Raw genomic sequence first — 72,089 nt, forward strand, 5'->3', positions numbered from 1 at the left:
ACACAGATGTTGGAAATGGTTTATGAGAATGAAGAAAAATATACAAACAAAATGGAGGTTATGAAATATGAAAAGAGATTAGATCCGTTTTCCTACTCCTCGTAGTCGCTTTAGATAATCCTTAAATTTAAGATCATATTAATCCAATCATAATAAATGACTGTCATAATAAATAAGATCTTAATGTGAAGGAAATACACTTCCCTCCTGTCATTTTGAAGTACCATTTTTAACAAATAAAACCAATAGAACTACCAAATAGAAGTAAAGATTTGCTTTGCAATTTATAATATTAATTAAATACTGACTTAACAAAGAATTGCTCCTATATACATCAAAATATAAATTAAAAAACTTCAATGTCGAACATAAATTAATAAACTGATTTAAAAAAATGTTGGGATCCATAACAAGCTCGGTGAATCATTATTAAAGATGTCAAGATCTAAAATATAATAGTAAATTCAATGAATAAAATTTTCATAAATTGTATAAATGAATACATCTAAATATAAGGATATTAAAATCAATAAAAAGAGGTTCACTTTAATTCAAATCCTTGTAAATCAAAAACATATCTAAACCTACAATTGTAACCAAGTCAAAACTATCCTTCAAATACGTTATGCAGCTTCAAAACTTCTTGCTTCTCTTCAGGAGTGTAGTCATTTTGTACGCCATATTTCTGACGAATCTCTTCTTGGTCCCCAACAATTTGATATGATATATCAAGAAGACTCTGAATGTGAAGGTAATTAGCCGCCTACACAAAACAATCATTCAATCAACAAATCATGTAAGTTCAAAAAGAGGCAGCGAAAAATAAGAATGCTATTTGTTTTGCATAAGAACTATAAAAAAGTTTAACAAAACATACTATCATCAACTGGAAGAGAGTGTATATTGTCTACCAACTCTAACGAATTTCTTCAAATCCATAGCTGGTTTGCTCGCATCGGTCATTTGGGCATTGGACGTTTGTGGATCGGCGATTTGTATATCGGTCCTTTGGGATTCAACGTCATAGTATTTCCCGTATTGGACAATGAGTTCATAAATTTTACCGAAAATGTTTTCCAATAGTATGGGCTTCTCCTTACTGCTTTTACCCCCTGTAGCCTCTATCATCTTCGTTAGGGCTTGCGATTGCATGATCACGTCCATTTCTACTTCGAACAAATCACCGTCTGAACTACTCAAGATTACCTTGTCTTCCATTGACGCTGGAATAAGGAAATTAGGATAGAAATTTCAGAACATGTAACATAAAACAGATATGATTTGAATACTGTGAGATTATCAGTTTTAGAGGATCCGTATTTAAACTACTTCGTGCAACTGTTTGAAACAGATCAATGGTTGCTTCGGTTGGCAAATCTAGAAATTATGTTTTGTTACAGATTTTTAATTTATTATCTTTTTAATTCCACATTTGGTTTTACGGCAGTTCTAAAACAAAATGCTATGTCGTACTGGTAATACTATTGCATTCATGCTTTTTTGGGAGAATAGGAAATGCTCTCTTTTTGTTAATATTTCATCTTTTCAATGATTTCGTTTATACCAAGAAAATATTTATATATAGATATAAACTTGTTAATTTTAACTTAAAAATTATTTCTAACCAACTAAATTTTAATTGAGTACTTAAAGTTTTCAAATTTTGAATAATAAATTATAAATCATTTACTTATTATCTTTAATTTCTATTAAAATTATTTAAAACATTATATATATATATATATATACACACACAGAATAAAGTATAACAATGTCAAGTTGTGGCATATATTTATTGTTATAATTAATTTATCAATATTCATCTTATTGAATATAAATAAATACAAATTGTATTGGCTTACTAAATAAATATGTTTCTTAAAATATACTATTATTCATAAATTAATGTAAAAAAAATATTGTGGAAAGTGCAGCACAAATTTATAATTAATAAACTATCAAGTTTTATAATAAGTATATAAATAAAAAAGTTTTAAAAAAATCAATAAGAATGCACAATATAGTTAGATGTTGTGTAAAAATTATAATGTCTAATTTTCAATTGCATCGATCATAAAAAGATTTAGGAAATTTAAGTTGTGTAAAAAAAAAAAAATTTATTAATTGTTTAATTCATAGTGAAACATATATGTTACAAAAACATATTATAATTTATTAAGTCATACAACTTTGATAATTTTTGTTACCATAATATTTATTTTTCAACTATTCATATAATTTTCCTACAATAGTAAAATAATTTGGCTAGTCATGTAATTTGTATAGTCTATAAAATTAATAAAACAATATTTGAGTTACTCAAAAATAATTGTTTCTATTTCATTAAAATTAATTGAACTTTTGAAAAGTGAATACAAGAGTATATTGATAAGTGTGTATTGTATGAATACATTTAGTTAAATATTCAACTACATATATACTATATTTAATATAACATTATATTGACAAGTGCGTGCTATTGTATGACACTTGTTTTATAAATTTAATGAATCCATTCATCATGTTTTCTTTATTTGACCTTTTCCTAAAAATATATGGGATCTTTTTAAATTCACCTTCTCCTAAAAAAACATGGGGTCCTTTTGGACTATATTTTAGATAGAAACATCAATATTATAAAAAATCTCTAGATTCTAAATGGAGCCCAATTTTTTGTTTTTTCTAAAAGTTTCAAAATGATTTTATTATTTTTATGATAAATCTAAGTATTCAAGAGATTCATTTTTTGTAACATTATTGTGTGGATTATAATGATCCTGAAGATGGATGAACAATGAAGAACTGTAAGGACATTTCCTTGTCACAGAATATATTCCATAAAGTGCCAAAACATCCAATTAAAAGTACATAATTTCAACCTACACATCAAAAAGTACTACATAACTTATGCAAAATACAAAGGACACTGACCTACTAGTTGAACTTATTACAACAAGAAGTTACATAATGTATATAAATTAAGTTCTTCATGTATCAAGAATTGCCATAGAAGAATGTCATCCAATTCTATCCATGTCCATTTTCTATCTCAAGAGAGGAGTGTAAAGAGTTGTTAGCTCTCTTAAAGTTCCACCCAACACAAAGAACTCCCCAACCCTACCTAGAAACATCAAACTATGATGAGTGGGATAGATATGGCGCAACCATGTAACATAAGTACACACATATATATCTATATGTAAAACTAAACATGAATGTGATAGGTGATGGATCAATATAATCACACATAAAAATATATGCAACAACTTAATTTTAGCTATAACTATTTATACTAGATTTATACTCAGAAAAAAAAAATACAAGGAAATAATTTTTGTACCTGTACTAAATCTCCACATTCAATACCTTCCAAATAAAATCTATCTCACAAGAAAGAATTAAAATATAATAAATCATGCTTTTCTATTCAATTTAATAAAAATCATTGGAAAGGACATCCCTCAAGTGCATATGATCGGTAATTCACAAGAGAATCTCCAATCATAGAATGTACATTAGTCATATGGCAATCAAACTTTTGGAAAAAGAGGGGTAAAAATTTATAAAGACAAAAAGGATTACAACAAGGAGCTCTATCTTGAGAAAAAAGTACATCAAATTCTTACACCATCTCAAAGGGAAGTTGCCCCTATCCATAAATTCCAACCTAGAGCATGACCAGAAGCCCATTTGGCCAAACAATTAGCAACTATGTTCCATTCATGAGGAATGTAAGTAAACCTAATGAACTCAAGAGAGGTAAAAAAGAGAAGAATCTAATCAAGAACAATGGCTAGCTACCAACTAATATACTCAAGCTCCTGCAAGGAAAGCATGTTCACCACCACTTCGGAGTCAAACTTGTAGATAATCTTATGCCATTCCCACAAACAACACTATTTCACAACATATAAAATGGCCTGAGCCTCCATGAGATTGTTAGTGTACTCACCCTTATGCACTGAGAAAAAGAATTTAGCATCACTAGAACTACAACGAGCCACTCCCCCAATACCAACATGGCTTGGATTCCCTTGGGAAGAACCATCAATGTTAATTTTTAGAACTCCATGGGAGGAGTCCAAAGCCCATCCCAATTCACCTGACCTTTCCTCTATTGTTGAGGCTGCTTGGACACTCTTTGATACCTTTAAGCTACAACCCCATCTTGAAGATGAAAATTGAGGTTATTCTATATAGCAAGATCAATTGGATCCATACCCCCATCTAGCACAAACTTCAATTGAATAGTTTCCTAAAGAGAATGTGAGATCTTCCACCAAAGATGCATAACATCAATCCTCTTCATAGAGTGAAGGTTCCTAAAACATTGTTTATTCCATATCCTGAGCTTCCTTTTAACATATTGAAGCCTTTAAGAAAATAAAAAAATAGTAGTACCATATGTAGGAGTGCCATTTCTCCACCAACATAAAACAAAATCACAAAGAGAGGAGTCACGAAGCCACATCAACTAGAACTTAAAAGGTAGATGCTTTGGCATAAAAGACCTAGTAGCATAAATTTTGATTGGCCAACAGTCATATTCCCTCCGATCTAGGATTTTTGGAGAGAGAATAAGGGTGCCACTAACCCAGAAACAAGAAACAAGAAATCTATCCAAACATTCTGAGATAGCATCAGCCTCAATCCATTGATTATTCCAAGCATAGAGACCATTAGAAGGGTTAACATTAGATAGATGCAAAAGAGATATGTGTTGTCAAATAAAAGTAGAAGAAGGCCCTAATCTAGCCAAACCACCTTGCTTCTCCTCCAAACTTAAAAATAAATTGAAGTCCTCTGCTAACATGCAAGGATGAAAAGGGTGACAATTTCTAACATATTGAATATGCCTCCAAAGTTCCTCCTTTCCCACAAAATCAATAGGCACATACACATTAGTAATCATGATTATCTCTCCTAAGTCCAAAGCAGAAGCCATCATAAAGAGAGCTGAGTGAGAAGACACCCAGCCAAGGGGGAAAAAAATTGTAGATCCAAAAACATAGCCAAACCACCAACACTACCCATAGCCCTAACACACTAGCATTTCCCATGAGTCCAAATACAAGAGGCATGTTGGACCATAGACTCCACAAAGAGCTTAGTCTATTGGATACAAAAACATCAGGAGAATGTTCAACTACCATATTTTGAATAGCCATTTGTCTAGGGATGCTATTCAACCCCCTAACATTCCATGAGAGAATAATCGTCATTGAGTAGAATGGGGAAAATGAGCATCTAATCATTTCACTGACCTAGACTCTATCAATATCTCTTTTGAGTTTAATCTTCTCTTGGTTTTTTTTGCACCCACTCCTTAGAGGAGTAAAGGAAACCCACTTAAAGTGTTTATACATCAACCCCAAGGGGAGAGGAGACCCCTTACCCTTACAAGATGCTAGGACATCCTTAACCAAGTCTGCCAAAAAAATGTAATTATCCTCTGATACTAAAAGTGTCACGAGAGCATCTAACAGAGGAGCTACAGGGACCTCACAGTTCTGATGTACCACAACTTGGAATGCCCCACAAGCATCATTAGGTGAAAGTTCCTCATCTAGAAAAATTGGATTAGAAGAGACACTAGGAGGAATACCCTCTTCTAGAACCATACTATCCAGCACCTCAAATTGATTCAAACCTAAATCAAATATTCTATCTTTTAAAGGCCTCTTCTAGCCACACCCCTTAGCTCATGGGTGAGCAAGGGTAAATCCATCCTTATCCTACATTTGAGCCTTTCCCTTTCCTATAACATATGGCTAATTCTTCCCCTTGGTTGTATTACCCATATGAGCTTTTCCTTTCCCTATAGTATTTGCCAGACCACCAGCATTGCCGATCGTAGAACCATCCACTCCTTTGGATATCAAATTTTCCAAGATGTTCAGATTGGTGTTATGCATCTTTGGTGGAAGATCTCTCATTCTCTTTAGGAAACTATTCAAGTGAAGTGTGTGCTAGATGGGGGTATGAATCTAATTGATCTTCCTATATATAATTGCCTCAATTGTGAATGCCAACAACTCTACATCTGACCATTCTCACTTCATATATTCTCTACTCATATGTTTTCATAATCAATTGGTAAGTAGCAATTTTTTGGACCATGGGATTGCACTAAAAGAAAAGAATACAAGTGCTTAAGCTAAAATATTATACTAGAATTCATATTGTCAATGGATGAAGTGAAGCCTTGATAGACTAAGACAAATAAACAAAAGAGTAATATCAAACCAAGATTTACTTATCCATGCAACTATTTTTGCTGGTAAGAACAATACAGCTTATTTATACATTTTTTGTAATCCAATTTGAGAAAGGATAAGGTTGTCAACTATTAAAAGTTACATTAAATGAGCAGATTACTTAAGTAGAACTATTTCTTACAATCCATATCTAGGCATGACATGCCTCACAAGGGTTATGAATTGATATCCTTACCCATATTATGAGGACATTCAAATGGAATAACATATCTAAGAACACCAAGCATGAGAACCTATTAGCTAGACTCAAAAATAGAAATGGTAAGTTGCTTATATAGTTATAGTTATCAGTCTGATGCCTAATGGGTTTGGATTTAAAATAGAGAAAATAGAGAAAGAGGGAACTTTTAGCTTGTTATTTCATAATAATAGATACATATCTATACAATAGATTGACCTACCAATATTCCTAAATTATTGCTAAATAGATTGACAACAAAGTACTTCATGATTAGCAACACACATGAACTTGGCATCTAACTGGATATGAGAGACACATATCTATAACATTTGCAACTAGTCATTGTTTACAACTCAAACTATTTTACACATACACATAATCAAATATGATTTATCTTGGAACATTGACTCCAACATCCCCACTTAATGTGATAACTAAAAAACATTATGTAGAAATTTATTCTTTGAAATATAGTTCATAGACCAATAAGACTTCCTCAAGTTGCTCCCAAATGCCACTATAGTTATGCAACTATAGTCCAACTTTGAAATACCATTGTACAGCATTTACACATGAAATGTCTCATGACCCTCGTAAAGGTATGATGCCAAGATTCTAGATTTCAAATCTCCCTAAGCTAGTGGAGACCAATCCACATGCACGTCTCATAATCCTAGTGAGGTATAGTTTTGTTGATCCATTAGAACCTCAGACTATTGAGCATCTATCTAACCTCTACAACATCCTTTATTTCTTCAAAGCATTGGCTCCTTTTTAAAAAAAAAAAATCTTCAAATTATGAGAAGACTTTCATCTTCAATGAAATCATCATCACCACAAAATTTTGGTGGTTCTTTTCCAGGTCTCATCTCCTTGATAGCTTCCTTTCTAACACACACAAATTTAGAGGGAGGATGGCTTTGATACCATATTAGAAATATAGAAAAGTATATATAAAAATAAATAAAGGAGGAACTTCCAACTTGTGATTCTTGAATAATATATACATATTTATATAATAGATTGACCCACCAATATACCAATATTACTGAATTACTACTAAATGGATTAACAACAAACTACTTCATGATTGACAACACAAATGAACTTAACACCTGACTAGTTATGAGAGACAAGTCTACAACTAGTCATTGCTTACAAATAAAACTCTTTGCCACATATGCAACACACATAACCAGATATCATTAATTCATTACAGTTGAAGTATTAACTCCAAGAGAGTGACCAATCCATATATTACTATGTGATCTCACCTAATTGACAAGAAAAATAACAATACTCTCATTCTCACCATTAGATAATCATTGTATTATTCACAAAATATATTTCTTGGCATTTTTCTATAGCATTTAGAAGAGAAACATAGATTTTAACACCCTCATAATTAAAAATGGATTCAATATAAACATGATAGTTAGGAAATTTGTAGTCCTTTGAACCATTGGAAAATATAAAATGAAGATATTGCACTACATTTTCCATAGAGAATATGAATACTTAGAAAAACCTCTAAAAGATAGAAAGGTAGACTATTTTTCTTATTATGTTATCAATATTTCTTTTATTTCTTTTATTAATCAAACAAGATATATCAGTGTAAACATTAACATTTTTATTTATGATAGAAGAAATTATGTGAATTCAAACCTTAATATATCTTACAAAGATAAGAAAATCATCATGGGTTTTACTACAAGATATGGATCATCTTCAAAATTATTCATCTACATAAGGGTGGAGTTTCATGGGGGGTTTCAATTTCTTATTTAAACTTCAAGCAAGAAAGGTCCAATGAAGAAGATAACAAATTGGTATAAAATCATATGGAATCTTATCACAAAAACAGGAGTCCCTTAAGGCTACTTATTTGAGTAGAAAAATAATGGTGTGGTTAGAATTTTCTCCACCAACTTAGGAAAATAATTCTAAAATTAAAATTTCTCCTTCAATTTCTAAGGTGGGTTGCATCATGGGACCACTAGATTTAAATAGTTTCTTAAAAAATCTACAACACCCACTCAAAAAAATTAGGAAGTCCCCCTCCATGGGATCTCACCCTAAGTATCTATTTTCATAGTCAAAATAGAGCAAATTCAAATTTGTTCAAGAATTTTGCATTTTTTCACATAATATTTAAAGAAGAGACAACAATTCACAATAATCTTTCAATGCATAAGCTTCCTATGCGATGTGTGGAAACTAGTTGTACCCACCACTACCATGGCTAACCCCTTGCCTCAACCAAACTTTTTCCTTTCACCCAAAAAACCTATAGTCCATAATACATCAATTAGTTAGTGCCCCCAAAACCATAATCAAAAGAACTTTATCAAGTCTTCTTAAATACACATCATACCCAACATATATGCATGTGACATCATCTAAGATAAGCATTACATTGAAAATCTTAGTATGGCATCATCAAAATCATGAGATTAACATAGTTAATCAAAGTATAACCATCTTCATGATAATATAGTTATATGCATCACAATCATCATCATGTATACAATCAAGCACGACTAGTGTAAATAAAAAAAGTAAAGTTACATATTGACTACAAGGTCTACATTAAAAAAATCATGAAGCACATAACCACATAGTCAAACTAGACTTTGATTGGAGTCTAAGTCAAACAACATATGAACATGATCTTAATGACATGAAAGTTCTAATCAAGGTGCTTCGACCAACTTGGTTGAGTAAAATTGTGTCAATGACTTCCTACAAAGTACTAGTAGACTTGAATGAGATGAAAGTGGATGGAAGGTTATATAGGCTAGATATCATGGGTCAATAAGAATAGCAATAAAGCTTTATGTTATTTGAAACTTTAAAAAAAAATTAGAATGTACATTAATTTCTTTGGGTAGAACTTAAATAGTTTGCATAAAATTCAAATAATTAAAAGATTGTAAAACCTATATATTTAATTAAGTACTCATATAGTATTATAGCTTAAATACGGTATTCTTTCCACATAAATTCAAATTTAATTAAGCTATTATTATACATCCATTGTAAAAAAAAAATTTATAGGAAAAAGTGGCAAGCCACTATATTATATTGATAAATCTGGTTCAAAAAGGTCAACTAGGAAAGAACTAGTAAGAAAACCTAGTAATGTCCCTTATATTTATATAGATCATAGTTATTGGATTTATAGTTAGGACTCCAAATAGGAGAAAACATTTTTACGAATGAGAAAATATGCTTCCTGCATTGAGGCATTGACTCATAACCAGTATTAAGCATATTTCTTTTACAACATCATTTCAATATTTCAAAATAACAAAATTGACACAAAAATCAAAACATGGTCTTTCCTTGATCATTCTTCCATGTCATTGCTACCTTTGAAGCCCCTGCATACAACATCTTTACAGTCATTACTACCCATTGAATATTGATCCTTTCAAGAAGTAATCAAAGCATCACATCTCCAACAGGTCTTGTGATAAAAAGTTAGGAAGAGCGTAGTCCATGCTTTGATATTCCAATCTGTCAAGTTCATGTGGATTGTGGGAAAATTGTATGTTACAAGATCAGCTTATGTGGCCCTTTACTCGGATGTTGCTATGTAGATGATATAACCATTGATGATCAATGTGTCATTGATGAGTATCCAATGATACTTTTCTACAAATCGGATCTTCTGGATAGGGGGTTGGGTATTTCTCCTAATCTTTTTATTTGTTGCAATTAGACTTTGCTCTCAAAATAAATAATATGTTTCTTATGCTGTGACACATCGAAACATTATTATCTCGAGAAGGGGCATCTTTCACATTCAAAATAGAATCTTTCCATTTGAAAAAGCTAAGACCCAATAACTATCAGAGTATTCATTTTTGGATACAATCATAGTGAAAATACCTTGTAGCTAGCCACCATTATAATGTTAATATGAGACATAAAACTCCATATAGTCATATCTCCTAAATAAAAATATTTACTTCTTTTAAAATAATTTTAATAATGAGTATATTTTTCTAATTTTACTTTTTTGCTTGATAAATATTATTTTAATTTTCAATTTATCAAAAAAATAAAATAAAATTTGAGCAAATTTATGTTTTTAAAATTCAATATTTTAATATATTTTAATACTTTCAATCCATTGCAAATTTAAAATTCAAAATTATTACTTATGGTAATAAGTAGAGTCCAATAACTAAATCTATATCTTCCTAACTATATATAAAAAATCCTATTAAATAATGTACATGGAAAATTTTATTTATTGAAATGGCTAAATTTGGCATATATGCAAAAAAAATCAGAGCAAGGCTTTGAGAGCACTCGAGATTTGCAGAAGCCACAATATGTGGTCAAGACTACGAATTAGTTCTCCTTGCTGGAAAACTATAAAGACAATAAGGGTCAAAGATGACACTCATGCAAATCAAATCCGCATTAGGAGGTGATCTATGAAAGAAGTCCTATGCCAAATAATTATCAGGCCAAATCCAACCTTGTCTCGCTAGATTTTGTTGGTAATTTTTGTCTGTAGTTATTTTTTACAATTGAAAGTCTGAATGATCAATTTAGGGTATTTAATCTTACTAAGTATGCCCAACTCAACCTCTGCAAGCCACCTCCATTAGGGTCTAATAGGTCAGTACCTTCTTCTCTATATCATTCCATTCCCCCTTTTACAGATGAATCTCATGATAAGTCATCACTCCCCTATCTCCCTCCTCACTAGCAATCCACGAAGAAGGTTAACAAGATTTCTTCATACCCTAAGGGAAAGATAGATCTTAAGGCCAAACTAGCCTACGAGCAGAATACCATCTGCATTCACAATGAAGAAATTGAAGCTGCATGGAGTGAATGTCAAAAAATGGGAATTTTCATGGTATGGACTAGTCCCCATGAAGATTTGTTCTTTCTCTCAAATTGTTTAGAGGAAAACTATCATGATCAGGTAAGTATCTCTTGCTATTCAGATAAAACCTTTTATTTGCAATGTATGAGTGAAGTTATTAAAAAATAATTTATGAATGTATTGGATTGTTTTTTCAATGGACATGTTGTCAAATTTGTAGATTGGATTCCAGATTTTAAGTTAGAAGGGGTAGATTTTAAGTGCCCAATATGGTTCAACATTCAGGATTTACCATTGAAGTTGAAGCAAATTAATACCCTCAAATCAATAGGATCTGCTATAGAAGATTTCATAGAATAGATGCTTCCTTTAAGTATTCCAATAATGTGAAATTACTAATTAGAACAAAGTTTAATCAATCTCCTCCTATACATAAGAAAGTGATAACAAAGAAGACATCTTATGAGTTTATTTTACAAACATATGAAGGGGAGATATCTGAAATCATTAAGGTAGAGGATAATAAAAGAAAAAAAATTATATATCTACCTCGCACTTCAAACTTTCAAAATATGGTTCCTATGATAAGTACATAGAAAAAGAAGATGGGGATTAGATCGGCAGAGTTAATCACACCCTCATAGTGTTTTGGAAAGCTCGACACCCAATTTGATCTACAAAGTACTGGAAAAATGGATTATGGTTATAGTTCAGAACCTAATAGAAGAATCATATCAATAATTGTGGTTGATGAAAAAGAAAGTCATGAAGGGAGAAATAAGAAAGATGCATCTACTAAATGGAGATCTAAAAAGAAGAAGAAGGTATCAAAGAGCAATCTAGGCAAAGGAAATGTCCAAACAAAGGGGAAGATAGGAAAAACAGTGAGACAAAGGCAAAAAGGATTCAAGAATAGGCCACTAGGAATGAAAGGGGAGTAAAGTCAGATAACCCCACCAATAGGGATCAACAAGTCAAAAACACTTCTTGTAGCAAAGTTCCAGCTAATCAATCATGTTTAATGGAAGAGAAGGGCCTAGACAAAGAGATATCAACATCAGCACAAAATAAAGCAGCAGAGGTCCCTAGAAAAGATAGCATAGAGAACTTAGAAAATTCCTTTCTTTTTTATCATAATACTAACAAAGATGAAGGTCATGGATGGATGAAGGTAGATAGACACATAGAACAACATCAGAAGAAGTTCATTGAAGATAGGAATACTACTCCTAGCAAAGAGGTTAGTATAAGGTCTTCCAAGTTCTGGCAGACTCCAACAACAATTGTGAGCTCTCCTTTCACTCTAGATGGTAAGCAAAAAGATTAGAAGTGCAATACTAAAGGTATAGACAACTCCTTCATAGTAGAAGTTTTTAAAACAAATTAACAAGGATATCATTATGGATTTAGTAGTGGAAACTTTAAGTTTAGAAGATAAGGATCTGGATCTACTATCTGAGGAGTTAATCCAGGTGTTAAGTTGGGATAATATCGATGATAGCTCAGAAGCCCAAAAGGAGGAACTAATTCAAAAAATCCTCAAATTAGGTGGTGATAACTATTCAGCTGAAGATTTAAGAAGAGATTTACTAAAAATAGAGTTAGAGGACAATATAGAGGGATCGACTAAGATATGTGGAAATGTGACAAAGCAAGAGGATAGAGGGACTAGAAATGATAGCATGGAAGATATATATGGTGAGAATGGAGAGCAACCAATCATAATTTATCAGATCATAAGTGAACTCAAAAATGAAGAATTAGAAGGACAAAGTGGCTTCAAATCCTCCACTATTCAAAATGAAGAAAATAAGATTGAGCACCTTGGGATATAGATGAATCAAGAAGGCTTGAGTTCACATAAATATGGTAGAATGAAAGGAAAAAGAGGTGGGAAATCACTAAAAGAACTTAGGGAAGTAGATGGACTGAGTAGAGAATAGAGGAAGATAGATCAAATAATGAATAATGGGAAGGGGAAGTGCCTTCCCAAGGAATCATGAGGGTCACTACATGGAACACTAGGGGCTTAAATGCCCCTAGTAAAAAATGGTTACTAAAGCAAAATCTTAAAACCTTTGAATCATGAATCATTCTAGTTTAGGAAACAAAGTTAACTAAAGTAGAAGGTACAAAATTAAATAAGATGCTAGGTCTTTGGGGTTCCATTTTCCAAGAATTTGTGGGGGCTTTAGAGGGTCTATGTTTAATTTGGAATCCTAGGATGGTAGCCATACATTGTTTAAAATTTAGGTTTAATTTGTTGAGTGTAAGTGTACATAGTCTTAAATCAAACCTGAATTTTATTTTGATTAATATATGGTCCCAATAGTGTAGTGCAGAAAAAAGTTGTTTGGGATGAGAATAGCTCTTTCATTCTCCAATTTTAGGATTAAGCCTTTTTGGTAGGAGGTGATTTTAATACTATTTTAAACTTAGAAGAAAAGGTGGGTGGTATTCAACACCTCTCACAAGCATCGTTAGATTTCAAAGCTAGGTTAGACAAGAATAATATGATAGGCATTCCAACCATTAATGGTAATTTCACATGAAATAATAGAAGGAAGGATTTTGTGTACATTGCTGAAAAATTAGATAGGTTTTTTATGATAGGAAATATAGAAGATTTTAACTTAAACTTCTAATCCACCATTTTTCCTATTGATGGGTTTGATCACTACCCAATCTGTTTTGAATTTAGTGAGCCTATGAAGCCCATTAGGAATCCATTTAAATGTGAGAAGATGTGGTTCCAAGACCCTAATTTCATTAGGAACTCTAGAGATTGGTGGATACTAGATAAATTTGAAGGTTCCAAGATGTTCATCTTTGTCTCTAAACTAAAAATGTTGAACAAAAGGATACTTAGATGGAATAAAGAACATTTTAATAACATCTTTAAAGAAAAATTAGTTATAGAGGATAAATTTAAAAAAATTGAACCTAGATATAATTAAGAAAGGAATGAATAATGAAAGCTTTCTACTAGAAAAAGAACTTCTCACTAAATAGGAAGACATACGATCCAAAGAAGAAATATTTTGGAGACAAAAATCGCGAGAAAAATGGCTAGATGAAGGAGATCAGAATACCAAATTCTTCCATTACTCCACTCTATATAATAGATCAAACAGTAAAATCACTAGTGCTAAAAATAGCTTGGGCATATGAACCAAAAATCCAAAAGAAATTGTAGATACATTTGTAGCTCATTTTTAGAAAATATTAAATAATTATGAAGGTTCAAATAGAGAGGCCCAACAAAAAATGCTTAGATTTATCCCAAAATTAATTTCACTAGAAGATAATAAGGCTTTAAATAAACCAATCATCTTGGAACAAGTGAGATCAGTAGTTTTTAATATGAACCTAGACAAATCTGTAGGTCCAGATGGATTTCTGGCCTTGTTTTTTTAGAAATGTTGGGATATTATTTGGGAAGATCTATGGAAAGCCATTGAAGCTTTGAGAAATGGAGGAGCTCTTCTGGTAGAGATCAACTACTCCTTTCTCACTCTAATCCCAAAAAAGAATGAGCCTAAGGATTTATGGGACTTCCGACCTATCGCATTATGCAACACGATTTATAAAATATTCTCCAAGATTTTAGCAAATAGGCTCAAAGGATTTTTGCTAAAGTTAATTTTTGAAGAACAAATAGGATTTTTCCATGGTAGATCTATTCTTGATGGCATCCTCATAATTCAAGAGACCATTCATTCTACTTTGAAAAATAAAGAGGCATGCATGTTTATGAAATTGGATATCTAAAAGCATATGATATGGTTGATTGGTGTTTTCTCTGCAAGGTCCTTGAAGCCTTTGGTTTCTCTCAGAAATGGATTAATCTAGCTTTTAAATTTATTTCTACTCCTAAAATTTCTATTCTCATTAATGAGACACTCAAAGGTTTCTTTGAAATATCAAGATGTTGAAGATGAGGAGATCCATAACCTCCTTCCTTGTTTATCATTATGGAAGAAGCCTTTGGGAGAGTGATTTCAGGAGCCTATCATAATTAGGAAATCTCTGGGGTCACTGTGGCTAGTAATATGCCAAATATCATGCATCAACAATATGTAGGTGATATGATTCTACCTGGTAAGAGTATAGTTTTAGAAGCATTAGGTTTTAAGGCCATCATTAAGTCTTATATGGATGCCTCAGGCCAAAAAGTGAATGAAATCAAATCAGAGATATATTTTCTAAATACCAAAATAGAAATGGAAGATCAGATCTCTAAGATTATGGGTAACAAAAGAGATCAGTTTCCATGCAATATCTAGGAATTGCCTTAGAGAAGGGCTCAAAATCTAGTAAGATCTAGCATAACACTCTTGACAAGCTGGATGCGAGGTTTGGAAGTTGGAAAGATAAATGGCTCTCAAAAGTAGGAAAGATTACTACAATTAGTTATGTCCTATCTACCATTCCAACCTTTCATCTTTCCTTTCTTCCCCTATCTAAAAGTTTTGTATTGAAATTTGAAGCCAAACTTAGGAATTCTCTATGGAAAGATTATGAAGAAGATTAAAAATTGGCACTCATCAAATGGGAGAATACATGCAAACCCAAGGATATGGGGGGTTTAGAGATTAAGAATCTTCAATGGAAAAATGAAGCTTTAGGTGTGAAATTAATATGGCATCTTTATAAGGAGAAAGAACAAAAGTTAGCTAAGATATTTTATAACAAATACCTTAATCCAGATGACCCTTTTTCATTATTTAGAATGATAAATCTACCTAAAATGTCTTAAAGCTAGAATTTTATGACTAGATTTCAGCCTTTATTATGTAACTTTCTCACATGGGATGGACTTCCTTCGATTACTGCTAGTCCCTTCCCTAAGGATCTCAAAGATAAATTGGTTTCATTATGGGGGGATAAAGTTGGTAATTATAAGAATAAAATCTCTTTGGAAGGTATGCATCAATTGGTTTGGAGATCTATGGAAGGGATGGGGTTAGACTCTCTATCCACGAAGGCTTATGAGAAGATTCTATCAGCCAGGAAGATTAAGCAAGCAGAAAGGAAAGATGAACTTATTTGGGCTACCTCAAATGATGGAAAGTATAGCATGAAAAATGGATATAATTCTTTGATTCATTCTCAAAGATGGAGAAAAATTGAAATTTCTCTAAAACTTTGCTAGGATAGAGCTTGTCTTCCTAAGGCAGGCTTCTTTTTATGGCTAGCATTCCAAAATAGAATCTTGACAACTGATAGATTATCTAAATTTGTTGTTTTAGGCCCTTCGAGGTTTGTGCTATGTAAACATAATAGTGAGGACATGGATCATATGTTATATAGATGCCCTTTTTTCCAGGCCTACTAGGACTAGCTTAAATGTAGGTTAGGGTGGTCAACACCTATGTTAGAATCTTTCACAGATTTCCTTAAAGCTTGGCCTATAGGCATGATTAAATGAATATATAATAAGCTATGGAATATATACCCCTCTATTATGGCTTGGGATATCTGGAAGGAGAGAAACCGTCACATTTTTTGTGAAGATGAATTAAAATTAGAAGAGGTACTATTAAAGATAGAGGCTTGTATAGTGGAAGTGATGAATTCCCGTCTTAGAAAATCCATGGAAGATGAAGGTTCTTTCTCAATTTTGGATGGTATAATGAAGAAGAATTGGACCAACCTGATTAATCCATCTCTTGTATAGTTTAAGAAAAGCAAGGAGGATAGGGACAGGTACAGATAGGCAACCACCCCCCCCCCCCCCCCCCTCCCCCACCACATGGATGGTTTAAATTCAATTTTGATGGGGCTGCTAAAGGTAATCCTAGTGTGGTGGGTATAGGTTTTATCATTAATGATGATAAAGGTAAGTGGGTAGCAAAGAAAGCTTTGTCCATTATGCCTACCTCTAATAACCTAGCAAAGCTAAAAGCATTGGATAAAGGTTTGTAGTTAAGTCATGAATTAGGTTTGAAGAGGATCGTCATAGAAGGTAACTCTCAAATAATCTTAAATGTGGTTAGGAAGCATGTTACACCCAATTGGGTCTTGAATTCAAAATTAGGTGAGGTTCTTGGGCTTATAGATCAATTCGAGGATATTCAAATATGCCATATTTTTTGAGAAGGCAATCAAAAAGAGGAGAGTTTAGCCAACAAAGGAGCTGATGGGGTAAATTTCTAGATTTATAATAATGGATAATTATCTCGCCATAATGAGATTGTCCTTATAAGATTTTCTCTCTTTCTTTTATTAGGCTAATATATCCCAGGTGATTCCTTCTAATTTTTTAATCTTGTTAATTTGGCTAGGTCTTGGCCTTAGTATGTAGAGAGGTCTCCTTGTTTTAGGCTTTTTATGCTATTATGGTGGTGTTTTAGGATTTAGAAATGAGCCCATCATATCCCTCCATTTTCCTATCATTAGTAATAGTGGCATTCTCCTAGTCTTTATTTGGTTTTCAAGATTATGGGGCTATGATAATGGTATTATGGATTTTTCCCATGACTAGGATGGCTATCATCAACCAAATGAGGTCATGCTAGTCTAGGCTTCTAGAGATTTCTCCTATCATTTTATTGGAGTCATTTTCCTTGTTCTCTTTAATTGATATTGGCGATAATGGATTCAAATGTTTATGTCTTCCATACCACTAAATCTTGCACCATGGTGTTTTGTGGTAACGTCAAACTAGAATGATGGAATTGGATACTAAATCCTATGGATGACATGGCAAGAATTGTAGCTAGTAGAGCAATTGAGGAGGGGGTCTTTGATTATACATTTATGTGGAGAACCAACAGGGACATAAATGGTCCATTCATTAGATGTATGGTGAGGGCAAAGGTGATCTCTAAGGATATCATTTGTCTTTGCCACAACATTTTCCACCCCACATGGAGGAAGGGGTTGGAAAAACCAGTATGCAGTATTGACAACAAACTTAGGATCTCACTGCCAGAGAAATACATGGAATTCCCACCTAGATCACCTGAGTTGAGGGTTATTTTCTATCATCCATCCTTAATTATTTGGGAGAATTATATCTTTTATAGGGAATGGCCCAAAATGGAGGCCAGTATCTAATTCCTTGTTTGTTGGAGGGTTATCATGGAGGATGAGAATAAAGACTAGTTAGTCAATTAATCGAGATCAGTTAATGCTTACATTCAGCCTAGGGTTTCCTTTGAGGATCTTGAAGCCCTAAATTTTTGCATAGCTTCATATCCAGTTTTGGTTTGTACTGTTAGGTTTATGTCTATGTTTATAGTAGATTCTAGGTGGAAGTTTTCATATAGCTTTTTCTATCAATATGGAGATACTAGCTCCTTTAATTTCTAACTGACAATGTAAGGCAAACTTGTTATATGGTTTATATAAATAGTATTGGTTAATATTATGACATGTATAACCTTTATGTTCTAGGTTCTTGGTTAAGATTAGATGGCATGGCAACTGGATAGTAGATGGTGGTTATTCTAGAGCTGGTTGCTTTTACTCTAATTGTTGGTTTATTAGACTATTGGCATTTCACTAAAAAATTAAATGGATATAAATTAATAACTCTACTAATCTAATCTCTATACTTTGGGTGCCTATTCATTCATATTTATGAGGCATAATCTCTGGGCTACTATGATAAATTCTTGTAGATGGTAGTTGGACATATTTTGGTAGTTTTAGTCTTGTGAACCTATTTATTTTAAGGGGTTCCATTGGTTGTCTGTTATTGGCCTCTCAAATGGAATTTATTCCCTCAAATTGAGCCTCCACTTCATCATATTATTGACTATATGTTAGGGGATGATCTAGATTAGTTCTCTATGACCAGGCCCTAGATTTTTGAATTATTGAGTCTCTTTATGTAGCTTATCAGACCTAGTAATTCTTAGCCTAACTAGCATAGGTATCGATCTACACATTTGACAAAGACTGTGAGGTGAAGTGGGTTCCTAATGAGTAGGCTGCTATGTATGTTTGGGTAAGATGTTGTCAGAATGATTAGGCTAAGAAAGCTTCATCCTAATATTGGATTTATCAATTTTGGTGCTCTAGTTTAGATCTGTCTAAGTCTCTGTAGTGTCCCTTCTCTACTTAATTTAAAGGCTAGCAACTTTTACAGGTTTTTCCTTGGTTAGGGGCTTGTTTAACTGAATTCTTAGTTTTAAGGTCATTGTTAGCTTACTTTGCATATCTTGATTAAAGTAGATTAAATGAGGATTAGTAGAGTGAGTATTCTGGATATCAGATAACCCTTATTCCTCTCTTTTTACCTGCATGATTATGAGCTAGTATAGTTTTCTTATGTTTGTATTTCAAATTAGGATAGCCACTAGCGATGAAAGGTTGATTATTTTTAAGTATTATTTGTCTCTAACCTTATTTATGGAGTATATATAGAAAGGACTTTTTGTCAATACTAGAATGAGAAGTTGGTCAGCAAGGTGAATGTATACTTATATTGATGTACCTATGTGGATTTTGATAAAGCATGTGCTCAAATGTAATGAAATTATGTAATGATTTGGGGTTCATTCCCAATCCTTTATATATCTATTGGATATTTGGTGTTATGATTATTGGTGATTGGGGTATGCCCCTTTTAAAATGTAGTAATAAAGGATTCTTGTCTTGGGCTAGACTAGAGGTTTTCTTCTCCATTATTTCCTACCAATGCCTGCTTGAATGGAGACAGTTGATGTAGTTTTATCTTTTATGTTAATAAAATTATCAAGGCCTTGGCTATTTACCGATGATTTAAAAAAAAAACAATCCTAATAAATAAATATCTAAATAAATATGAAGTACAAAGAACTCATTCCATTCATATCAAAGATTATCTTAAAATTGTTATCTCAAAATTTTCTTAAATAAAATTGAGAGATATGGTTTTTATTATAACAAAAATTGCCTTATATATAATTACTAAAAGAAAGGAAATATTAAAAATATTTTAATTATTGTTTCAATTTTATTTTAGTTTTTGGTTAATATAAGGAAAAAATAATATTTTTATTAATATCAAATTCATTTACAATTTTTCCCTTGCAGGAACTAGGGGAAAGAATGGAAAATAAAACTGTGATGAATCTTAGGACTAAAGTCCTATTTTAGACATATAATTGCCCTCAAAGTGACTTGAAGATAGTATACATTCTTTTACATCTCATAATAGCCCTTAATACAAAAAATGAGGGGGCTTATCATATATTAAAATAAATAACTAGTCCATTTATACTAATTGAGAAGGCATGCCTTCTTTTACAAATCATAGTTGATCCTTTTAAACATATTAAAATTAGCAATTTATACTCTAAAAGAGAATCTATTATCTCTCTACATGTGGAAGAGGAAGCTTTTTTCTCCCAAGGGAGAGTAGTTGAGCTTTGATGAACTTGTATTGGGACATATTAGCCAAATACACATAACAAAACTCAAATAACAAGTGGTTAGAAATAATAATTTATGGTCATGTGTTGACTTAATGTTCCTAAACAATGGAGGTCTCTAGAGAGGGAAAAATTTTAGTTTGAATTATTCCTTACTAGGAAAGAATGGTGGCCAAGTGGTTTTTATAGGTTCCCTTGTCATCCAATGGGCTGAAAAAGTTTTTCAGTGGTATGAGGGACCTAGGTGGGGGTCTTAATACCATGGACCCTTCGGTGTCTATCCCTATTTTTCCCCTATTGTTGAAGTTGGATTTGGGGAAAATTCAAGAGCATAGGATTGTCTTGATGGCATTGACTCTAACAGGTAAAAGGTTCAAGGCTGAATATTAAAGTTATTTGTATCTTTGTAAAATGGAAATGACATCTAAAAGGCCATGTGGAGACACCAACCCTTCCAAGGGTTTTCTTATCATTTGAGTAGCCAATATAGTAAAATGTGACTATGTTCTATGTGGAGACCCATGGATGTTTAGAAATATGGCTACAAATGGTCTCCCTAGTTGAATTATGATGACTCCTTCTCCTCTATTTTTGTGTGGGTTATATTACTAGGCCTTCCTTGGAGTTTTAGAACATGAATATTTTTTAAGGACTAGGGAGATGTTTTGGGGAACCCCTCTTTTTTTTATCTAAGATCAAGTATTGAATCTAGACTCCTATATGCTAGGATTTTTGTCAACATAGAAAGGCTAGAGAATCTCCCTTTGATGATATTCATTAACTCAAAGAAAGGAAAATTTAATTAGGAAGTAGAGTTTTAATCTATCCCTTTCTCTTATTTTATTTGTAACAAAACTAGTCATTGGGCAAAAAAATTCACAAAGAAGAGGATGAAGAAAGTTGCTCCCTTGAAGGATACTAAGCATTTCTTAGCGCACACACACCCCCACACCCTTTCCCCCTCTTTAGTTTGTTTTATCTAATCTTATGTGGACTGAGAAGGTAACTGTTGAAAAAATAGAGACTATCAAATCTTTGGTTGGAGCCCATCTGTAGGGTAAAAGTAAGAAGGTTGTCCATGTCCATCTTTCTTTGATTATTTTTAGTGATCCCCCTTTGGGAGCCTCTAACTCTAAGTTAGAGTTCTTGGAGTCACCCTTACCTTTGGGTTCTCTAGTTTAATTGATGTCCCTTCTCTACATCTAGTTGTGCTAGTGTTCATAGATTCTATGATTTCATTAACTTTCAAAGAGAATGATAATCATAAAGGCATGATAGTTGATAAAGGGTTGTTAGAAGATCTTGAGGATGGTGAATATAGGTAAATTTTGAATGGTGATGGTCATATACCTCTTTAGGTTATGTTGTTGGGTTTAATTGCTTTGGGTCAAGGGAGAATAGTACAATCAACTAAGATGTCTAGACCAAAGCTGTTAGAGAAAAAGTATTCTAATTTTATGGTGTTATCTATTTTAGTTATTCTGGAAACTCAATTCTAATATACTTTTGGAAATGTATTGGAGTCAGTGGCTTTTTCTCAAGGCCAATGGGTAGAGGTTAACAAGAGAAATAATAAGTTCTTGGCTAATAGCCTCTTTATAATATCATTTATACGAGTATGTCTAAACTGGATGTGGGTGGGAAGAACTATGGTTTTGGTAGGAAGAATAATAGAGAAACTAGAGAAATGATAAGTAAAATGAACATTATGGTTGGAAAAAAAATGACCATCTACGAGAGTTATATCAAAAGTTACAAATGAATATTATGTCATCAAGCATTGGAGGATTGAGTTCTCCTCATGAGAAGGATAGTTTGTGGAATTTGGTTTAGGATCATAAAATAGATGTTCTTTTGATTCATGAAACTATGTTGAATAGAGAAAAAGTTGAAATGTTTTCTTCTTTCAATAATAGAAAATTGTTGGGTTGTAGTTCCAAAGGAGTGTTAGGAGGTATTGATGTCTTTCGAAATAATGTAATTGTTCAAGTCAAGTTTCTTTTTTCTAAGAATAACCTTTTGTGTATCAAATTTTATCATATTAAAAAATAAATTCACTTGGACCCTTTCAAACATTTAAGCTCTGAAATCAAATGCTGGTAGAATGACATTTTTGAAAGGATGGTAGCTTTTACAATTACTTTTTTCTCAGATCCTTGGATAGTTATGGGGAATTTCAATACATATCATAGGGATACTAAGAAATTTGGTGGGGTTTCAACTCAAAGTCACCTAGAAGGTAGATTGGATTTTACGTAGTTTATCAATTCCAAGAAAAGAATAAGGAGGTTTTTGGGGATATCTTCTAGCAAAAGAATAGAATTAAATCAAAATTGGAGGTTATTTAGAAGAATATTCAAGATTCTAGTGTAATTTTCCCACTATTAGGGTTGGTTTGAAATACTATACTTGTAAAATAAATGTTAGGTTTAAATACTAACAATTATAGATATACTATTCTTGCCATAGTTTTGGCCATTATCTCACTCTCATCTAGCCATTTATACAAGGTTACTCATCTCTCGCATTGGCACAATAGCCAATTATACAAGGATCTCACTTCTTGCACTAGCACTATAAGATTCCATCAATCCCCATCTTAGCTATTTATATAAAGAATGCTTATAACTCTATACTGGGACAAAGCCATTTATATAGGCAAGCAATGTCCTTATACTAGAGCTATGGGTTCTTAATCATTTTGTAATAAACATATGTCCTAAATAATTAATTAACTTATGTACATAAATATCACTTCTTAAGCTAATAACAATACCTTTGACAATATTTAGACTCAATATTTCCTTATACCATTCTTGGAGTAACTTATCAATACCTTTGTATATTTGCAATTACTCTTGCACTATATATACTTGACATTCTAATAGAAATTTATATATTCAATAATAATATAAGAAAACATTACTTTACCACAATAATGATAACAAGTAAAGCCTCACATATATCACCCCACATACCTTTACTCTTATCAATTATGTGGCACTCATTATTTTATTGGTAGGATTGGATAGCTATGCTCATGACCTTTAAACTACTTGTCCCGTCTAAAATATCCAAAGACCACACATCCTTGTCACCCTACGATATAAATTGGCATTTGCAATGTTCGTACTCCTCGGTGTGTGGGGTGCAATTGTTTCCCATGTGACTATGCTGATGACATCCTTTTTTCTTTATGCATGTCCCCCCTTACTTTTTTTTTTTTTTCCTTATCTTTGATCGATATCTATTGTTAATAGCATTACCAATACCCATCTTGGTGGGTCGTACCCTATCTATCATCTAAAGTGTATGGGTGCCCAATAATTTAATTAAGTGTGTTTATTGATTACTTAGTGAACTTGTAATTTAATAATTTATTTAGAGATAGGATTCATTCAATTAATATTATTAATTTCTACTCATGTTTGTTTAATGTGATAAGGCAATGTATTTGACTTTAATACTTATCTCATTTAGAAACCTGGATGATATCTATATATTGAGTAATCTATTTATTTATTGATCTAATAATCAATTATACCTTTTATAAATATGAATATCATTTATTCTTTAATATTATATTTGATTAATATTTAGAGGGATATTACATCTAGATATATTTCAGGTTTAATGATAAAAATATTATTATTTCATGATATCATTAGTATAAAGGAAATCTATTGGAGACGGAGATCTAGAGCCTTGTAGCTAAATTCAAGGAATAGAAACACCAAAAAAAATCATGAACCACTTGAGTTGTAAAAGTGTGGTAATAAAAGCTCTACATGTATTAAGGGTTATTTTTGTGTTGTTTCTTCTTGGGTAAGTTTATTATCCATAGAAAAATTTAGTTATCTTGCCTCTACAACTAGTTAAAATGGGAGGGAAATTGAGAAGAAGGGAATCCAAGAAATTTTGGGAAAAAATGGAGGAAGGGATCCTAGTTCCCTACATGGAGAAAGTGAAAAAGGAAAACCCAAAAGTTACATGCATGTTCTTTAAGAGTTGGAATAATAGTGAAGTTAATCTGTGTGGGAGGGAATTGTATCTCAATTTGGCAATAAGTTCTTAGTAGTAAAGGTAAGATTTATTTTCATGATCTAAAGTATTCAAAGTTGTCTATTAGTAATTGTTTTAAAGAAATGGATGCTAAACTTTTTAAAGGGGAGGGTGGTATTTATACAGTGTTGTCCACTAAATTGCTTTTGAGGCATGATTTTACTTATGTAATGGAGTGTGTTTCACTTGATGGGAGATATTATAGGACTCATACTTATCACTTTGTGTTACTTAATAACTTTAAATATTTGAAAGGGTTTGTTTACCCTTCTACCTACTTTTGTTTTTGTCTCATCATATCAATTCTTAAAGGTCCAAACTAAATAAACCTATCTTTGACAAGGGTTTTATCAAGATGATTAATATTTATGTGAGAAAATTCATTCCTAGCCTTATTTCAAGGAAGATTTCTACACAATGTGGTAACACAGAAGGTTTGGGGGAAAATTTTCAAAAAAGGTAAATAGATTTTAGGTTGATTAGAAATGGGATCCCCTAGATATACAAACATGAAGAAGGATAAGGTTATTTGTGTGGAGATTTTCTTGGGACCGAAAGAAGAAAATGAGCAGAAAGAAGAAAAGAATATCTCAGAGGGAAGGGGAAAACAATGATTGATATAGAAATTTTGGAGGAAATTTATTTAGTTGAAAGATTTTTTAGGGTGAAAATGTTCCTGCTTCCCCTCCCTCATCATGTTCAATTCATAATGAGTTAAGTTCTCCTATGACTACCAAATAAAAGGATAACCAAGCTACTAAGGAGAAAGTGGAAGGAGGACTCAAAGAAGACACAATAATTGTTGACTATGATGAGTCTATTGAGAATGATTTAATTTTTTTTTTGCAAGAAGCTGAAGGAAAGGAGATTTGGGGCCAAAGTCAAATTCAAAAACCTAATGAAATGTGGACAAGCCTTTTTGGGTGGAAAAAAGAAGAAGAGAAAGGCTAGCATTTAATCTTGAAAGTTTGATGAAGAGGAGTTTATTGTCAATCTTATAGAGGACAATATCATTGATTTGGTGGTTGACCCTCATGGTATTTTACAAACCACAAAAGTGTTATCACTCTACTCTTTTAAATTGGATAAATGAACTTTTCACTCCCTTAGAATGATGAATTTTAAACATAGAGCTCTGGAAGGCAAAAATGAGGAGTTGTAGAGTAAATAGGATGAGAAAGGGTTGAAGGAGGAGTTAGGAAAAAAAGGTAACCTAGATATTATCAAAGAGATAAAGAGAAGAAGTGGTAAAATGGAAAATGTAACCAAAGATGCTCTATCTAGATGCCAAGGTTTGCTTGAAACTACTATTAAGTGGATGAACAAAGTGTTGGGTATTTCAGATCAAAAAAAGGAAGTAAAGTTCATGCTTGATCTGGAGGAAGCTAAGAAGGAAGAATAGGATATTGGTCCTAGAAAAACTAGCTGATCCAACAATAAAAAGAGGTGAAAGAAAGGGAACGAGATAGACCAAAAAGATATCAAGGAGGTCAGAGAGAAGATCAAAGTCATTCAACAAGAGTTGAAAGATAAGGTGAAAGATTTGTTCTAGCTTCCTTCACCTATGTATTTTTTCTTATTTATTTACTCTAATTAGACTATTAGTATTTTAGCTCAATCTACTTTTTGTGCTGGCATTTTCTAAGTGGTATTGGTTTTGGTTGTAGGTCTTTCATTGTTCTAGACATTGTTTCATTTTGGGTCTTTCATGTTTAAATATTTCTTGTAAAATGTTTGGTGGTTTCACATCCCCTATAAAAGAAAAAACTATTTTATCCTTAATCAATAATAAGTCGTTAGGAAAGTCCATACATCATTATTCAAACCAAACAAGGCCCTCTCACAAAAATATCTAAAAAACTAGCAAACTACATTATCATTCGAGTTGATAGTTATGAAAGAAAAGTTAATTCCTCATAATTAATTTAACCTATTTTTATGTGTTTTCTCATTTTATAAAAATTTGAGATAGAAAACTATATATGATCCGTGTATTAGAGAAATATTCCAAAGATATCACATGTGGACTCATCCACACTTTGAGGACTAGAATATAAGAATGGTACTTACATTCGCTCCATCAATATAAGTAAAACTAACAGTCTAGAAGTACTAAAAGATAACCATATATATCTCTTAGCATTCACTATCTAGCTTCAACACAATAAGAGAGAGAGAGAGAGATTGATATCCATTTACCACTATGATCTCAACCAAAATTTGTCCTTCAAATCATACCTACCTCATCAAACTAGGAAGCTAAAAATAACTAATGCAATCTAGAAAATAAAGGTTGTTATTTCACAAGAATAACCTATTACCAACTTTAAAAGAATTCTAGTAACTTAATTACATGATAGGAAAACTAGAATAAACATCCATAGAATCAACAACAAACTAGTCTTTTTGTAGTGCTTGAGATAAGCATAGTAAAATAGGACACTCTTAAAAATAAATAGGCTAATAAAAAAATTTAGCATTAAAAATATAGTATAACTAAATAATTCGAGTATCATTAAGGATCAAAAAGTGATGATTTCTCAAAATTATAAAAGTAACCCTTAATTCAACTATCAAGATTTTGAGGCAACTTGTAACAAAGAAGATGATTTCAATTGTTAAAGTCTATTAAATCTTGAGATAATTTAGAAAAAACTCTCCTTTTCTTAGGGGATACAATAGCATTAAAATTTTCTTCAATTATGTAGAAAAAATGTAGGATTTAAAGATAATGATCTATTTCCAACCAAAGGCATCTTTTATTAGTATTGAACATAGGCCCATATAAATTAACTCATCCATGTTTTCTTAATACAAAGGGAGTTGAGAATAACAATGTGAGGGATCCAAATGATAGCTAACTCTGGAAGAGTTTCTTCTTAAAGGTTAACAAATCCTCATGATTTATTTTACTTTCCCGAATTGCTCAATTCCCCTAAGATTATCCATTTCAGCCATGCTTAAGATCACTTAAAATATTGATAGCAATCAAGGCCAAACTTTTAACTAAATTTATAAAGATTGAAAGTTAAATAAAGTTAAATAAATAAAATTCATAGTTCAAGAGAGCATGCTGATTAGTTTATGGTAAGAAATTCTTTTTCTAGTTAGACTCTTCAAATTCAATGAACTAACTCGTACAAGGGTGCCTTTTACTCAATAAGGGGAACTATTTATGAGGATAGGATCCTTGCATTAGATAGGAGTTTTACGTTTTATCATAATTAGATTGGGGTAAGGGCACTATTAGAAGGGATTGAGCTAACATTATTAAGGAGATCCTCTAATGGGTGACTTCAGCTTTGATGCTGGATGTATGCTTTGATTAATGGATAAGGTATATTGTACAATATGGTTTATTGGTTTAAGGATTGAGGAGATGATTTTTTGAGTCTCTTCTAATGTACTATTTTATTAATATCAATTTCAATATAAGGTCATAACTTTTGATAAACCTTTATGATTGATCCTTATGTATTGATTTTGAATAAAATCTTATTACCAAATGATAATAAAAATTATTAAATAAAGATTCACATAGGGGTGAATATTCCTTTTGTCTTTGAAAAATCTACTAGACTATTCTATTGTATATGTATTCAAATTTTGAATGAGCAGATGTTCAAACTCAACTGTCAACAAATTCATTAGCCTGAACATGAATACTTGGTATATGGAAATAATATTCTCCAATGAAATAAATGATACAAAAGTTGGAAATAGTTAATAAGAATATAAGATCATTAATCAATAAAAACGATAATTAAAATTAAAAATATTAAAAATATAAAATATAACATAATAGATTTTATTCCTCTTTAAAAAGATATTTGAAGGAAATAAAGTTCAATTTAATTGAAACCTTGTAAATCTAAAAGATATTTAAACTTAGAATTGTAATCAACTCAAAACTATCCTCTATCCTTCAAATATATTATACAGCTTCAAAACTTCCTGCTCCTCTTCAGGAGTGTAGTCATTCTGTATGCCATATTTCTGACGAATCTCTTCTTGGTCTTTACACGCAGCAATGTCCTCCCCAACAATCTGATACGATATATCAAGAAGACTCTGAATGTGAAGGTAATTAGCCGCCTGCACAAACCAATCATTCAATCAATAAATCATTTAAGGTACAAGAAAAGGCAGCAAAAAATCAGAATGTTTTTTGTTTTCCATAAGAACTATTAAAAGAAATGCACAAAACATACTTTCATCAACTGGAAGAGAGTGTCTTTATCGTTTTTAACCAACTCTCTAACCAATTTCTTCAAATCCATAGCTGGTTTGCTCGCATCGGTCATTTCGGCATCGGACGTTTGGGGATCGGCCATTTGCACATCGGTCCTTTGGGATTCAACATAGTATTTTCCGTATTGGACAATGAGTTCATAAATTTTACCGGAAATGTCTTCCAATTGTATGGGATTCTCCTTACTGCCTTTATCCCCAGTATCCTCTATCATCTTCGTTAGGGTTTGTGATTGCACGATAACATCCATTTCTACTTCGAATAAATCATCGTCTGAACTGCTCAAAATTACCTTGTCTTCCATTGACGCTGGAATAAGGAAATAGGAGAGAGAGAAAATGAATGGAAGTGAGAGGATAGTAGTTTCAGAACAGGTAATATTAAATTGATATGATTTGAATACAGTGAGATTATCAGTTTGAGAGGATCCGTATTTAAACTAGTTCGTGCAACTGTTTGAAACGGTGGAAGGTATAACTGATCAATGGTTGCATCGGTTGGTAAACCTAGAATTTAGGATTTGTTACAGGTCTTTTAATTTATTATCTTCTTAATCCCACATATGGTTTTACCGCGTCTATTATAAAAGAAAATGTCATTTAAACTTTATACTACACGCTTGTCTTGGAAAAATTTAGCTATTAGGTCTTTGAAAAAGTATTTCAATCACTATAACTGATCTTCTAAGTTAGGCATTGTTTATAGTGTACGTCGCTTAGGTAATATTAATGAGTTAATTTCTCTCAATGGAATTTTTTTTTAATAAAAAATAATTTTAGTTTTAATAAAATTATTATTTACAGTTTTTTTTTATGAATAGATCTTTTATATTATTTAAATATTAAAGATACATATTTACAAAAAAAAGGGGTTGAGGGATACAATATCATTTCATAAGGCCCCGTTTGGTTGCTAGCATAGGAATAGAAAATTAGAATAGAAAAATGGAATGGGAATGGAAATGAGGAATGGGAATAGAAATAGGCAATTCCAATCATGTTTGGTGCACTTAAAATTCGACTTGGAATATGTTAATCTGTTGTTTGGTTGTACAAAAATAGAATAGAAATAAGGTTAAGTTTTGTATTTTAAAAAAAAAAATTCCTAATTTTGTTTTTAATTTATTATTTTTTTTAGTTAATTCATTTTCACTTTCATTTTTTAAACAAATAGATATAATTTTTAAAAATGTTATTAAAAAAAATTTTTTAAAAAAATTCAAAAAATAAAAGTAAAAAAAAAAAAAAAAAAATTCAAAAAAAAATATCGAAAAAAAAAATTAAATTTTTTTTTTTTTAATTTTAAAAAAAATTAAAAATAATTTTTAATGGAAAATCGGAATGGGAATGGAAATGGCCTATTCCAATAACATATATTTTTTGGCATAGACATATGCTCATTTTAAGGGCAAAATTGGAATATGTCTTCCTATTCCCAATCCCGATTAAGCTTACCAAATAGCGAATATAAAACATATTCTAATTTCGTTTTCCTATTCCACTCATATTCCAGCAACCAAACGGGGCTTAAGTTCACTTGGTGCATAGTCACATAAGACAATTATTCATTAAAAAAAATATTAACACAGTAAAAATAAAGCCCTTAGGCTACAAGAGCAGTACTGGCCAAAGGAGGGTCTTTATCATCAGAACCCCAAAAGTTTGTGGGGTTGGTAAATGACTCAGGGGGAGCCCAACCATTAGTAGGGGTGGAAACAACATCAGTTGTTTCTTTCTCTCCCTCTTGCCTAGACGGAGAGATAACTAAATCTAGCCAAGGGAAAGTCCATTTAGGGTCTCTATGAGTAGAAGGTCTACCCACATCAAGGGCAATAGGAGGAGCCACTGAGGACCAACCCAAACCCTTCCTCCACGGATAAGAGGCCGAGTGGCTGCAACCACAAAAATCACCACTATAAGAGTGGCAAGAAGGTTGTGACCTGGGAGTATGTGAGTGACATGCAAAACTACTCCAACCTCTCTGACAATGACGAGGAGGAGTATGATCACTAGATAAAGTATCTGATGGCACCTGGGTGATCGTACAAGGGACATTACCCCAATGAGCCAAAAGCTCATGCAGGTGAGCAACCTCCAACGCCACTTTATCTATATATACTTGAATCTATGTTATGACATTATTACAAATACATGCTTTAGTGTACATAGCAACATGTATATCAAGAAAGTTGTGAGAGAATAAAACAACATTAGGTTCTTTCCAAATAGTAAATATAATTTCCATTTTGAAAGCATGTCATATCTGCGAATATTTAAAAGGAAGTCTAGTCAAATCTCCTAGCACAACCATATACTAGCTAAAGGCCTCTAGGAAAAAAGGTTTTAAAAAATCATGAATCTAGAGCCAATGCTTTTGGGCTCACCTACAAAACCAAAAAATATGTAGGAAGCTTTTTGGTTGGCCACAAAAAGCACATCTAGGGTTCGGGACACCTAGATGTCCAAGTCGAGGGCCCAATGACATGCCCTAGAAAATGAGATAATAGGAAAAGTGAGCTATTTTTGGCTCTGTGGTAATTTTCCAAATTGTGCTAAATCTAAGAGTCCAAGACCTATGAGAGGACAACAAATGCCAATGTTGGTTGAGAGTTTCAGCCATCAAAAGATGGGGAACCAGTTGCTAATAGGCCAACCTGGGTTTGTAACTAGTCAAAAGAGTGGGAAGTTACCACTTCCAATCTTTGCTCCATGGGTAAGACGAATGAATACCAATCTTGTGAAAGATATGGGGAGGCACCATAGAAACTAGAAGATCAACTATCTATCAATCTGGATGCATAAACTTGAACTGCACCTGTAGGTCCTCCCATGAGTGAATGCTCATAGAAACCCTAGAAAAGAGCTCTTTGGGTGTCTTGATTCCCCTTCTACAGAAGCACATCATGCTAGCTCCATGAATTTTAGCTAGTGGAACACCTTCAACAATAAACAAATGAGACCCCCACAAATTTTGATGGTTCATATCTAAAGCTCATCTCCGAACCAATTCCATACCCAATGAAGCCAAGGCTTGATAGCCTCCCAGGATTTCTAAATGCTTTTAGAAATAAAGATGCCCTAAATTTTCACTAGCTCAATGGTCACAAGAAGGGTTTGAATGCCAATACCCTTCTAGGCTAGCTGGTTAACTAGAAAGCCTAAAGAAATACAATGTCACAACAAGATTTTCTAGGCCCCAATACTAGTTAGAGCCTAAATGACCCACTTAGAAAAGAGGGAAATCCCCTATTTCTGAGTGGAAAGTAGTCTAAGACCACCAAAGTCATTGGTAGACAACAGAAGTCCATGAAAACTTTGTGAAAGTTGTGATTTACAGCATCAAAGGCCTAGAGGAAATCCCTTAAGAGATGTTCAATCTTGAGGTATGAAGCCTTAGAAGGGGCTCAACATGACGAATAATAGACATGCATAGCAGCTAGCACTTTAGAAAAAATCTAAAATTGGCCTACATGGGAGAGAGGTTTAGTGATCCAATAGTCCAACTTCTTTTCAATCCATGCTAGAACTGCATTCCACGGCTCCACAGGGAAAGCTTCAAAAGAAAAATTCCCAAAAACCAAAATATTTCTCCATGCTAAAGCCATTTCCACCTATAGTGATGCAACCATTGAGGACCTAGCAAGAATGACTATCTATAGCAAAGGGTCTTGTACCATTGAATAGCAGAGCTAGAGGCAAGGTAGAAAATATCCAAGCATTGTAAGGTGTTGATAATATTTTCTTCATCCTCCAAAAGGGTGAGAAAGGATTCATCGAAAAAATGGCCATTCACAACCTATGTATTAGAATCTGGGAGAGTTATGACATGCACAAGATCCCAAGAGATCGCATTAGTAAGAAGATAGCCAAACCATTCAGTAGCCAAAATATAAAGAGAAGGCACTAAAGGACAACCTTGACAGATAGATTTGTAGAGCCTAAAACCTTCAGATTATTAGTCATTTATGCTAATACAAGTAAAGGCATCACCAAAAAACATTTGAACTAATTGTAGAAAGACTAGGCCAAACTCCATGGCTTGAAACATGGCCAAAATTAAAGTCCATTCAGTTGAGTCATAGGCTTTGAAAAAATCAATCTTAAGAAACTAGGCTTCTTTCTTGGACTGATGAGCTCACTCCATACCTTCCCAAATAGCAATATCATTATCCAAAATATATCAGGATTTAATGAAAGCAGTTTTTCAGGATGATCAATTTGTTGGAATAGATGCCAGATTTTAAGGGAGAGAGCCTTGGCAATAATCTTGTAGGAGGCATTCAACAAAATGATAGGACTCCAATTACATTTCTTCTAGATTAGTGGCTTTAGGTATGAATTTGATATTACCCTTATTAATAATGTTTCCTAGGGAATGAGTATTGTATGCTTCTTGATATACCTAATGCACATTAGAGCCAATGTTCTCACAAAGAACTTTGTAAAATTCACATGGGAAGCCATCACAACCATGGAGATGACGGCTTCCTTGAGATTAGCAAGCTTTAGCTTCTAATCATAGAAGGCATATTGCTCTTGTGCAATCCTACTGGGAGTAGCGAAAAAGAAGGCTTGTAATGTCAAGTCACGTGCAAACGAGGGCCCCTATATAGTAAAGACCTTCTCATAATGGCACACAAAAGCCTAAAGGATGCTAGCTAGGTCAAAAAAAACTTGCTACTCTTCCCTAATGTGCTTGATGCCCACCATAGATTGGTGAGTCTGCATAACATTGAAGAATTTCTTAGAAGCCTAATCGCCAACCTCCATCTAATTGACCCGAGCTTTCATCCTAGCTCCTCTAGTGGCATAACTATCTTCAACTTGTTTCTTGAGTGTCAAAGATTGGCATGTTAGACCTATAAATCCATATCAAATAGATTCATGCACTACTACATTTGATACCAAATTACCATGGTAGGTCCATCACAATTATGGTGTCACAACCTATCATCATCACAATTCTAATGGCAAGTTGTCAAAATTGTAATGATAAGAGGTTGTGATGCCATAATTGTGATAGACATGCCATGATAATTTTGTATCAAATGTAGTAGTGATGGCAAGATCTTCTAAGATCGTATGAAGATCTTTAGTAGTGGCTTCATAAGATCTTTTGTGGTACATGACCAATTTTCTCCCGTAAATACAAATAAATTGTGCAATATGGAGGATGGCATCATTCCACCATTGAATCCACCCAACAAGGGTGTGAGGCCTAGGCTCAAGGTTTTGTACTCGAAGAATATGGGCAATAGTGAGTGGATGGGACAACAAGGAAGTATTGATAAATCTTTGGGTTTTGCAAGGACAAGGCTAAGTTATGTGCTAGGTGATAGAAAAGAGGATGGGGTAATGATCTAACAAAGACACATTTGGAAATGGGGTGATGGGTAATGTATGTCCTTGTGAAAAAGAAAAATATTTGATTGTTTAAATTTTTGCATCATTTTCGAAGGCTTGTTCATATTGCATGCAATATTTTTTGTAATATTTTTTTGGATGGCATCATATTGAAATTTTAATTCAAATTTTATTTGTCATTAGAAATAATTTTAAATTTTAAGAAAATATGTTTACTTGCATTAAAAAAATGGTGAAGTAAACTATGATTGTGAACTTAGGTGTAAAAACTCTTGGTTATTATCAAAAAATGAAATATAACCTCACTAAAACATTATCCACATCGAATAGGTTTAATATCCTCTAGGAAAATGAACATCCAAGTAAGGTCATTAAAAGGAAAACAGGTAGACCTCATCATCCTTCAATCTACAAAACTAATTCATCCCAAAATAAAGAAGAAGACAATGTAATAAAGTAGGAGATTAATTTCTTCATGAATACTGAATACTCAAAGTGAAACCAAAGAAAGAATCTAAAATAGAAACTTCCAAGACTTCCATCCAGGAAAAATAAAAATAAGGAAAAATGCAACAAAAAAAGGTGAGCTATCAACCATAACTATTTGAAATTTCTTCCATATATGGTAGACAAAAGGAGGAAAAATGGATTACAGTGACAAGCCAAGAAAAGGTTAAAAAACCCCAACAACCATAGACCTTCCATGGCCTATAGATGCCCTCTAGTCCAGATCTCTAAAGAAAAATAGTGCTCCTTTAGATCTCAACAATAGATTCAATCCTCTTGCAAAAAATAGGATTATCCCAACCCCTAGCCATTTTGTTGGCTTTCCTAAACCTACCATTAAGGAAATCCTAGTTCCACAACATCCTCTTCCCCTATGTCAAGCACTAATTTATTTTTCTTTTGCTATTAGTAGTTCAACCCCTCTTCCATCTGAAACACTTAATGTTAGATCAAAATCCAACTGGCCCAATCTCAGAAGTGGAATAGAGGACATTATTAGTGGAAAGCAAGATAAACCTTCTATAATAAAGATCCAAATTCCATAGATTCTTATGTGTTAAGGGATACCAATGCACATCAAAAATTCAATGAGGATCTCCTAATCATTAGCTATTTGTATAGTAAAGAACACTTGATAGAATGCTTGGAATAGGGCATTTTTGCATTCTTGAATGGACCTAAAATGAAGGATCCTAATCCAAAAAAATGGCTAGAAGGTGTTTATGAGAAATGGGTAAGTATATCCTCCACTTATAATTATCTAGCTTATTTGCATTGCAACAATTAGTATATCAAAGATAAAATTCTTTCATGCCCTCTTTTATTTTACAAAGGATTTAGCATAAGTTTTATCAAATGCTCCCCTAATTTCAATGAGGATTATGTTAAAAACCATTGCCTACCAACCTAGGTGATAATTAAATCTATACCAATAAACTACTAAAATTCCAAATTCTAAGACCCGTAGGATATGCAATTTGATCATTTTGCAACATCGATGCTAAATATATATTTTTAAAATTATTTTAATAGTCTAGTTTATATTAAACTAGATAACCATGATTTCAAACCCATAAAAGTAATAACTAACATATACATTTACAACTTGCAAATACAAAAATTTGAAGGATATGTACAAGAAATAGTTTCAATAGTAAGGGATGATAACAAGGCAAGTTTCAAATATTTAGATAGAACAATAAATATTAACTTGTATCCCCTAGGCCCTTCCAACTCCTTATAATCCCATAATATTGAATCAAAATAACATAGAAAAGATAGAAATAGGCTTCCTGAGTAAAATATGTTTCCTAGAAGGAGAGCATGAAAAAAGGGAAATAATGGAAGAAACAGAGGAAGAGAACTATGATTTTAAGTAGGGAGATCGAGAAAATTACCTAAATGGCGTAGTAACATATTGGAAAATCCAAGGGATACTAAAAATGAGAATCATGGAATCACTTTCCTTGAATACAATATTAAGAAACTTCAACATTGTAATCAATATAGAAGTCACTAGTGTTGAAAATAATTGGTTGATTGTGTATTGTCTTTGATGTTACACAAAATAACATATCATTGCTAGTTAGTGTATGTTGAGCTCACTTAGACGATGAAGAGAGTTTCCTATGTCTGCTAAGCATTCCAGAATTTGCTTAGTTTAGAAGACAATGTCTACTAAGTTCACTCAAGAGACAAAGGAAAGTTGGAAGACAAAAAGTTTTAACCAAGCTCACTTGATTACCAAAAAGAATTCACAAATGACAGTATCCATCGAGTTCACTCAGGCGATAAAGAAAAGTTAGTAGAAGTTGAGTCTTAACCAAGATCACTCGGTTAATGAAGGAAATGGTTGATGGAACCAATGTAAACTTTAAGAAACCCCCTCAAAAAAAAGATATAAAAATATTGGCGAATATTACATTTTTTTGAAAAACAAAGATAATTTCTATTATTAATTGGTGAACCTTTAACTATTTAAATATTTTTTATAACTAAATTTAATAAAAATGTGGCGATTTTAAATATTTTAAAGAACTAAATTATTAGACAAAATTTCGTAAAATTAGCCAATTAGCGAATATTAGCCACTAAAAAATACCCTAGATGGAACCGGTGTTTACCAAGCTCACTCAATTGCCAAAGGAACTTTGTGAATATGCAATGTTAATTGATTTCACTTGGTTAACATGAGAAAATTATTTTTGAGTTAGTATCTACCAAGTAGGGTCGGCTAACAAAGGATTTTCTTATTTTGGAATATTAAGTTTAATTGATTTGTTTGTTGGTTCTAGCTGATTGAGGTGATGAATATTAAGTATTTTAATTTGTATTCAAGTCAACTTAACAATGTGTAAAATATAAATATAAGGTCAAGTTAAGAATTGAATGTGTGCAAAGAATAGAAGATTTGAAGATGCTTAGAGGAAGTGAATTGGAAGGATAAGCAGAATATCCTTATTGAGCTACAAAGATACATTTAATTAGGAAGGATCAAGTACAAGCCAGAATAGAGCTCTATAATCAACAATTTAGTTGCATCATAAATCAGGTCATCTTATTGTTACTTTCTAACCATTGTAGTAGTGATCTAAATCTCTTAATAGAGTTGGCTTAACAACTATTTGTAAATCCTCTAACAAGGTGGCATTACTATTCAAATGTCTAAAGACCTCTAAGAAGGCCACTCCTAATAGGGTGATCAAATCCTCTAATAGGGCACACCTAATAGTGTATTTTGTAACCTTTAATAGGGTTGGATCCTAACAAGGCTCACTTTAGAAGAGGGAAAATTAGTAACTAGTTGCAATTGGTGGTTTTTCCAAATTGGGTTTCCATGTTAAATTTTAGTGTCACTTATGTAAATTCTATTTCTTTTAAATGTATGCAACTAAGTTAAGTAAGATTAATCATAGATAATATCTTAATATTTATATGTTAAGCAGTTGCCAAGTTATTTTAGTGTTAGCTGAGTTATAGCATTTTCTAATGTGTTTGTCGAGTATCAATAGTTTTAGTAAAGTTTATTCTAACATCTAAGGGATCTGGGATTTATTTTATGTGGTAAATTATTCAACCCTCCCCTCTCTATTACTCCTCTTATATTTTCAACAATTGGTATCAAAGTTTCTTGGTGTTTTCAAAGAAATGTTTCAAGGGCCTAAGCTAAAATTTAGGATGTCTTATAGGAGAGATATTCTCAAGCTGAATATAGATAACTTTGGAGCATGGCAGGAACTTATGAAGTTGCATCTGGCAACCATCAGTGATTTAGGTTTGAAATATTTAAACACTTTTTAGAAATCTCCTACTGGTACAATGATTATGGAAGAAATTTCTAATAAGAAAAATCATATTATCATGATGATTGACATAGCATCAGCTCTTAACTATGTTGAATTTGATGAAGTCAAAGGATGTGCTAATACTCATGACATGTGGACTAGAATAAAAAATATCTATGAAGGTGATGATAATGTGAAAAGAGCCAAGGAAAAAATCTTGAGAGGTCCATTTGATCAAATGAAGATGAGAGAAGATGAAAACATTGTAAAATATGTTGAAAAAATCAAAGCCAATGTTAGTGCCATCAAATCCTCTAGAGGAAAAATTGAAGATGTAACAGTGGTAAGCAAGGTACTCAAAATCCTTCTTCTTATCTATTCAATTAGAGTGTCTTTTATTCAAGAGATGATATGTGATCCAACTAACAAGATAACCTTGGGTGGTCTAGTTGGAATATTGACTACATTTGAACTAAATAACTATGATAATTATACTCCTATTTAGATAGCAATCCAGAGTTTGCACTTGAAGCCAAAGTATCACTTAAAAAGAAAGCTAAAAGATCTAAAAGAAAACAATCTAAAAGTGAAGAGGAAGATAGTTTTGATAATGATCTTGAATCCATTGAAGCACTACTTGCAAGAAAGTATCCTAAAGGCAAAGGAAAGTATAAAGGTAATATTCCTTTAACCTATTTCTCTTGTGAAGAAGTTGGACACATTGTTGCAAGGTGCCCAAATAGAGAAGATAGAGATGAAAAGAAGCACAACATGTACATATGCAAGAAGGATTTCAAAAGCTTTAAGAACTACAAAGACAAAGGTAAGAAATCTTTTTTTATAGCTAAATATTTAGACAGTAGCAAAGATGACGAAATGGTATATCTTGCTGTAAAAGATGAATTTGATGATAAAGGAGATAAAATGACACTTATTTCTCATGTTAGTAAGAACAATACATGGATTATTGATAGTGGTTGCTCACATCATATTCAACTAGTGACAAAACAAAGTTGGAACATATGGAACATTATGATGGTGGAAGTGTGAGATTTGGAAACAATGAACCATGTTGCATAAAGGAAAGAGGTTATATCTCACTAACCAATGAACTTAGATGTGATAATGCTTATTGGGTTGAAGGACTAAAGCATAATCTATTGAGTGTGGCATAGTTGAATAACATTGGATTCAAGGTAGAATTCATGAATGGGAAGTCCAAGCTACTAGATGGAAAAGGAAATCTAGTTGGGTCTGGAAAACAAACAAAAGGTAACCTATTCTACCTAGATCTCAATGAAAGTTCATCTTTCATTTATCAAATAGAAGAAATTTGGCTATGGTATAAAAGGTTATGTCATGTGAACTTTGATAATATAATCAAGATAAGAAAGAAGTTTGTAATGGAAGATTCAAGACCAATTGGAACACCTATGTCTACTAGACATAATCTTTCCAAAAATGATGATTTTAAAGAGGTAGATCAAACCACATACATATCAATGATTGGAAAATTACAATATATAGTGCACACAAGGCCTAATATTGCATTAGCATTTGGTATGGTGGCAAGATTCTCAGCAAATACCAAAGAAGATCACATAATGGAAATCAAAAGAATCACGAGGTATCTAAAGGGTACTAAAGACTATGGATTATGGTGCAAAAAAGGATTCAATTTGGATTTGAAAGAATTCATAGATGTTCATTGGGCAGGAAGTGTTGATGATAGAAAGAGTACCAGTGGTGGAGTGTTCTTTCTTGTATAAAGACTAGTGTCTTGGACAAGCAAGAAGCATAATTGTATTTCTCAATCCATAGCAAAGGAAAAATATGTGGTAGTAGCAATTAATATTTCTAATATTGTTTGGTTCAAGCAACTGTTGGTAGGTATGAAGATAGAAATCAAGTATCCATTGGTTATATTTTGTGATAACACTAGGGCAATTATTATATCAAAGAATCTTGTGATGCATAGAAAAACCAAGCACATTTCTATAAAATATCATTTTTTGAGAGAATTGGTACAAGGTAAAGAGGTAAGATTGGAATATGTGAATGCTAAAGAACAAATTAAAGACATATTCACTAAGCCATTACCTGAGGATGTATTTTTATATCTAAGAGGTAAGTTAGGGGTCATTCCCCTATTTGAAGCCCACTAAATGAACCTTAGTGATGCATCAACTAGAGCATGTTGAAGATCAGTCAGTTGATGCAATATTTTAAAAGGGCACATGGCATATGAATCAGTACTTAAGGTACATTGATATTCACTGAATATTTTCTTTGGCATGAGATGTCAAAGAGGGAGAGTTTTTTGTCATATAACATAAAATTCTGTAAAGAGGGAGAGTATACATTTCATAGAAAATTTATAAAGGAAGAATTATTTGCAGAGATGTTGAAGAGGATGAACTTGATTTGGTATCAAAGAAGGAGAGTTTACTATTAGAAAAAGATGTTGAAGACAAAGTTTGTTGATAGAGGGAGAAACTAAAGACAGAGGGAGTTCACACTAATAGAGGGAGTTCTCATGGATGAAAATTAGAATCAAACTAGAGATATGTTCCTTACATAAAATTATTGCTCTAAAAATTCATTGTATTATGACACATGTTATGTTTCCATCAATGCCAAAGAGGGAGATTGTTGTAAACAATTGGTTAATTGTGTATTATCTTTCATGTTACACAAAATGTCATATCATTGCAAGTCAGTGTATGCCAAGCTCACTTAGGTGATGGAGATAGTTTCCTATGTCTATCAAGCATTCTAGAGTTTTCCTAGTTCAAAAGATGCATATCTATTGAGTTCACTCAGGGGAGAAAGGAAAATTGGAAGACAATGAGTGTTAATCGAGCTCACTTAGTTACCAAAGAGAATTCACAGATGATAGTGTCCACTGAGTTCACTTGGGCAACAAAGAAAAGTTAGCAAAATTTGAGTGTTAACCAAGCTCACTCAGTTAATGAAGGAAATGTTGGATGGAACTAGTGTTAACTAAGCTCACTTGGTTAACAAAGCAACTTTGTGAATATCCAATGTTAACCGAGTTCACTTGGTTAACATAGGAAAATCATTTCTGAGTTAGTGTCTATTGAGCAAGGTCAGCTAATGAAGGATTTTATTTTTTTGGCATATTGAGTTCAATTGATCTATTTTTTGGTTCTAGTTGACTGAGGAAATGAATATTAAGTATTCTAAGTTGTATTCAAGCCAACTTGAAAATATGTACGATATAAATATAAAGTCAATTTGAGAATTAAATGTGTGCAAGGAATAGAAGATTTGAAGATTCTTAGAGGAAGCAAATTAGAAGGATAAGAAGAATATCCTTGTTGAGATGCAAAGATACATTCAATTAAAAAGGATCAAGTAGATGTTAGGATAAACCACGGACAAAAATAAAAAATACATGCAAATATAACCAATAACATAAAATAATAGATCACACAAAAATGAACACAAGGCACCAAGATTTAACGTGGTTCACCTAATCCCTAGGCTACGTCCACCAAACAACAAGCCTGATCTTATTACAATCTAGTGATTACAACCTGATTATAATTCATAATCCCTTACAGCTCAATACTACCACAAGAACCAATTTCGCATCACAACATAATGAAAAATACCCAACCTTAAACCCTTTTATACAAGTATTAAATCACTTTAGGGTTATAACATGTCAGCCATAATTAGCCATAACTTTAGTGGCAAATCTATGAATGGTGAATAGTGCCGAAACGATTGGCAAATAGTACCAAAAAAAAATATTTAGGGCGATGCCCCAAACCCCACTAATTATGAAGTATGTACAGTACTTTCCTGATCAATCACCACAATCTAACAATCTCCCACTTGGGGACTGATTAGGCTCCACACTAAACAACAATCTCCCACTTGGAGACTAATCTTGTAGCAATACCACTACCACATGGGGCTCCCACTGGATCAAACCACCCTGGACTCTGTTGTTCTTTTATTCATGGTCAGTCTAAAAGACCAACCGAAGTTGAAGAGGAGTTTAGCTTCTCTCTTGTTACAACCTTTGTCAACATATCTGCTGGATTTTCATTGGTATGTATCTTCTCCAGCTGTAACTGTCCATCCACCAAAATTGATCAAATGAAATGGTACCGCAATTGTATGTGTTTGGTCTTAGAATGCAGAGCTGAATTTTTAGCAAGATGAATGGCACTCTGACTATCTATGAACAAATAATTATCCTTCTGAAGATGTCCCAATTCCTCCAAGAAGAACTGAAGCCATATCATCTCCTTGGCTGACTCTGTAGTAGCAACATACTCTACCTTTGTAGTGGATACAGCATTAATCTTTTGTTACCTAGAAACCCAACTCACAGCTACCCCACCAACAGTAAAGACATAACCTATAGTACTCCGCCTGGTATCAATATCCCCTGCCAAATCTGAGTCAACATAGCCCTGTAAATCAATAGTAGAGCCCCCAAAGTGTAAACACTTATTGGATGTTCCTCTCAAATATCGGAGAATCCACTTGACAACATTCTAATGCTGAAATCCTGGATGACTCATATACCTGCTAACAAATCCCACTGCATGTGCAATATGTAGCCTAGTGCATACCATAGCATACATCAAGCTTCCTATAGCTAAAGCATAGGGTACCTTGGACATCTTATCCTCCTCTTCTTGTGTCTTGGGACACATCTCCTTAGTCAATTTCAAATGACCAGGTAAAGGTGTGCTGACAACTTTAGCATTCTCCATAAAGAAACGTTGCAACACCTTCTCAACATAATCAACTTGAGATAGCATCAATGTTCTGTTCTTTCTATCTCAAAAAATCTTCATACCAAGGATTTGTTTTGTTGTCCCCAAATCCTTCATAGCAAATGCATGTGCTAACTGGTGTTTCAGCCCCTTAATATGATCCATGTTAGACCCAGCTACAAGCATATCATCAACATATAGACATAAAATAATGTAGCTATCATCATCCAACCTCTTAAAATAAACACAATAATCTGAATGACACCTATTATAGCCATGCTCATGCATAAACCTATCAAATTTCAGATACCATTACTAAAGTACTTGCTTCAAGCCATATAAAATTTTCTTCAATTTGCACACTAAGTTCTCCTTACCTTTGACCTTGAATCCCTGTGGTTGGGCCATATATATTTCTTCATCCAAATCACCATGAAGAAAGGTTGTTTTAACATCCAACTGCTCTAAATGCAAATCTTCAGTTGCCACAAGACTTAAAATAGTACGGATAGAAGTCATTTTAACAAAAGGAGAAAATATCTCATCAAAATCAATTCCCTTTTTATGTGCAAATCCTTTTACAACTAACCTGGCCTTAAATCTTTTCTTACCTCCTTCCTCTTCTTTCAAGCTATCAACCCACTTATTCTGTAAAGCCTTTTTACCTGCAGGCAACTTGCATAGATCCCATGTCTTATTCTGTAGCAAAGAGTCCATTTCATCTTTCATTACAGACTCCCATTGAATCTTAGTATCCACCTGCACAGCTTCATCATAACTTTTAGGTTCACCAGCATCAATAAGTAAAATAGAATACAAAGAGGGAGAAAATATTTGTGGAGGTCTAATTTTCCTTTTTGACTGTCTAACATTCATTGTTGTGTATGGTATTTGTTGTTGTAGTTGTTGCACATCATAAGAAATGGCTAGAACATCAGCTTTTGGAGTATCATCTAGCACTACATAATCATCTTATTTCTTCTCATGTTGCTGCAATAGATCTTTGTACAACACTTTCTCATTGAATATGACATCCCGACTTCTAACAATTTTAAGATTTTCAAAATCCCAAAGCCTATATCCAAATTCATTTATGCCATATCCAAAAAATACACATTTCTTCGATTTAGCTTCTAGCTTGGTTCTATTTTCAGAGTCTATATGAGCAAAAGCTTCACAACCGAAGGTCTTGAGAAAAGAATAACTCACCTGCTTACCAGTCCATGCTTCCTCTAGAATACCACAACCCAAAGGAGTAGAGGGACCTCTATTAATCAAATATATTGTAGTATTGATAGCCTCCACCCACATGTGTAAGGGCAACCCAACATGCAACCTCATGCTCCTTGCACGCTCCATTATAATCCTATTCATGCGTTCAGCCACTCCATTTTCTTGTGGAGTCCTTGGAACAGTTTTCTGTCTATGAATACCATTAGTGGATCAATAATCTTCAAATTCATGACTGTAATACTCACCACCATTATTAGATCTAAGAAATTTTAATTTCTTACTAGTCTCATTTTCAACCAAGCATTTCCATTTCTTAAAAGTTTGAAATACATTAGATTTTTGTCTAACAAAATAAACCCATACTTTTCTAGTTGTGTCATCAATAAATGTAACATAATAATGAGAGCCACCAAGGGAAGATACCTGAGCTGGTCCCCATACATCTGTATGCAAAAGCTCTAATTTCATCTTTTTGTTTTCCTTCCTAGTCTTTGCAAAACTCACTCTCTTTTGTTTTCCATACACACAACTTTCACATAAATCCATATTAACACATTTCAGACTTGGTAAAACTTTCTTTGAATGAAGTACTTGCATACCTTTCTCACTCATGTGCCCAAGTCTGTTGTGCCACAGTGTTGTATCAGAATCTACAACAACTATTTGTTCTCCCTGCTCAACTGCAGCAATAGTTCCTGAACATTCATTTTTCTCTAAAACAATCAAAGTAGTAGGAACAATATGACCTGTACAAAGATATAAGGTGCCTGCTTTCACACCTTTTGCTACTACAAGGGAACCTTTTGAAACCTTCCAACTTTTATCATTAAAAGTAACTACACAACCCTCATCACCGAGTTGCTTGGCTGAAATTAAATTTCTACTCAGCCTTGGAACATGTCTTACCTCATGTAGTAGCCAATGATTCCCATTCTACAACTTAATCTTAATTTTTCCCTTTCCAACAATCTGACAGGGTTCATTATCCCCCAAATAAACAAGCCCAAAATCCCCTTGGACATAATCAAAGAAATAACCTCTATGAGGTGTAGCATGAAATGAAGCACCAGAATCTAAAACCCATGAATCATCAACACTCTCTAAAGGTAGAAGCAAAGCATCTTCTTCGAATTTTTTACTTACCACATTTGCCTCCTTGTCTCCATCTGATTTATCTCCTTCATTTTTCTTTCAATTCCAGTAATCTTTCTTTTTGTGCCCTGGTTTCCCACAGTACTAGCAATCATTTGGTCCTCTCAATTGAGACCTCCTCCCCTTTGACTTTCCTCTTGATTTCCCATAATTTCCAGAGTTACTTCCTCTTTCAGTTGTTTTGCCCTTGCTTTGTGCATTCAAAGCACTTCCTGATGTAGATCCACTTGAGGATTTCCTATGAGTCTCCTCACTCAAAACAACACCGATCACATCATCATATTTTAGGGTACTAGATCCAGGAATAGAAATATGCACCACCATTACCAAGCCATTCCAGCTTTCAGGCAAAGAATACAAAATCAAGAGAGCCCTAATTTCTTCATCAAAATTGATACCCACAGAAGATAACTGACTAGTAATAGTATTAAACTCATTTAAATGATCTGCAATAGATCCACCTTCTACCATTTTCATATTAAATAAATGCTTCATGAGAAATACCTTGTTTGAAGTGGAGGGCTTTTCATACAGTGTCGCTAGGTTTTTCATCAAATCTTTTGTCGTCTTTGCTTTTGTAATATTAAATGCCACCGATGGTGCCAAGAATAACCAAATGCTTCTAAGTGCCCTTCTATCCAAAAGATCCCATTCAACCTCTAACATAGTTCCCTAATTCTTGGCTTTTCCTTCCAATGGCTTCCATAAATCCTTCTGATATAGATAGTCTCCCATTTGCATCTTCCATAACTAGAAGTTCTGCCCATTAAACCTGTCAACCCTCAACTTATCCTCATCTGCCATCACTCCCACTCAACCATGAGACTCCCACTTAACCGTGGGACTTTCCTGCAGAGGATAACTAAAAGACAACCTCGCTCTAATACCACTTGTTAGGGTAAACCATGAACATAAATAAAAAATACATGCAAATATAACCAATAACAAAAAATAATAGATCAGACAAAAATGAACACAAGGCACCAAGATTTAACATGGTTCACCCAATCCCTAGGCTATGTCCACCAAATAGCAAGTTTGATCTTATTACAATCCAGTGATTACAACCTAATTACAATCTATAATCCCTTACAACTCAATACCACCACAAAAACCAATTTTGCATCACAACATAATGAAAAATACCCAACCCTAAACCCTTTTATACAAGTATTAAACCACTTTAGGGTTATAACATGTCGTCCATAATTAGCCATAACTTTAGTGGCGAATCTATGAATGGTGAATAGTACTAAAATAATTGGTGAATAGTACTTTCCTGATCAGTCACCACAATCTAATAATACAATCTATAATAGAGATTTGTAATCACCAATTCAGTTGCATCACAAATCAAGTCATCTCATTGTTACTTTCTAACCATTGTAATAGTGATCTAAATCTCTTAACACAGTTGACTTAACGACTATTTTTAAATCCTCTAACAAGGTGGAATTTCTATTGAAGTCTCTAAAGACCTCTAACAAGGCCACCCCTAATAGGGTGACCAAATCCTCTAATAGGATCACACCTAATAGTGTATTTTGTAACCTTTATCAAAGTTGGCTCCTAATAGGCCTCACTTTAGAAGAGTGATGATTACTAACTAGTTGTAAATGTTGGTTTTTTCCAAATTGAGTTTCCACGTTAAATCTTGGTGTCACTTGTGTTCATGCTATTTATTTTATGTGTATGCAACTAAGTTAAGTAAGATTAATGACAGATAATATCTTAAGATTTTCATGTAAAGCAATTGCGAAGTTATTTTAATGTTTGTTGAGTTATAATATTTTCTAGTGTAAACTAAGTGAATGCGTGTTTATCGAGCATCAATAATTTTAATAAAAGTTTATTCTGACATCTAAGAGCTCTGGTATTTATTTTTGTGGTAATTGATTCACCCCTCCCCTCTTAGTTACTCCTCTTATATTTCCAACAACTACTAGTAAATTTTGCCACAATTTTAGTCCCCTCTTAAGCTTCTACCTTGGACTGTAGTAATTGAAAATAATTTTAAGTGTACAATAATAGTTTCCCCTTAAAAGTCTTTATTCTATCTATTATCTCATTTTTCCTGACTATGCAGGATTTCAGGAATTAACTATTGTGCCTTCTCACTAGGTACTTCATTTGGGATTCATAAAAATGAAGTATGTCAAGATCTTTAGTTGTCTTAGGTTGGCTGGGATTGTTGTAGATAATCTTCTCCTAATGAGAAGAAAGCCAAAAACAAGATTGTATCACCAAATTATGCCTAAGAATTCCTCTTTTCAAAGAAGTGCCTATTCAACTACTCCTCTGAAAGGAGCAAAGCTCATTCACTGATTTTTTGAGACATCAAAAAGGTTGCCTCTAGAAGTAATTATCTTGAAGGAATATGGATGGAGGTGATCAAGAGAAATGAATTTGAAGAAATTCAAGTTCATGAGATTCCCAATAGTAAATAAGTAACTTGGTGTTATACTAAGTTAGAAATGCACCTTTGTGGCTACTCACTCATAGAAGGAGTAGTCCATGAACTAGTTTTTTGACAAAGGAATTAGTAGCCACTTTTGGGTGATGGAAGAAATAAATATGTGTATAGGGAATCCATATTAAGTTTCTCAAAGAAGATGAAGTCACAAGGCCTCAAAAAGAAGAAATTTTAGTGTGCTTCGCCTTCAGAGAAGTCAATTCTTCAAATATATGAAAGTACAAAATGGGATAAGACCATGAAATACATGGTTGGAGTTTACATTCCAAAGGTACTTAGAGTGATCTTGAATAAAAAAGAACACACTTTGGAGTTATCCCTAAGGTAAAAGTGGATGAGTTTTCTTTTGTCAAAAAACCATCTTTGGCTCTATGACTCTGACCAATGCAACACCTTGGCAGGAACTTTTCTAAAAGTGTAAATATGGCCTATTTTATGAATTGTTCATAAGGGTTTTTACATTATAGGAATGTCTAAATAAATTCTAACCAAGAAAGAACCATCTTTGGAATGTCTCAAAAATAGAAGTGTTTATGCCGTAAATTGGTTATTTAAAGTGTGCCACAGCTTCCAAAGATCTTGTGTACTCAATTTCCTAAGAGAATGAAATTTGATGAGGGCATAGAGAATATATCTGAAGATTTTGTCTTTCCAAAATACTTGGAGGGAATTTGAGCATATATATATATATATATATATATATATATATATATATATATATATATATATATATATATAGATATAGATATATAAAGTATAAGTTGAGTACTGGTTTTTTGAAAAAAAAAGTGAAAGCATACATTTGGGTAGCAGTAGATTATAAAATAAGGAATATTCACTCAGAGATTCCTTTTTCATGCTTCCCAACTTCCTGAAAGAGAGAATAAGACTAAGTATAAAGGGATGATAGAAAAGTGAGAAATAGACTTCTCCATTACCAAAGTAGAAGCCAAAGTGTCATGTTTTTGATAGAGGTAAATTGTTAAGCCCTAAAGCTTATCAAAAAAGAAATGGAAGAGCTATTCCCTCAAAATAACTAAAAGGAGTGCTTTGTAGAATGAAGGAAGAAGAGATTCTACATGACATAACCAAGAAATTTGAATCTCTTATGAGTTGTATTCTCCCATCCAGAGCTTCTCTTGCAAAGGCTTAAATCTAAAGGAGAATATAAAAAAGTGTTTTTTTACCACTTGAGAGTTTACAAGCTAAATCTTATAAAATCTATTATACAACCTCCTATTAAAGCTATATTTGATACAAATCATTTCTAATGGATTTACTAACTTGCTATATTAATTATGAATATTATTGTTATGCCCCTAAAGGTCAATTTTGGCTTAAATACTCACTTTTCACTTGTGTGACATGGGAAATATTAGAGAAAAAATCAAATTCAAAAACCATAAAGATCAGGTTTGTAGTGATTTTAGTTCTTCATCTAGTAATGAGCTTATTTCCTCCTAAGTGTAAATTGTTTCATGTTATGAGCTTATATTCATGCTTGTAAGAACAAGGCATGTTGTTTGGATTGATGAGCCCACTCCATACCTTCTCAAATAGCAATAATATTATCTAGAATATATCTAAATTTAATGAAATTAGTTTTTTTAGGACAAACAATCAGTGGGAGTAGATTTCAGATTTTAAGGGAGAGAGCCTTGGAAATTATCTTGTAGGAGACATTCAACAAAGTGATGGGACTCCAATTGCATATGTCTTATAGATCATTGGCTTTAGGTATGAATTTCATATTACCGTTATTAATAATGTTGCCTAGGGAATGAGTTTTTGTATGCTTCTTGATCTACTTGATGGAGATCAAGGCCAATTTCCTCCCAAAGAGCTTTGTAAAATTCACATAGGAAGCCATCACATTTAGGGAATTTATCATCAGCCATGAATATGATTTCTTTCTTGAGATCAGAAAGTGTCATCTTTTTCTCATAGAAGGCATATTTCTTTAGAGAAATCCTATTGGGAGTAGCAAAAAGGTAGGTTTATAATGCTTGGTCATGTACAACAGAGAGCCCCTATGTAATGAAGACCTTCTCATAATGATGCACAAAAGCTTGAAGGATGTTGGGTAGGTCAGAAATAACCTATTATTCTTCCCTAATGTGCTTGATGTCTACTGCAAAATGGTGAGCCCACACAACATTGAAGAATTCCTTAGAAGCTTGATCGCCAACCTCCAGCCAAAGGAGATGGGATTTGATCAGAGTTTTCCTAGTAGCATAAATGTCTACAACTTGTTTCTAGTATCAAATATTAGCAAGCCAAACCTATAGATCCTTATCAAAAAAAATCTTGGTGAAAGTTACCAAGGTTGTACGAAGATCTTTAGTAGTGGCTTCATAAGGTCTTGTGTGGTACATGACCAAATGCCCCCCATAAATGCAAAGAAATCATGTAGTACAGAGGATAGTATCATTCCACCTTTGAATCCAACCAATAGAGGTGTGGGTCCTAGGCTCAAGTTTCCATGCTCAATGAATGTAAGAAATAGTCGGTGGATGGGACAATAAGGAAGTATTGAGAAAATTTTGGGTTTTGCAAGGATGAGGTTGAGTTGTGTGTTAGGTGATAGAAAAGAGGAATGATCTGACATTGTCACATATGAAAAAGTGGTGATTGGTAATGCATGCTCATGTGAAAAAGAAAAAAGTATGATTGTTTAAATTTTTGCATCATTTTTGGAGGCTTTTTCATATTGCATGCATTATTTTTTTTAACATTTTTTTGGATGACTTCATTATTGAAATTTTAATTCAAATTTTATTTTTCATTAAAATCATTTTAAATTTTAATAAAATATGTTTGCATGCATTAAAAAATGGTAAAGTGAACTACAATTTTGAACTTAGGTGCAAAAACTCTTGGTTATTATCAAAAAATGAAATATACCCTTATTGTACCATTATCCACATCGAATGGGTTTGATGTCCTCCAAAAAAATGAAGATCTAGGTAAGGTCATTAAAAGGAAAATAAGAAGACCTCTTTGACCTTTGATATACAAAATTAATTCATCCCAAAGAAAGAAGAGCACAATGTAATAAAGAAGGAGATTGATTTCTTCACAAATACTAAATACTCAAAGTAAAACCAAATTAAGAATCCAAAACAAAAAATCTCCAAGACCTCCATCCAAGAGAAATAAAAATTAGGAAACATGCAACAAAAATAAGGTGAGTTATAAATCACAACCATTTGAAAGTAGTTCTATAGATGTTAGATAGAAGGAGGAAACAAGGATTACAATGATAAGCAAGAAAAAGGAAAAAATACCCTAACAACCGTAGACCTTCTATTATCCGTAGATGCCCTCTAGCTGAGATCTCCAAAAAAAAAGGGCTCCTTTAGATATCAACAATAAATTCAATCTTCTTTCCAAAAATAGGATTATACCAACCCCTGGCCATTCTATTTCCTTTCCTAAACCTGTCATAAAGAAACCTTAGTTCCACAACATCGTCTTCCCCCTTGTCAAGCAACAAATTTTGTCTACATTCCCTATTAATAGTCACACCCCTCTTCCATTTGAAACACTTTATTTTAGATCAGAAACCAACTTCCCCAATCTCATAAGTGGAATAAAGGATCATATCAATGAAAAGAAAGATAAACTCTCTATAATCAAGAACCAAATTCCCATAGATTCTAGTGTGTTAAGGGATACCAATCAACATCAAAAATTCAATGAGAATCTCCTAATTATTAGCTATTTGTATAATAAAGAATATTTATTTGAATGCTTGGAACATGACATTTTTGCATACTTAAACAGTCCTAAAATGAAGGATCCTAATCTAAAAAAATGGCTAGAAGGTTTTATGAGAAATGAGTAAGTATATCCTCTGTTTATAAGTATCTAGCTTATTTACATTGCAACAGTTAGTATATCAAAGATAACATTATTTCATGCCCTCTTTTCTTTTAGAAAGGATTTAGCATAAGTTTTATCAAATGGTCCCCTAATTTCAAAGAGGATTATGTTGTGAACCATTACCTACCAACCTAGGTGATAATTAAATATACACCAATAGAACTACTAAAATTCCAAATTTCATGCCCTCTTTTCTTTTAGAAAGGATTTAGCGTAAGTTTTATCAAATGGTCCCCTAATTTCAAAGAGGATTCTGTTGAGAACCATTGCCTACCAACCTAGGTGATAATTAAATATACACCAATAGAACTACTAAAATTCCAAATTCTAAGATCTATAGGATCTGCAATTGTAAAATTTTGCAGCATTGATGCTAAATATATATATATATATATATATATATATATATATATATATATATATATATATATATATATATATATATATATATATATATATATATATATATATATATATATATATATACATATATATATATATATATATATTTAAACAATTTTAAGATTCTATTTTATATTAAACCATATCACCATGATTTCAAACCCATAAAGATAATAACTAACATATCCATTTACAACTTTCAAATGGCATAATTTGAAGGTCATGTACAAGAAATAGTTTTAATAGTAAGGGATGATAACAAATCAAGATTCAAATATTTAGATAGAACAAAAAAAAAAACTTGTATCCCTAGATCCTTCCATCTCCTTCTAATCCCACAATATTGAATTAGAATAATATAGGAAAGATAGAAATAAGATTGCCAAGTAAAATATGTTTCCTAGAAGAACATGAAGAAGGGGAAATAGTGGAAGAAATAGAGGAGAAAATCTATGATTTTCAAGAAGGAGATCACTACAATTACCTAAATGGCATAATAGAATCATTGGAAAATCCAAGGGATAATATTTATAAGTATGCAAGATTAGGTTTCTACTATGAGTCTTTATTCTCATCTATTATTTCATTTTCCCTCACTATGTAGGATTTCAAGAATTCATTACTCGGCCTTCTCCCCTGACCCTTCATTTCAGATTCATGCAAATCAAGAATGTCAAGGTCTTTAGTTGTCTTAGGTTTGGTGGGGATTATTGTAGATAATATTCCCCTAACGATAAGAAAGAGAAAAATCAGATTGGATCACCAAATTATGCCTCTTTTCGAAGAAGTTCTTATTCAAGTGCTCCTCCACTAAGAGCAAAGCTCATTCACTAAGTTTCTAAAACATCTAAAAGGTTGCCTCCAGAAGTAATTATCTTGAAGGAAAATGGATGAAGGTGATAAAGAGAAATGAATTTGAAGCAATGGAAGTCCATGATATTCCCAATAGTGAAGAAGTGACTTGGTTTTATACTAAGTCAGAAATGCACCTTTGTGGCTACTACCCCATAGAAGGAGTAGTCTATGAACTAGTTTACTAATAGAGGAAGTAGAAGCCATTTTTGGGTGATGGAAGAAATAAATATATTTATAGGAAATCTATATTAATTTTCTCAAAGAAGATGAAGTCACAAGGCTTCCTAAACATGAAGAAAAATCTTAGTGTTAAAGTCATCAAAAAGAAGTAATTTTAGTACACTTTGCCTTCAAAGAAGTTGATTCTTCAAATATATGAAAGTACAAAGTGGGCAAAGCCCATGGAATACATGGTTGGAGTTTGCATTCCAAATTTTCTTAGAGGGATCCTAAATAAATAATAACACACTTTCAAACTGTCCCTTTCTTAGAAAAACAACCTTTGTAACTACGACTCTGAGTAATAGAGCCCCTAGTAGGCACTTTTCTAAAAGTGCAAATCTAGCTTATTTTATGAATTTTTCATAAGATTTTTTACATTATAGGAATGTCTAAATAAATTCTAAGCAAGAAAGAACCATCTTTGGAATGTCTCAAAAATAGAAGTGTTTATTTTAGAAATTGGTTATTTTAAGTGCACCACAGCTTCCAAAGATCTCACATACTCAATTTCCTAAGAGAATGAAATCTGATGATCGTATGGAGTATATATCTCAAGATTTCATCTTATGAAGATACTTGGATGGCTTCTAAGCCTATATATATATAAGAGAATTTCAATAAAGTATAAGTTGAGTCCTTTTCTGAAAAGAAAAGTGAAAGCATACATCTGGGTAGTAGTGGATTATAAAATAAGGAATATTCACTTAGAGCTGCCTTTTTTATGCTTCCAAAGTTCTTGAAAGAGAAAAAGACTACGTATAAAGGGACAAAAGAAAAGTGATAAATAGACTTCTCCATTTCCAGAGTAGAAGCCAAAGCGTTATGTTCCTAATAAAGGTCTATTCTTAAGTCCTTAAGCTTATCAAAAAAGAAATGGAAGAGCTACTCCCTCGAAATAACTAAAAGGGGTGCTTTGCAAAAGGAAGTGATGCAGGAGCATCTTGGGTGTAAGGGTAGTCTTGCATCACCCAAAAATATTTTATTTTCAATCTTTTCTATTTTAATAGGGACTAGTAGATAGGGTGATTACTATTTATGGGAACTTACTATTTTTAGTAACTTTTCCATATGAGCTCAGAATGTTCTCATTTTCTATAGGAAGGTTCATTTTAGAGATATAAACCTACCATAAAAATTGTATTGCTCTAGCTTAAGTATCAGAGAAGTTATTGCATATTTTCGGTGGAACAATTTATAGAAAAAAATTTAGGCTCATTGTTGGAGGCCTTAGAGTGCCCGAATGAGGTCCAAAAACTTGACAAAAGGGCACTAACACAAATCAAAGCCTATAGATCAGGTTCTAGCATTTTTGAAAATTGGTTATAATAGCCAATCGGAGCAACGGTTCATGAGTTATGACCTTGCAAAGTTGGGCTACCTGAAACTTCTAAAATAATTTAAAGATGTATTTGGCCGACTCTATATGTTTTTTTAGGGTCTATCAACCGTAGGTATTAAGTTTGTGAATCTAGAACCTTCCTAGGCAGCATAAAATTGCCTATTTAAGAAAGGCCTAAACATTGTCTAGTCCATTTTATAGATATAAGCCTACCATAAAAATTGCATTGCTCCAGCTTAAGTATTAGAGAAGTTATTGCAGATTTTTAGTGGAAAAATTTGTAAAAAAATCGTTAAGCTCATTGTTGGAGGCCTTAGAGTGCCCGAATGAGGTCCAAAAACTTGACAAAAGGGCAATAGCACAAATCAAAGCCTATAGATTAGGTTTTGGCATTTTCAAAAAGTGGTTATAATAGCCAATTAGAGCAACAATTCATGAGTTATGGCCTTCCAAAGTTGGGCTATCCAAAAATTCTAAAATAATTTAAAGATGTATGTGGCCGACTTTATATGTTTTGTTAGGGTCTGTCAACCCTAAGTATTAAGTTTGAGCATCTAGAACCTTCTTGGGTAGCATAAAACTACCTATTTAAGAAAGGCCTAAACATTGTCTAGGACAGCTCTAGGTGGTAGTTCGTAGCTTGACTTGCACATTATTGTACTAAAGGTGCCCATGTGGATTAGAAAATTTTACTTATGAGTTCTGTAATTCCACATTTGTGATGCAAATAAGAAGTCCATATTTATTTCTTGCATTTTCTATTGTTTCTTTTTTTTTTGTTATGAGTTTATGGTATTAAGGGGAGCACCCTTCATCAAGTGTTATCAGAGCTAGAGTTCTTGAGTGTGTGGAGAGATCATCGATCATGAGGTAATTTGCACTAGGATCATGGTTTGGGTTGAGTTTGTAGATAGATTGTAGATTGTGAGGCAATTTGCACTAGGGTTTTAGCAAAAGCATGAAAATACCTCCATGAAGAGAACATGGTGGAAGAGTTGTAGGTATTACACCTAAGGTTTTCCAAGCCCTCCAAAGGAAAATGCAAGCATTCAAAGAATAAATGTGAAGAGGAATAAATCTTCTTGTAAGAGATGAAAGCGAAGATGAGGACAAAGTAGAAGATAATGTTGAAGCAGAGGTAGTTCTAAGTCCAAAGGAAGAGAAGCTTTTTAGAGCCATCTCCAAGATTGGAAAAAGGCCTATGTTTGATTTTCCCACATTTTTAGGAAATCTTAACCTATAGGATTTGATCGATTGGATCAATGAACTGGAGTACTTTGAGTATGAAGATATTGATGATCCTGATAGGGCCAAGTTTGTGAAGGAAAAACTAAAGGGACATGCAAAGATCTAGTGGTAGGAGGTTTAGTTGGAATGAAATAGAAAGGGAAATGAAAAAATCACCAGATGGGATCAAATGAAAGATAAACTAAAGAAACAATTCATTCCCATGGATTATGAGCTTGATCTATTAAAGAAGATGCAAGGATTAAAGCGAGTGAGAAAATCTATTCAAGAGTATACCAAAGAGTTATACCGAGTTCTCATTAGAATCGGCCATGCAAAAGCTGATAAGGAGAAATTTTCCCATTATCTTAATGTGTTAAGGCCCAACATTTAGGACGAGTTGAGTCTGGTTTGAATGAGCAGTATTGAGGAGGCATACTAGTTTTCCCTAATAATTGAGGAGAAACTAAGAAATAATTTTGACAATAAGAATAGTGGAAGAGGTCATGGTGGAAGATCCATTGGATGATCTTATGGTGGTCATAATGATGATAAAAAGAACAAGTATGAGATTGGAAGTAGCAATCAGAACTAGAGGGGAAACAATTCCAATCATTTCCATGGTTAGAATAATAGAGATTAGAGAGGATGAGGTAGAAAAATAGGATCTGGAAGAGGAGGCTTCCATGGGAAATATTTTCACTATGGAGAAGAAGGGCATAGAGCATATGAATGTACCCAGCGCCAAGGAAGGAAAAATTGAAGAACAAAAGGCTACGCTAGAGTTGCACATGTTGATGAAGATGCCATATCCTCACATTCTAAAGATGCTAAAAGAGGAGAAGTCCTAGTTAACCAAAGAGTCATGTTGAGTGGTGAGAATGAACCTGAGAAAAGAAGGAGCTTGTTTCACACAAAATGTAGATGTGAAGATAATTGTTGTGATGTGATCATTGATGGTGGAAGTACTAACAATCTAGTGCCAGAAAAGATGGTCACCAAGTTGAAGCTAAAGAGGGAGAAACACCTATGTCCATATCACATTGCTTGGGTACAAGATGACCATAAGGTCATGGTCAATGAGCAGTGGTTAGTGAAGTTCAAGATTGGAAGCTAGTAGGATGAGGTGCTATACAATATCATACCTATGGACATATGCCATATATTGTTGGGTAGGCCATGGAAATTTGGTAGGCATGATGTACATGATGGGTGAGAAAATACTTATGCCCTAACTAAGGATGGAGTGAAACATAAGTTGAAGTCATTGAAGGATAAAATAGAAAAGTTAATAGAAAATAGTTTCTTAAAGGTATGAAGCATGAGCATATGTTTTTTTCTATAATTCATAAAGATATTAAAGAAGAAGTATAGGAGGTACTTGCAGAAGTTGCAGATATGTTGGGAGAGTTTTCTGATATTGTATCAGATAATGTACCTAATGCATTCCCCCTAATGAGAAAGATTAGTCACCAGATGGATTTGGTTCTAGGAGCTAGTTTACCAAACAAGGAAGCATATAGAATGACACTAGAAAAAAGTGAAGAGTTAAATAGGCAAGTTCATGACTTATTATAGAAGGGGTTGATTCGAGAGAGTCTAAGTCCATGTGTTGTACCAGTAGTGTTAGCAACAAAGAAGAATGGAGAATGGAGGATGTGCATAGATTCTCATACTATCAACAAGATCACCATCAAGCATAGTTTCCTTTGCCAGGGATGGATGATATTATGGACTATTTGAGTGGAGCTCAGTATTTCACAAAGATGGATCTAAAGATTGGGTACCATTAGATTCATATTAGAGAAGGTGATGCGAAGGAAGACTACTTTCAAGACAAGGGAAGGGTTGTATGAGTGATTAGTCGCACCTTTTGGGCTAACCAATGCATCGAGCACTTTCATGAGGCTCATGAATGAGGTATTGAAGGAGTTTCTAGGTAAGTTTGTCATTGTTTACCTAGATGATATATTGATCTTTAGTAAGACATTGGAGGAGCATTTGATTCATATTCGCAAGGTGTTTGATAAGTCGAGAGAAGAAAAGTTGTTGATAAACCTGAAGAAGTGCAATTTTTTAAAGAAGGGGTTGGTGTACTTGGGATTTGTAGTCTTGGGAGAAGGTCTAAAAATGGACCCAGAGAAAGTCAAGGCTATCCTTGAATGGCCTACTCTAAGGAGTGTGATAGAGGTAAGATCTTTTCATGGGCTAGCTCCATTTTACAGAAAGTTATTAAGAAGTTTTAGTAGTATTTTTGGACCCTTGACTAAAACAATGAGAGGGGATAGGAAAATATTTAAGTGGACTATAAGATCACATAAGAGTTTTAATCTATTGAAACAAAAAGTTATTGAGTAGCCTATTGCTAGTGGTACTACAATAGGATCTATTTTGAGTCAATAAGGTAGACCTTCTACTTATTTTAGTAAGAAGTTGAATGATGGAAAAGGAAAATATTATGTTTATGATCAGGAATTTTATGCTATAGTTCAAGCATTGAAGTGGAGACACTATCTTCTTCCCAAGGAGTTTGTTTTGTTTACTGATCATCAAGCTTTGAAATATTTGAATAGTCAAGGAAAATTGAACCAAAGGCATTTAAAGTGGATTTAGTTTTTGCATAGTTATATATTTGTTTTGAAACATAGGAGTGGGAAGTCTAACAAAGTTGCAGATGCTCTTAGTAGAAGACAACTTTTGTTGATAGAAATGCAGATAGAGATGGTTGGGTTCAAGGAACTTAGTACCTTGTATCCAAATGATCCTAATTTTTGTGAAGCATGGAAGGCTTGTAAAAAACCTGTTACACTTGATAAGACAAAGTGGTTGGATTTTATGATCCAAGATAGTACGTTGTTCAAAGGAAGCCAGTTGTGTATTCCTAGAAATTCAATGAGAGAGAATCTCATCAAGAAAAAGCATAGTGGAGGATTGGCTAGACATTTTGGTAGAGATAAAACTATAGCCTTGGTTACTAAAAACTATTACTAGCCATAGTTATAGCAAGATGTGATGAAGTTTGTATAAAGTTTTTGAGTATATTAGATGGCAAAAGGAGTGAAGCAGAATACAGGGTTGTATCAGCAATTACCTATACCAAAGAAGCCATGTGAAGATGTTAGCATGGATTTTTTTCTTGGATTACCAAGGACACAGTGTGGGCATGATTCTATTTTTGTGGTGGTTGACAGGTCTTCAAAGATGGCACATTGTATTCCTTGCAAGAAGACTAGTGGTGTTGTTCATGTAGCAAAGTTGTTTTTCAGAGAAGTGGTGAGAGTACATGGTCTACCAAAGAGTATAGTTTTAGATAGAGATGCCAAATTTGTTGGTTATTTTTGGTGTACATTATGGAAGAAGTTGAAGACAGATTTGAAGTTTAGTTCATCACATCATCCACAGATTGATGGATAGATAGAAACTATAAATCATATTTTGGGAAACTTTTTATGATGCTTGGTTGGAGATAAACCAAAAGGATGGGATATGATCTTACCATAGGTAGAATTCTCATATAATCATTTTGTCAATAGGAGCACTAATAAATCACCATTCCAAATTGTATCTAGGAGTAGTCCTAGAAATACTTCTGACTTGAGGCAGTTGGATAAGAGATAAGTAGTGCTAAAGCAAAAGATTTTGCTAAACATTTGAAGAATGTCCATGAGGAGGTAAGGAAACACATCATAAAGATGAATACATAGTATAAGGCTAAGGTAGATGTGAAAAGGAGATATAAGGAATTTTATATTGGAGATGAATTCATGGTTCATTTGAGAAAGGAGCATTTTCTAGTGGGTACATATAATAAGCTGAAGATGAAGAAGTTTGGACCGTGCAAGATAGTGAAAAGGCATAATTCTAGAAAAGCATATGAAGTGGAGTTTCCTACTAAATTGAATATTTCACTAGTATTTAATATTTTAGATTTGACAAAGTATTATGAAGGAGGTGATGGAGATAAAGTTGTAGAAGCACAGTGGAGTATTCTTGTAGCTAGTTTGGCTACACAGGAGATTAAGGAGATACTAGATAGTCATATTGGAAAAATTACCAGAAATAGAACTTATGAGGAATATCTGGTCAAATGGAAAGGGAGCCCAATTGAGGATTCATCATGGCTAGCAAAGAAGGATGTTAGAAGTCTTTGTTTTCCTCTTAACACTTGAGATGTGACAAGGTCACTTCTCAAATTATCCTGAGTGTCTAATGTAGGAGCATCTTGGTTGTAAGGGCAATCTTGCATCACCCAAAAACATTTTATTTTTAGTCTTTTCTATTTTAATAAGGACTAGTAGATAGGGTGGTTACTATTTATGGGAACTTGCTATTTTTAGTAAGTTTTCCATATGAGCTCAGAATGTTCTCATTTTCTATAGGAAGATTCATTTTAGAGATATAACCTACCATATAAATCTCATTGCTCAAGCTTAAGTATTAGAGAAGTTATTGCAGATTTTCAGTGAAACAATTTGCAGAAAATCCTTTAGGCTCACCATTGGAGGTCTTAGAGTGCCTAGATGAGGTCCAAAAACTCAATGGAAGGGCGCTAGTGCAGTTCTGAGCCTATAGATTAGGAGCTGGCATCTCTAAAAAGTGGTTATAATAGCCAATCAGAGCAATAGTTTATGAGTTATGGCCTTCTGATGTTGGGCTACCCAAAACTTCTAAAATAATTGTCAAAGATGTATTTGGCCAGCTCTATATGTTTTGTTAGGGTCTATCAGACCTAGGTATTAAGTTTGAGCATCTAGAACCTTCCTAGGAGGCATAAAACTACCTATTTAAGAAATGCCCAAACATTGTCTAGGACAACTCTGGGTGATAGTTCACAACTTGTCTTGTAAATTATTGCACTGAAGGTGCCTATGTGGGATAGAAAATTATACTTATGAATTCTATATTCCACATTTGTAGTGCAAATAAGAAGTCCATATTTTGTTCTCTTATTTGTTGTTGTTTTTTTATTTCTATTATGAGCTTATGGTATCAAGGGGAGCACCCTGCATCAAGAAGGAAGAAGGGCTTCTTAATGACATAACAAAGTAAAGTGAATCTCTTATGATTTTTATTCTCCTATTGCGAGCTTCTCCTTCAAAGGCATAAATATAAAAGAGAATCAATATAGTGCATTTTCTACTACTTGAGAGTTTAAAAGCTAAATCTTATCAAATTTGTTAGGTGACCTCCTATTAAAGCTAGATTTGATACAAATGATGTCTAATGAAGTAGTTAACTCACCACATTAATTGTGAATATGATTTTTATGCCCCTAAAGTTTTTTTTGGCTTAACTCTTTTCTCTTCACTCATGTAACATGGGATATCTAAGAGCAACGATCAAATTCAAAAACCATAAAGATCAAGTTTGTAGTGATTTCAATTCTTCATCTACTAATGAGCCTCTTTCATCCTAAGTGAATTGTTTCTTGATCTAAAGTTATATTCATGGCTATAAGAATTGGTATGCAAGATTTTCTGCTTGGTTTGGAGAGCAAGTTAAAGGATTATACTAATACATCTCTTAGGTTTTAGAATCTTCAAGATCTACATAGGAAGTTGAATATACAACCCATCCATCCCATCACACATAAGCTTAAGGAGAGTAGGTTAGTAGAATTTGTTGTATTTCTAATGTTAATCAAAGCACCTAAATTAGTAGAAGAGTGTATAACCAAATATGATCTGAAGACAAAGCAGATCAAGATGTTAGATGACTTTGTCTTGCTCGTGTTCAATAGAGGTCTAATGTAGAGTGCTTTTGGAATCCAAATAGAGATAAATATTGTGACATTGACTTTGGATCATCTACCTCAATGTTCAATGAGAAGTAGACCCTAAGATGAGAAGACATTATGAGAACCTCGTTCTAGGCACCAAGGAGAAAGAAGAGTAGGTTCCTAACAATTTGTTTGGAAGTAACCGAAAGAGAGAAATTGTGGATATTATATCCCTATTATTGAGGTTAAAAGGATAAGATGGAAGTCCTTAGTTTTTTATAAAACTATTTCTTTCTAGTGCACATAGTTTGTGCTAATAGACAATACATTAATTGGGCCCATGTTATTTATGATGACTTCACTAGTTGGATGCGACCAACTAAAGCATTCAATCAATTATGCATGTCCTGATATCTTATAGATGCTCTAGCAATACACCACTTATGGCCAAGTCTATCGAGCATAGAGGATTTTGATGAGACTACTAAGGTCTATCATTTTTTATCCCTATCTATAGCTTCACAAGAGCTATGAGGAGTTTCTGATGGTGAACGATGCCCTTACCATGAGATTATGTAGAGAACTCCAAGGATGTCCATAGAGTAAATTCTCCATAGAGGCCATTTATGCAGTCACATCATAGTTGGTGGATTCAATGGCTTTGCATGGAGATTGCCAAGGTATCTAGAAGGTAAATTTGAGTTAATCAAATTTTGTAGAAAAATATTAGAAGTAAATACCTTGTGCATAGTTTTTAAGAAAGTGAGAATCTTGTTCCTAGTCACCATAGGGTTATACACATGTGCATCTAGGTTAGATGCAAAGAACTTGAGTAAGGCATTTTAAGAAAAATATAAATTGAAGGACTATTAAGTAATAAGGGTTCAATTTGAACTAGCGAGATTTGTGAAATATAATCTATAATTTGGCTCAAGTTACAAGCATGTGCCTAAAATTTAGGACTACTAGGCCAACTATTAGATCAAAGTTTAGACAAGAGAGAATTTCTAGTCAAGTCTCACTATTAAGTAGGTTAAATTATATAAGGTGAATATCAACATAGAGGATATAGTGGATGGTGGATCATATATGAGATCCTCTATATATGAAAAAGAGATTAAAGACACACATTTTGTGCCTACTCCACTAGAGGTCCCTACAGTTTATAGAATGAAGATTATGATGAATAGCATCATCAAAAGGACTAACATGTGGGTGAAGTGGATGTGAGCTAGAAGAAAAAGAACTGGAGTTGGTGGATCTTTTGTAGGCATATATATGAAGGATCCTAACCATCATCTACAACTACTTCCACTACTATAGAAATAATGTCTACATCAATGGGTTCATCTCAATCAGTAAGTGGAGGAGGTAACCATCATCTAAAAGAAAAAAAGTACAAGTAACTCCTACTTGTGGAGGAAGATCTCTACCAAACACTCAGAATATTTGAGATATATAGGTACAAAAGGAGAAATAAAAAGAGAAGGAAAAGGAGAAATCAGTCATAAAAGACTCCTCTACAGTTCCAATGATGAGAACCATCTAGGCAATAGCTATGACGGTGATGACAAAGCTCAAGGAAATTCACAACTACAACAAGGAGGTGTGGATCAAGGTAATGCTCCTGCCCATTTGGGTATTAAGATGGGCAGGAAGAAGGAGACACCTCTAGTAGCTAGGAAATTATTTGATCCTTCAACACTAGAATCTGTGCTCAATATTCTCACAATTGATACTTGGTTAGAGGAAACTATTGAGAGGAAGAGGAGAATCATAGAGGAGATTTCACCATCAAAGAACCTAATAGCCCAAGCTATGCACCAACCAATTGTTGGAAGTCTTAATGGGAAGTAAGATACTAAGAAGGGGGTGAATCAAGACAACTAAAAATTTTAACTCCTTGAAACAAAACTAATGCATTCAACATTAACCCATCACATATCTAGATCATTTACCATACAACCATAAACATGAAATCTTGAGATGAATCCAAATATGCATCATATCCACAAGTAAAATGTAAACACATAACACAAAATTATGGTTACCCAAAAACCCTCCAAGATGAAGGTAAATTTGGGGTTAGGATGACACCCAAAAATCTTCACTAATGGAGAAATAAAGTGTGCATGTTAATTTTATAATGTTTGATCACTTCTAGTGATCTACCTTGTTAGGGATCTAGGCTACTAAAATCTTTACAAGACTATTAGGTCTATCTTGATTAAAGGATTTAAACTTACAACTAAGTAAGAACTCTATTAGGACTTTAAGTAGGCATATTAGGACCACTCTATTAAGAGATTTACCCTAATCCACTTGTTAAAATATCTCAATACCTTATTCTTTGGTTAGAATATGATGTGAGATTATAGATCTTCTCTTTCCTTGTTTGAATTGATCTCCTAATCTGGTAAACTATGTTCTACTCTTCACTCAGGTAGGTTGCTATGTTTGATCTCTATCTTTGATTATCAAACATAGGCTTTCTCCACTGTATCCTTGACCTTCTTATGCATACATAGTGTTGGTGTAAATAAGTATTTACTTATTACACTTACTTAATTTTTACTTAGGTTAATGCATTATTTAATTATTTTGCATTATTTTTTTATTATTTTAGGTGAGACACCTAGGAGTTTGTGTACTCTCATGGAGTTACACAACTCTAATTATGCACATGGTATCTACAACATAGGAGTATGCATCATTCACTAAGTTTTCATGATGACAACACAGTTATCCGCACTCCCATTTAGCACATGTTGTCTACATCACTCATTTGTGTGCTACACCATTGTAGGCTTATCCTCACATCATCACACTTAATCCCACGCCCAATGGAGGATAACCCATATCTGGTGGACATGTGCCTGGTTGTATGACATATAATGATGCTGAATTCTATGCATTCTAGAAGCTCTCCTAAGGCCTTTATATTTAGGCACTCCTAGTGTACTCTCATCTAGTTATTGAATGAATATCATCATTCTGATCATACTCTGTCTATTTTGGTCTACTGTGTGCTTCTGTTGAGTTCTTTAGTTCTTGGGTGAATTCTGGCCTAAGCCAAATTCTTACATGGTATTAGAGCTAAGGGAGATTCTCATCACATAGTCATTCAAGACCATTCAAGCTTCAGCACCTCGACACAAATTTGGAGGATCCGCATAAATTGGGAGTGTCTATAGCTAGATCTGACCTCTCTATTGCATTCGAAGTGTTGATTTGGTGAAGATCGACTATAAACTTGCTTATGTTGGGTAAAAGTTGATCATGAGGCCAACTTTTTTTGCAAATTAGAACCCACAGGCTCCAATTTGCAATTGGGTATAATCATTTTATTTGATCTGATTATTGTATTTTCAGATCTATCATCTCTAAGTATTTTTTTTTTGAATTTAATTTTTGGAATTAATTGTCACTTTGACGGTCGGAGTAAATTTCTTTTGCTGAACCAAGCAGTGACACCCTGGCTCAGCTCTTTATTTTTGTGTGGTAGAATTTATTATTTATTCACATGTTTATACCTTCAATCGGTGGGCTCCTAAATTACGCGGCCGTATTGTCCATCTCTACAAATTCCAATCATAGTAGTGCCTAGAATATTTAATTCTCGATAGGTGACTACACCCCCAGTGTGTGTCTTTCCCTATCCTAGTGAATGCTTTGGTAAGCGCTTTGTGCACTATGGGTTTTATGCAGTGTTCAAACCCACAACCCATGCATGTGGGATTAACCTTCAAATTTGGTAGTGCATTTTCTACTTCCTGGCATCGTTGCTAAAGGAAATTGATGACCTGTGTACCTTATACTCACTAATGCCAATCTTGTGATGACCTACACATTGCCTTCGACACACGATGACTACAAATTCCTTACTCTCGCCTAGCTGTTCTACCATGTGGCAAGATTTAAGTGGCCCCAACCCCTACACGGTGGAAGCTCAGAGACACAGTCATCATTTGCAGACCTAATCCCTATAAGCCACCTCGTCAGAATCCTACGTAGCATCTAGTTAGTATACGGTGGCATAGTCAGCATTGACACATCACCAAATTTTGTACAATCCATATAGTACGGTATTTCACATCAGCTACCATGTCATCCAATGGACTGATTTTCACTAACATCATCCTATCTTTGAGCTTAAAATTGATGCACATCTGGATGTCAAAATAGGCCAATATACATTTTCAGCAATGGTTGTATGACTGTCAAATTTAACCCCATTCTTCGCTAATGCAACCCTTCACCAAATTCATTTTGGTTTTTGTTGTCTGACTTTAAGAGGCCATAACTCGAACATCTAGACTCCAAATTAGGTGCATTGTTTTTTTAAATTGGGTAGAAATTTCTAAATTTTTCAATGGTGCAGCTATTTTCTGAATTTGGTGCACGAATTGTTCAAAAATTGTATTTTTTGGCGACTGTAACTACATAATCTTGCACTTTGCAACTTCAAAAGCTCAGTATGGGCACATCTAGAGTCAAAAATAGGTTTCATTTTTTTTGAAAGTGTGTATTTTGTTGTCTACTTTCTAGATCTATCATCAGATTGTAGGGTTGTTTGGACAAAATTCTCACTTTTAGCAATAGGGCCTTTCTTTGCTTTGCAATGCTTCAAAATTGTAGCACTTTGTAAAATTTTAGATTTGTACTCCATTAAGAGGTTATAACAAGGAAAATGAGAAGTCCATGAAGGCAAAAATTGGCAAGTGGCCCATTGTAATCGTACTATTGATAAAGTGCCCAAAGCATCTATTTTGGGGGGGTTTCTTGATTTAGTGAAAAGGGGGGGTGTTCTTGGTGTTGTGTTCTCTCTTTTCTACACTTTTCTTTCATTTTCTACATTATGGGAAACTTTAAGTTTGCTAAATTAACTCCTCATAACTATGCTTCGTGGTCAATCAAAATGTTGTATCACTTAATGCATAATGGAGTTTCACAATTTGGAGATGATACTCTTCCTAAACTAGTAGGTGATAATGTATCAACAAGTTAAATTTCAAATTGGGTAGCAATGGATAGAAAAGCCATAGGTGATAAATGTTTGGGGGTAGATGATAAAATCATGTATCAAATTAAGAAATGTACTACATCCAAGGAAGCTTGGGATACCCTCAAAAGCCTTTATGGTAAAGTGTCTGAAGAGGATGTGTTCAAAATAGAAGATGAGCTTGTTTCCTTAGATCCTAAGTCATATGACTCAATACATGACTTCATCATTAAGGTGAATGAATTAAGAAAAAATCTTACTGATTGTGGGAGTTCTATCAAAGATGATAGACTGATCTATCTCATACATAACAAGCTACCATCAAAATATTCCACGTTTGTATCTTCTTTTAACACCTCACAGACTACCTTAGGGTATGCTTCCTACAAGAAAGTCACTTTTGATGAATATGCAAAACTATTGGATGATGAAGAAAAGAAATTGAAATCAATGGGGGTTCTCAAATCACCTCAGTCCAAAGCATTGGTGGCCAACAATGAGAGTTCTCAACATTTAGCTGCACAATCTTCAAATAAAGGAAAGGGTAAAAAGAAATGGAAGAAGGAAAAATATGATGATGCAAAAAATACAACACCACAATCCAATCAACAAGGAAAGTCCTCGAATTCCAACAAGAAAGGGGATGACAACAATAAGGAGAAGAAGAAGTGCACTTATTGCAAGAAATTGGATCATGAAGAGCATGAGTGTTATCTCAAAAATATTGATGAATTAACCAACATCATGAAGAAACATAATGTTCCATTGCCTACTACTTATAAGGATAAAGGATCATCTTCAGATTCAAAGGGCAAAGGGCAAGCACTCATGGAAAATTCAAACTCTTCAAAGGAATGGATATTTGACTTAGGTGCCTCATATCACATGGGTTCTTCAAAGGAAGATTTTTCTTCATTGAATCACTCAATGGTACCGCACATATTCATGGGGAATGATAGTGAAATGGAAGTTGAAGGAAAAGGAAACATGGAAATGGACAATGGAGAGTTTCAAGAGGTTCTCTATGTTCCAAACCTAAGTTCAAATCTCCTATCAATCTACCAAGTCACTCACTTTGGAGATGGACATAGAGTCGAGTTCCTTCCTGACTCAGTTCAAGTGCACAATCTTAAAGATGATTCCTTGGTTGTAGTGGGGAAAGTGAATGATCACAAGAGGTTGTACTCTTTCTCACATTTTGTACCTAAGTCTCCTTCAAAGGCCTTGTTATCACAATCACATTCAAACATGCAATTATGGCATGAGCAATATGGTCATCTTGACTATCGCTACCTTTAGCAACTTTACACATACCACATGGTGAAAGGTCTACCTCAAATAAACCTTTCTAAGGGTGAGTGTTCAATAGATTCAGTGGATATGCATCCAGAGGGGAAGTTACAAAGAGGGAAGTCTTCTAGAGAAACTAGTGTTCTACAAATGGTTCACATGGTATTACCAGGTCCTTTTGCATCTAGATAGGGTTCCTACATACTTACCTTTGTTGATGACATTTCAAGGTTCACTTGGGTCTACAAATTGCATAACAAGAATGAAGTGTTTGACAAGTTTCTAGCCTTCAAGGCTCATGTAGAACAGAAATCTAGAAAGGCCATCAAATTTCTCTAAATGGACAATGAAAGCATGGATGTGAACATAAGACTTAAGGACTTTGTAGACATGAGGGAATTGATCTTCAGACGCCATCAGCATTTAGTCCACATAAGACAGATGTTGCAGTTTTCAAGATCCAAACTCTTAAGTCTATGGCAAGTTGCATGATTCATGCCAAGTCTCTAGATCCATCATTAGACGTCAAAGCAATCTCTAGTGCCACTCACATGCTTAATCATTCTCCTCATCTAGCCTTAGATGGAAAAACTCCTTTTGAGGCATGGTGTGGTAGAAAACCTATTGTGACACACTTCAAAGTCTTTGGTTGTCCTGCATGGGCAAAATGATCTTCCAAGTGATGCAAGGCACAGCCATCTCGGCCTTGTACCTTCATTGGTAATGAAGACAGTGTGAAGGCATACAAACTTCTAGATCTAGAGACACATTAGATATTTGTGGAGAAGGATGTATACTTTGAGGAAAGTTCACCCAACTTATCCTCTACTCCTCTTCGCATATCATATAGTATGGATAATGATAGTGATTTCAGTGATAGTGCTTCAATAGATTTAGACACATGGGGTTCTATTGAAAAATATAGTGAGAGGTCACTTCTTCAGTTTAATCCACATGCATACATAGCCATAGTGATAGGTCCAAAATAGTAGGGTACATCTAGTCTTCCAAATATAGGTTTTGTGATAGATTTGGGGGATAATATTCATGATCTCCCTCTTCTTCTTGATGCAAAATTACCTTCTTTAGTTTTCATGAGGGTTCCATATGACTCTCTTGTTCATTCTCTACATGATCAATCCTCCTAGGTTGAAGTGATTGTGGATATTTATGATCAGCAGTTGCAGCAGGGTTCTTCATCAGTTGCAGAGATAGACAGTTCTTTGGGACAAGTTGTTCAGCATAATGAGTAGGTTTCAGAGACATCACTTATCCATGGGATTCTTTCCACACATAGTGGAAGCGTCTCATTTGTACCCTTGGCATTATTTCTTCCTAAGGGGAGGAACACCATTCTATAGTCTTAGATCAGCTTCTTCATCGAAGTAGTCACTATTCGGCATTCTTCTTTGGGGGGGGGGGGGGGGGGAGCCCATCCTATCTCTCTTCCTCTTCTCATTATTCTCTTATGTATATACTCAATGTATGTCATAATGGAGGGGTCTTGATTACTCCATCCATCCATGCATCCCTATTTATCTCTCTTTTTGGGGGAGGGTTTTTCCCACAAGGTTTTCCCTCTTTCTCTGCTTTATGGGAGATTGCATATCATTATGTACATGGGTACCTAACATGGCCTAGTAGTTGGGACCCATTCTTCATTTCATCCTAGATTTCATAAGCTTAAGGGAATTCCCGTAAGTTGAACTTAAGGGGGGGTGTTGTTGTAAATAAGTATTTACTTATTACACTTACTTAAGTTTTACTTAGGCTAATGCATTATTTAATTATTTTGCATTATTTTATTATTATTTTAGGTGAGACACTTAGGAGCTTGTGTACTCTCATTGAGTTATGAAACTCTAATTATGCACATGGTGTCTACAACATAAGATTATGCATCATTCACTGAGTTGTCATGATGACAACACAGTTATCTGCATTCCTCATTTAGCACATGTTGTCTACACCACTAATTTGCATGCTACACCATTGTAGGCTTATCCTCACATCATCGCACTTAATCCTGTGCTCAATGGAGGATAACCCATATCTGGTGGACATGTGCCTAGTTGTATGACGTATCATGATGCTAACTTCTATGCATTCTAGAAGCTCTTTTGAGGCCTTTATATTCAAGCACTCCTAGTGTACTCTCATCCAGTTATTGAATGAATATCATCATTCTGATCATACTCTATCTATTTTGGTCTACTGTGTACTTGTGTTGAGTTCTTTAGTTCTTGGGTGAATTCTGGCCTAAGCCAAATTCTTACACATAGTTATCTTCATTATTTAGGGCTTGATCCCTTCTTAAATAGAAAACTAGAAAAAGTTCTAGATCATGATCAACAATCTAGAGTTCTCCCTTTTCCCACTTAGTCCTTCTAATTTTTTGGGTTGTTACTTTACCTTCCTAGGTATTGATGCCCTTTGAAAAATGCATAATTACCTCCTTAGTTGTCTCTACAATCCAAAAATCTTGCATAGAAGTTGGCTAAAATGATTTATATAAGTTTTTGAGCCATCAAAAACTCATATGTCAAACCTAGTTTACTTAGAAATTGAATATCCTGAAGCTCATTCATAACTTATATTCATGTTATCCCTTGACTTATGTATGCTAAGCAATAACTAACTCACTTGGCATATACTATGTAGTGCCTCTCATGTTTGTATTTTGTACCTTATTTATTTTGATTCAAGAGATACTTGTACTCTTATGATTTTGTACTTTGAGATGACTTGAGGGTTGAATGTTATACTTTGATTTTAGTTTCATAGATGCTATACTACTATGTTGTTTAGTTTATCATATTTGCATATTGATGCCATTTTGAGATGACAATAGTTCTATAATGATATCCGGTTATTTGGTATTTGGACACATTTTTTATTTTGTTATGTGATAGATTTTATGCTATGGGGATTTACTTCATTCTTGTTTCATTATTCTTTATGTGAATGTGAGTTATGTAAATGGATTATTTAGATATAACTGAATAAATGGTTAAATTAGTCATTTAATGTTTTTATTGAATTTGGCTATGATATTATATGCAATTGCACTTGATCGTATGTTTTAGTGTGAAAGAATTATATCCCTAGCAGTGGCACGAGGAGTTAGTGATTCAGCTATTCATATTTACCAATGGCATCCCTATATGGTTAGTGTATCTTATTAAATGTTAAATCAAACCTTCTAGTAATTTTTTAAATCCAGACTCATTTGCATTATGTGACTAGACCAATGAGCATGTATGTGCATTTAGAGTTTTGCATTGTCATGAAGTTGTTAAGGCCTTCTATGATTTTGGTTTCAGGGTTTTTGGGCTTTATTTAATTGATTTTTAATTTTTGGTATCTTTTTCTTGGCTGAATTCCTATTACAAGGAATAAACTATTTCCATTTGGGTCAATTTGGAGTCTAGCTAGGCTGACTAGATATTTTTCCTAATCGAGTACTCGTTCAAAAAGTGAATAAGTATTGAAAAAGGGATTCGTTTTCTCACTTCTGACTTTTGCAAAATACAAATTTTAGATCCTTTTTTTAGAATCCTTTTCTAGAGGATCACGTTTCTATTCATTGTGAGATCTATGAGCATGGGATCTTCACAAGTTCAATCTCATTTGATTTGGCTCGAGTAGACCTTTCTTTGAAGGGATTTTTGGCAGTTTCAACGAGTGATTTATTTTATTATGTTTTTTCCTATTCAGCCCCTTTTTCTATTACGTAATTCTCTCCCATTTTCATGTTTTAGCTTAGTTTATTTATCAATTTCTAGTAGCTATTTTTTTGGAGGCTAATAACTAGTGTTCCCCTCCATTTCTATTTGTTGGTTCTACCCAGTTGATGAGGTATTGGCATTTTTCCTATTTATAGGATGGGGGTTTGGGGTTTTGCACTATTATGCTATCCATTTTTGCATACAGTGTTCGAACCCAAATTTTACTAGATTTTCAAGGCTTTTATAACCAAAGACCAAATGGATTTTAATTTTTAAGTTTTCAAATTTTTGGGGTTTTTACCTCATTTTGCATACCACTTTATTTTCTCAAGTTTTCTTGGCATGACATTGCTTGTGGAAATGGATCATCTATTTGGATGTCAGTCAGACTATTGTTGTACTTTATGTTTCATTATAATGCATGTTACATTTTTCCTCCTGAGTCTATTTTTGGTTAAGTATATATTTGCATTGTCTTCTCATGCAGTCCTTGTCTTATGATCTTCATGATGGTGGTGCACCATAGAAGAGCATGTTTGCACACATTTGTTGGGTGACTTGCGGGGCTTGATCTTCCATAGCACTTTTGGGAGTTATTATTATACTAGTTGGGTTGATAATATGCATGCCTATGGGCACTCATTATTGGATGAGTATG

At 33.5% G+C, this 72,089-nt stretch overlaps 1 protein-coding gene and 1 pseudogene across 1 annotated transcript; both read right to left on the reverse strand.

Annotated features, from left to right (window-relative positions):
- Window positions 1-607: 607 nt before the first annotated feature.
- On the reverse strand, window positions 608-1,218 carry LOC149546790 (SKP1-like protein 13). The gene is made up of 2 exons (XM_089794056.1): window positions 916-1,218; window positions 608-763 (listed from the first exon to the last, which is right to left on the reverse strand). Exons 1-2 carry the CDS (start codon window positions 1,216-1,218, stop codon window positions 608-610), a joined length of 459 nt encoding a protein of 152 aa, XP_089650182.1.
- A 27,438-nt stretch (window positions 1,219-28,656) lies between these two features.
- LOC149546791 (SKP1-like protein 1A pseudogene) lies at window positions 28,657-29,294 on the reverse strand (annotated as a pseudogene).
- Window positions 29,295-72,089: the final 42,795 nt, after the last annotated feature.

This window comes from Cupressus sempervirens, chromosome 7 (assembly GCF_028749045.1).
Source record: "Cupressus sempervirens isolate cs-2001-9-10 chromosome 7, ASM2874904v1, whole genome shotgun sequence".
Lineage (NCBI taxonomy): Eukaryota > Viridiplantae > Streptophyta > Pinopsida > Cupressales > Cupressaceae > Cupressus > Cupressus sempervirens.

Coding starts and splice junctions, on each gene's coding strand:
- LOC149546790 (XM_089794056.1), bottom strand. CDS start 1,218: ATGGAAGACAAGGTAATCTTGAGTAGTTCAGACGGTGATTTGTTCGAA. Junction 764..915: donor ATTTGAAGAAATTCGTTAGA/GTTGGTAGACAA, acceptor TGTTTTGTGTAG/GCGGCTAATTACCTTCACAT.